A 64,796-nucleotide genomic window follows, 5' to 3' on the forward strand; every position below is an offset into this window, starting at 1 on the left:
ATCATAGGGGCGGGAGTAGTTAAATATGCTCAAGAGTGAAAAATGCGACAGCTATGTTAAGAAGAATGAAAACAGAGTGGGAAAAAAAGCAACGAAGACAAAGATAAGTTATATCAGCTTATCACCCACCCAAAGCAAGCAAACATAAATTTATGGGTGCTCTTGTCCTGGTGACCACTATGGGAGAGCGCTTCATCAACAGCAGCATGTTGGAGGACATAAACCAGCTGGGCGCGCACGCATTCATGTGTGCGTCTCCTCCTTCTGTTATCTGAAGGAGGCGGCGGGAAGTTGAGGTCGCGTCTGGGATGAAGTCAAGACCCTCTGAGTGGGGAGGGAGCAGATGTCGACAAAGGCCAGAGAGCGAGCGTGAAACTTTGGGGTGTAAATAAACTGTGACTGAGACAAAGAGGATGAAGTGGAATGGAGGCGTTAAGGAGATGGTTGACAGAAAACAGGGAGGAGAAGGAGATGGTAGATGCTGAAAGGACATAAAGACAGATAACTGTGAGACAGAGACACATAAAAAGAAAAAGTTATCGGTTCATCTCAACATGTCAACTTTCAGCGCTTTTATGCTATTGCTGCTTTTTGATAAGTGGTAATTGCCTCCCTCTCCTTTTGTTTCCTTTCCCCTGTGTTTTTTTTTATCAGACTTCGTATTCACTTAGGGGTGGCAATCTAACCCAAGCTAAGCTGTAACTGTCTACCTCTCTCCTGTTTGAATATCATGGTCTGCTCCTCAGTCATTGGCAGTTTGTGTGTTTGCTTTTGCTAACAGGTCTAACCTTTAGTCTTGTGGTCAGTAAAGACTTTCTTCAGTGTTGGGTCATTTTGTCTTCTACCCTTCTCAGTATTGTGACCACAGAAGTCTGTTTTAGTCTGAATGACGTGCAGCTCGCCTCTCCGCCTCTGAATCCTGCACTTGGAAACTAAGCAACTTACCACTTCAGAAATCACTCCCGGAGAAGAAACAGTCTAAAACCCAGTCACCAGACCAGGAGACTCCAGGAGGGGGCTGTTCATGTCTGCTTGCGGATCAGTTGTCTTTGTTTTGCTTCCTCCTAAATTCCAAGAATAATTGCTTACCTGGTGAATTGTACTATGATCTATCAATCTTCTGCAGAGCCCTTGGAGCCTAAAAATACTTTCAGGGAATACTTACCTAAGTCTTGTGAACAATAACTTTTAAAACTTTGAGTCTGCCTCTGTATAGGAGCCTGACCTCTGTCCCAAAGTAAGATGACCAAATTACAGAGACACATCCTGAACTGTTGAACTGTGACTTGATTTCCACTTAAGAATAAGTCTTATAGATAAAGAGATCACAAATGAGACAAATTATTGTACTTGGTCATATGTCTTCTGTGGCAAATGACCTAATATGTCATGTTCTTAAGTGGCAAAAAATGTGAGCCCTTGCTTTCACTATCTGGAGTGAAAACAGCAACTAAACATATCTAATCACTGTTGTTTTATCCTACAAATGATCTTAGAGAAATTCTGGCTACAGCACAGCTTCCACTATGGGAAGCTGTTGGGATACTCACGTCAAGTCTTTGCACAATATTTCTATTTGATTAAGGTCAGTTTGCCTGACTCATGGCCTACAGACAGATGTGTTTCTTTTCTTTATTTTTTAACCCTCAGGAGTCTGTAATATATATGTTAGAGAAGGCTGCCTTTGCGGATCGATGAAAAGATTGTGAAATATCAAAACCCACCGCATACACGTCAGATGTCTTTTACATAAAAAAACTATGTAAATTGCTAAAAAAATGATAACGATAAAAAATCATTTTCGTGCGGGATTCAATTGCTGAAAAATCAATAAAAACATGCATGGGTCCAGACTCTCTAGGGTTAAGCGATATAATTCAGAAATTATTGTTCCATCAACATAATCTAATAAATGGTAAATGGACTGTACTTGGATAGTGCTTTTCTAGTGTAACTGACCACTCAAAGTGCTTCTAACACTACATACCACATTCACCCATTCTCACACAGCATGTCTTAAGTCTATAACTCCGTGCTTTCTAACATACATACACACATTCATACACTGATGGATACATTGGTAGGCAACATGGGGTTCAGTGTCTTGCCCAAGGATGCTTTGACATGTAGCCCGGGGAAGCTGGAGTTGAACCACTGACCTTCCGATTGATGGGCCAGAAGACCTTCCTCCTTCCTCCTGCAGCCACTCTGCTGATAAAGAGGACTGAAAACTTAAACCAGAATACACAAAGAATAAGGTTCACACAAAATATCGTAACTCAAACAGGAAGTGAACAAAAACACTGAAAACGGACTAACCCAAGGCCCTAAGACTAGAGCATAGAACCAAAACCAAAGCAAAGGTAATAATCAGATAACTTAAGTGAACATCACATGGGAAACCAAGAGTCTGAAAGAGAAAGGATGAAGTAGGATATAAACCTACAAAACCTATAAACTAAAACCCCACAAACCCGAACAATCTGTCCTCAAAATATTTTTACAACAGCCTTCAGACTTGTCAGTATGATCTTTAGCAAAGTGCAGATAGGCAGCAAAATTGTTTATAGAGATCAGTGGCTTTCTTCATGGCCGTTCACTCTTCTACTGATAGTGGACCCTGAAATATTTCCATTAGCCTAGAGCACCCTTCTTATACAACTTCTACGCCGTTTTTACAGCAAAAGTAACATGTTTAATCTGGATTTTTAAGCACATGCACACCCATTAAAACAAACAGATTGTAGCCTTTTCCATTGCCTCCACCAGTGGGTTTATCACCAGTGCCCTAAGGACTACAACTTACTGGTCCAGTGTGCAGGGATAGCATTAATTAAACTGTATCCTGCAGGCTGTGTTTCTGATAATCATGACTCTCTGAGATAATTCAGCTAGCTACTCTTTTTGATTAGCACACGGATGTCAGCCTCTCACGGTGACAGCGGATGGGCTGCCTGCTGTTTTGATGACAGATAAAATAAATAAAAAAAATCAGTCAACCTCAAAAGAGTTTATGACGACAGTTTCAGAGCCTCCATCTGGACTTTAGGGTCTATAAATGCGTGTTTCCGTGCAGGGAATGTGAAGCACCGACCACAAGTGCATGTGCACCCAGGTGTTGTGTTTCCATTAATGCTATGCTGAGCAAGCCATATAAAAGCCACAGTCTACTGGAGAATACAAACATCCTTCATTTGTGTTTTGGATTCCATCAATCTGCGGATTTGTAACCCTTTCCAACCAAGAACTTCTTTTTCTAAGGTGCGCAGATATCGCCTCAGTCATGCCAAGACATGTTGTCAAAATCAGGCTTCAACAGGTCCATGTTCTTTAAATAATTGTCTTTATATTTATTGAAAAAAATCCCCACTCTATTTTCATCTTCAACTGATAATCTTTGTGGTTCACAAATCTTTCACAAATCCCATATGTGTGTGAAAAGCATAATATTTTGTCTTATTCCTTCAATTGGACTTTTTTTATCCACTTTTAGGTCTTGGTTCAAATATTTTGCGGCATCACTGTACATGGGGATCCCAAATCCCAACTTGAAATAAACCAGACTTATCCTTGAACCACTTGACGTGAGCAGTTCCACAGTGCTGGGTCAAAGTTTCTGGGGGTTGGACAAATCAGGACAGGGTTTGCAAAATAATCTTAGACGTTGAATTGATTAATGATCATAAATATAGTAAGCAGTTTCTTTTTTTGTCATAATTTGTACATTATTTACAAACCATTGTATTATGGCTGTAATTCCAAGGCTTGAAGCAGAGTTTATGCACGAGCATTATCTGAGGCCTGGTGTCTCTATTTTTGGCTCAAAAGCTCCCAGTGGGCAACCCATTTAGCCTCCCATTTCCGACCTGCCATTTTTCCTCTCTCGGCCCTACTTAATGCAACATTTCATGAGACTAAACAGGACATCCAACAGTGGCAAAAGGACTTGCTGAAGAATTGGATGTCACTGCTTATTCAGTTCTTCAGTTCAGTTCAGTTCTTCAGATTTGACTTGCATCAGGTTTTCAAAATAAGCAAATGTTTTTTTTTTTAAAGATGCCCTGACTTATCACCACTACCCTCGCTGTTGTTCTGCGAGCAGTAGATCATTCTTAAGATGATCACTAAACAACATAATTGATGAAGCGTGCAAAAAAGTTGAGTAAATACAAGAAGTTAAGAAATGTTTGATGTGTTTTTTAACATTGCACCCGTAAATCTTACATTTCAAATTGAGGCTCTAAAGTCTGTTTAAAAGTTATTGTGTTACCAAAAATGTTGTAACTTACATTGAGATTTAAGGCAAAGTAACCTTTTTTTTTGTCGCTTGCTGATAGTTAGATGGAAATATTTACTGTACAGTTGTTTGATGCTAACTATGCCAGCTAGCTACGGAATTAAAAGCGTATGATTATGGTTAGAATTGATACATATGGTTAGGTTTAATGTTACAAAAATACATGTTTATAGTTAGAACAATATACGTCTGTATGCGAAAAGATTTAAAGGGGAACTCCGGTATTTTTAAACCGAGACCTTATTTCTGGCATGTTTTATAACCGCAAGTAGCCACATAACAGCACCTATGAGCTAACAGAGCTATAGTACACGTTCGTTCATTCATTTGGCTGAAAGTATTGGTGAAATAAAGACAGATAATGCCTTATTTAGAGGCTGCATCGTCTAAGTCCCATTCACTCCGTTATATGGATATACGCCGATCGTGAGTTATCTAAATATAAGGACGCCAACTTTCGCCAAACTGTTCTCGGTGAATAGATAAATGTATTTCATGCCAGAAATAAGGTCTAGGTTTAAAAATACTGGAGTTCCCCTTAAACTAGAGTATGATATTTGAAACCTGGTTTGACAAAAATATGTATCTTTCAAACTGGTCACTGACTCACCTAGAAGAAGGATTTATGTTATTAGTAAGCATGAAAACTACTATTTCTGCTGTCAAAAATAAACGGAAGGACAGCAATTCAAGTGGAGATTTATACTGAATTTTATGTGCTTTTTCAGGGATTTTCAGATTGATGTCTGCAGCTCGAGCACTGAAGCACCAATGGTTTGAAGTTGGGGTGGGTTTCTGCATGAAAGCTTTGAATTATACTGTATGTGTGCTATTCAAAAATGGGGCACCACTGGAGTTCATGGACTAAACCCAATACAGAGTACTGTATGTCAAATCAAGTTAGCTTTATTGAAAACATGAAACCTTCTTTCATATGCATGTTCCTAGAGTGAAATAATACAATTTATATCATATCAAGTTAAAAGATCAATTCTAGAAACGAGTTCACTTTCTGCAGTTGTTTTCTTTCGTTTTCTTTCCACCGCATTAAAGCACCTGATACTATAATGTATTTATAATATGTATATTGTATATATACTGTACTATTCTGTCATTTAACTCATTTGGACAATATGCTTGTTTTTCTTCCTCCAAAAATCATCCACAACCACTGGCAATAGAGGAAATTCACAGGAAACATTTGCAATTTTTTTGTTTTCAGTCTGATCTGAAAGGCCTATGACACCAGTTTGGTCTATCTTATGGGTCAGTCTTTTGCCTCTGTGTTTTCCAAGATGAAATCTGCTTTAGGTTTTTGAGATCCCCATGTTACCATAACAAATAAACAGCAGCCATGGCAACTTTGTGTGTGTGTATATCTTTCAATGTGCTCGAAATCCACTTATGCTTGCTGCCTCATGGACACCATTCGATGGCTTGACAAAGTTTCACAAGCCAAAATAACCCCAAATATTATAAAAAGGGGAGTGAAAGACTCAAACTTTGTATTTGTGTGCTTGAATGAGAGAGAAATACAAAGGTCTTCTAATCCTCAAGGGTGTGGGTGTAGTTTGGGACTATACAACTAATAAATTTAGCCTTTTCGAACAAGGTCCACACTCCAAGGTTCTGACTCTCCAAGATAAACAGGCAGGCATAAGGAGTTGGAGGATGAGTCAAGCTTACTGATTTATCCAACACATCTTTTAGGGAAAAGGAAATTCATTACAAGAGGCCATCTCTGAAGTTTATAAAAGTTGCACCACAAATGTAAATTTCTTCCGTGAAGGTTTAAGGCAGAGATCAGGCAGGATAAGGACCCAAATGCACGACCCGTAGGCAGAACTCTGGTCTTTATTGACAAAAACCCAGACTGAGCTGGATAAAACTGAGCGACAAAGTATCAAAATAAACCACTGCATAAAAGAGCGGGAAAACCATCCATCCATCCATTTTCTATACTGTCAATCCGTTAATCGGGTAGAGGGTGGGCTGGAGCCTATCCCAGCAGTCGAGCGGGAAAACCAATAAGTAAAAAAAGAATGAAACAGAGCAACAACAAAAACAAAGTATAAAATAAACTTACTGTAGACAAGCAAGGAGCACAAGGAGGTAATGCGACCAAGAGAGCACAGAGACACATGGAGCTGAGGTGACAATCTGGCAGCGAATGAATGAAAACCGGGAGACTATATATTGAACACAGGGACAACAGCAAGACACAGGTGAGATAAATGAGCATTGATTAAGGAGTAAGCTGACGGAAAATAGTGACACAGGAAACAGAACGAGACTCCACAATAAGACATTAAACAGAACACACAGAGACGCAGACATGACACTTGATGTGTTCTTATCAAACCTTTCTTATTGATTAGAGTTGGGACTGTGAGTGTTTTTTACTGAGTGCAAGGGTCTTTATTTATGCAACATTTCATTTTCATTTATGTCTCTCTGCTTTTCAGATTTTCATAAGTTCTTCCGACAGGCTGCCATTATGAGCCACATTGTTGGTGTCATGAACAAATGACCTATATGACTGTTTCAGTTGGAGGATAATTTCAGTAGCCACCCCTGTCGCCTTTCCCTAAGCTAAACAGAGTAGATTTTCTGCCTAAACCTAACCAAGTCACTCCTAACCTCAACAACAAAAGCCTACAATCCTGCTAAAATTGCCATTTCAAACCTAATCAGCTTTAAGTTAATTTCCGAGCTACTGATTTGCAATGTGACCTCCAGTGGCAGCGTTTTCTCAAATAAGAGGCCTTTATGCACCTGCTGTCGCCATTGATGGAATGTGAGAACTTGCTTCGTCCTGTTTGAAACGTCGTTGAGCCCCACAAAACTCCCCACCTCTCTGCACCGCGGTGCCAGTCAGTCTTGAGAATGACGAGTCCTCAGTCAGCAAATGCTAAGTGGCCGTCTCATGAAGATGAATGGCATGTAGGGAAAAAAAAGGAGCTCATGATCAATTCAAAGAGTTGCATATGGCAGAGACTGTCAACACCTGGATATAAGGAGACCATTTGGATGGTACCATTACCGTAACCTGTGGTTGAACTCTGCATCATTGGAGTTTTTGAACTCCAATGAAGACAGAGTTCTATTTGGCAAGCTAAAATGGTTGGACTTGTTAATTATTTGGATGTTTGTTACTTTTTGTAACCTTTTGGAGCAGACTAACTTAGATTGATATTGACAAAAAATACACATTAATACACTTGACACTCACAACTGAACCACCTACAAGTTTTCAAAGCGTGTTGAAGCAGTATGTGTATAAATGTGTGCAGGAATGTTATTGTATATAGCCAAAAGGTTAATCTGGCAGGTCAAGACTGGACACATCTGGACTGATTTGTCTCAGTTTTGACAGAGTAACCCTAACCCTAACATTCTCAAAGAGACAGACTGTTACACAGTGCTGGAACTTTATTATGCAAACAGTTGGAAACGTTACCTTTGGCTTCTTCTCCTGTAATATAAGACACATATCCACTACAAACCTCAACAAAAGAGAAAATAAATACTAAGATCAAATATAAAGACACATATTTTTACCTTGTTGCACTTTCTTTATTTGTTTTTAACATATGGTGAATGACTTTTAAATCAGATGAGTACCAAGTGTGAGGGTCAGGCTGGCAAAAGACAAAGAAATATGGTGAGGAAGGCCCAAAAAAAGGCCAGAGCAGTGACATCTACCCTGTGGACATGAGCAATCAAAATTGCACAACAACTTTTGTCACACCCTCAAACTGTAGAAGTGGGACTCAACAACAGTAGAAGAAACAGAAGATTTCAGGTGGGATTTGCTCCAAGTTGGCCTTGTTTGGATCGAGGTAGAACCAGTTTTACTGGAAAACTCCCTTGAAGCCGCAGGAAGATGTTTATGTACTGTGCTGCCCTCTAGCTTTCACAGTAGCTCAATACTATTGAAGGAAATTCTGTAATAACATTATGGTGGAACGATGAAAAGAAAAGAGATCCGCTTTCATTTGTCTATAAAGATGAATAGTTTTGTTACAGAGCATGGGTTGTTATGGTAGTTTCTGTGGTTTATTTATTATTTTCTTTATTGTGTTTTATGGACACCTTATAAGAATTAAGATAAATGTACAAAAATACAATTGTAGTTTACAGCTTATATAATGAAAATTATTTTATGAGATCAATTTTTTGCAATTAAGAATGTAGACTGAGTGGTATAGATGCCTAATGTGAGGCTGCATAAAGGTATACTTATTATTTTGAAGACGTACTAAGACATCTGTTGAATGAGCTATTACGAAATACACGTGTTCATTCATAAAACAGCGGAATACTCAGAGTCGGACCACATACGCTGTTGCATTCCTCACAGCCATGTGGTCTGCTGTACTGTACAACTCTAACCCAAACAACAGAGGTTTACTACATCCTGCTCTCAAGTAGAGGAAGCCCCCCCCTTTTCTGTGATAGACATGTCTAAGCTTGGTAAATTGTAATTTCTCAATAATAATTCAGATCTTTTAGTTTCCATTTGCACATAACACGTCATCTTTTTTGGGGAACTTTATTTGGATGAGTACATAATTTGTCTTTTCCTTTTTGGGGTTTGTCCATCTGCCCTTTCAGCCGGCCTCTTGTCTGTATCTGTGTTCGGGCCCTCCCCTGATAAATATTAGACATTATTAAATAGGTACATTAAAGGTACATTGGTGTGGCAGTACATCTACAAGCGTTGTATCTTTCCATCTCCTATTTATTTTAAATATTAATCTATAAAAACTGAACAAAAAAGCTATAAACCAGAGCTTTAAACTCTCAAAAGAACTTAGTTCAGGATTCACACAACATAATGGGATAAATAAGAGCTGATTCGTGCATGTAAACAATCAGCAGGGTTACAAAGCACAAATTCCAGTTTAGAGAGAGTCATTCTCATCCTCAAACTTTTGTTTGGAGCTCTGGCATTCCTTCCGTTTTTTCTCAACATCACCAGAGGGTGACAGCTCAGCCAGAGGGGGGAACAGATCGCCAGTCCCTCACAGGGCCAACACAGACAAACTAGACAAACAATCATAGTTTATTCGTTTTTCTTTTTCCGACATTCAGTTGTAGATTTGCTGTTTTGTTTGGGATAATTGTCCTGTTGAGGACCCAGTTTCAGCCAAGCTTTAGCTGTCGGTTGGTGCTTGACAGTTGGAATGAAGTGTTTGTGCTGTGTTTGGTTTTCACTAAACATGACACTGTGCATCATGGCCATTGCTGTCATGTTTTTTTTTTTTCAGAACAAACTAGCCATACTTGTTCAGCCTTTCCCAATTGTCATAAAGTTTATGCTAATTGAGGCCTGTGGAGTCTGTGATGTAGCTCTTGGGGATTTTTGCATTTTCTCTGAGAGCTGCGGTGTAACCTTAGCATTACTTCATAGGATGTCCCCTCATGGAATGATTGGCAACTTTCTTGAATGTTTAGGTCTTGTGAATAATCTCTTTCATTGTAGAATGATGGACTCCAAATAGTTTGGAAATGGCCTTATAACCCTTCACAGATTGATGAGCAGCAACAGTTGCTTCTCTAAGATCAGAGCTGATGTATTGGCTTTCTGCTAACACACACATGAATGCTCCAGACCAACAAATTGACAAAACGCCTGGTTTTATAGAGGTGCTCACACCTGCTGCTGATGATTAATCAAGTGGGATTTGTTAAACTAATAGTGACAGAGTTACATAAGCAGCCCAATGTTGTTGTTCATCTGAGGTTGTATTTTTCTAACTTTAAGACCTGGTAAAGACCAGATTATTTTCTTAGTATACCCTGACATGTAAAACAGATGCCCTGAGCAGTGAGTGTATGTTTCAGTTCCAAGCTGGCTGGATATTTATTGCTTGTTATTTCAAGCTGTCTTCCCCACAGTTAAATCACTGTTACATCTGTTCATTTTCCCACTCGTTACTCCATTTAGCATTAATGTCTATAATTTTGTTGGGCAGTTGACAGTTGATATTAGTTGATGATACAATTGACTGTTGAAGATTTTTAAAAAATGGAACATGTTTTCCCAGTGGGAAATGTTCTGGTAGGTGAAAACTTTTTTTTACAGCTTTTACAAATATTTCTAAGAGCAGTGGGAATTGACAAGATTGGTCTCATGATCATAGAAGCATAAATAGAAGCCATGCTTATGATCAAAATGAGAAACTGGCATTTGCATGCTTTTGTTGCAGCTGACATGTATGAAAATATAATATTCTAAAGCCACTGATGACAATAATGACCATCACTTTCACTCAACCTGCTCAACCTGCAGCTGCAAAGATCCTGATTGGATTTGATATAATCTGACAAGGCAGGTCACACACATAGTCCAGGAGCTGCAAAGCCGCTACAGACTAACATGCATGTGTGCTCATATTGTGGTAGCACGGTTTGGTTAGTAATGATGAAGAAGTATTAACAGGACAGCTTTTTAGGGCCTAAAAAAAAAAAAGAGAAGCAATGAAAGAGTTTTTAGTGTCGTATCTTGGGTTCGAAGATTTGCCACAGAGAGACCAAACACCTGTCCTTATCATCAATGCAAGGTAGGAAACTTTAAATGAAATGATGACAGCTGTGAGAAGAAGAAAGGCTAGAGTGAGGATGTTGTTCAAACATGCAAAGCTGAATTAAACGTGGGTACACTAAGCACAGCTGGTGAGTCTCCGGCTTCTAGCTGAAGGTAGAAGTTTATTAAAGATTAGAAAAAATACAATTTCACAGGATCCCTCTGGATCTTAAAATGAATTAATTTCATTTTACACTAAAGAAAGGACAGAATCTGAGAGTTAAAAAGTTTTCACATGGTTTAGATTTATTTCTATCACGTGCATAAACTTGCTGAGAACTTAACATGAAGAATTAATCTTCAGATCAGCTATAAAAAAATGGATATGAATATACATTATTTAAAAAAGATAAAGTTTTCAAGTTGTAGTTACTTTGTGCAGCACTCAAATGCTGTTGTCTGCTGTGCTGACGATTCTCATGTGCAGGAATGCAGTTGGTCTGCAGTATATTGAGTGTATATTTTGGCTGCTCTCCTGCAAAGTATCTACTCAATGTAAGCATCCTTGTTATTCTTTTGCTTCTCATCTTCTTAGACTAGTGTGTTGTTTTTTTTTCTGAATGGAGATTAATCCAGGCCTTTGTGTAGCCAGCACACTATGCCAACACCGAGATATCCATTTGTGTTGCTCTCGCGATTTTGTGCAATGCAATTTAATGCAGACGGACTTGTGTGCAGTCCCCAAAAACCTAACAGTGTGTAGCATTCAGAGATGATTCTACGCATAGGTTGAATACTGATTGGTTGAAAGTTAGCTTGTCCCTGGAACAGATGACAACAGCCAATTTCATGTCAAAGAGGACAGGGCACCAAAGATAAGAAAGAAAGAAACACAGGTGAAAAGCACAAACATCTGCTCTTCTGGGCAATCGTCTTTATTCTAACATTTAGTTTTACTCTGTCACAAGATAGATCTTAAGCTACTTTGACTTCTGTCTTTTCCAACGCAGTAAAAATAAAGTACCAACAACAGTACCCAGACAACCAAGAGCAGCCCACATCTTAGATTGTTCCTCATATTTCAAAGAAAGCACCCAAGTAGCTGCAAAACGCTGTAAAATGTGGACATGCATCTGCAAAGGACCAACAATGTGCAGAACAATGAATAAAGTTGAGTTAAAATGTGTTCAAAACTGCAAAACTTTCACACATTCCAATCCCTCATTTTAGGGGAGCAGCACCTTCAGCCCTTTTTCACCCATCCTCCACTGAGTTTGTGAGGCGGTGAGCCTTGAGATGCAACAACAGTGCCGTGCCTTCAACTCCTTACCTCAAAAATGGAAGCAAACGCTGAACACGTCCCCTGATGTCCACCTGTCTTCTTTTTCTCCTCATCACACTCAACTTACTCCTGCCACAACTCCAGTTAACCAGCATCTGTCTAGATCCTCTCAATATTCCCCTTTGTTTCCTCCACGCCACTGCCTGCTTCCTTCTCCTTCACCCCTTTTCCTCTATCTTCTCCATTCACCCCTTCATGGACGCCTGTGGTCCCTCTGGGTTTTCCTGGCCTTTCTGTGTCTTCTACCCTTCCCAGCACAAGCAGCATGGTTTCGGGTTGGGGTAGTGGGACCATGGGGATGTGACCCTCTCTTTGCCAAGGCCCTTCCTAATGTGGCAGCGCAGCTTGCCGTCAATCGCATCAACAGGGACCCCTCGCTGTCCTATGCTGCAACATTCGACTATGCTGTTCTGCAGGTAGACCTCATCTTCAACCTCCCGAAAAAAGTGTGAATTGTGTCATTCAATCCTCTTTGCCAATCAAAATTGTTTTGGAATTGACTTTATTAGTAGTATACTTATTTACATTTCTTACAAAACTTTGATATATCAGTGTATTAATGACAAGACAGAGCTCAGACATATTTAATTTAGCTTTGCTAAACAAATTACCCTAGTTTTTGGAATTCATGTTCCATATCCATTATAAAAACCATCCACAAGAAACCTAAACGTTTATGATTTGAATTAAAGTATTCCCCGATAACTTTTTAACCACAAACAAAATCGAGACACCCTTTAGCTGGTAATCCTTTGCTTCGAAAGCTATGGTGAGTAGATTCACAGATCATTAAGAGAAATTAAATTCAATCAAGTTTGAACAAACATTTTTCTTTTACCTAAAGACAAATAACTCTACCGTACACCCTTTAAACCCAGAGCTTGTTTAAAGGCAAACAGGGAGTCTATCTCCTGTCCTCTGATGACTTGCAGGGGTTATATTATTATTATTATATTTTGTGCATCAATGAATGTGCACTGGTGGCTTCTGTCTAACTTAAATACTGTCATCGGTGAGTCTGACTATGAGACTCTCTACACATGGATATTTTTGGCCCTCCACAAATCCTTTTTCCAGTTGTATTTTCCAGATGGAAAATACACATTAACTATAGTTTGGCATCTACAGGAAGAGGTATGGCTGACATACAGAAAATCAATCAAGTCAGCAGACAAGTCTGCAAAGCCCCAACAAATTGTTGGATGCATGCCATTGGCAAAGTGCACAGCTTATATTGATGGCATTTACATCATCATTTGGAGATGTAAATTGTAACCCTGTGTATTTTATTCTGACCATATGGTCTTGTCCACCAACTTGATTTATTGTGTAAGTGCATGTCATAGCTCTTTCTGTATCTCTTTTCAGGAGCCTTGTGAGACATCAAGGGCATTGGAGGCATTTATGGGTTACCACACCAAGGCATCGGGGTTCATTGGACCTGCCAACCCGGGCTATTGTGATGCTGCTTCGATGCTGAGTAAAGGCTGGAACAAAGTAGGCTGAGATATTCAGAGAAAATTAAATTTCATAAGGATTTTGGATGTAGACTATGTGTGAATATACACATTATAAATGTCATGGTTTCGCCAGTCAATAATGAATCCTCACAGATTATTTTTTTTTTTTTTTTAAACAAGGACTAAGTTATGATCTTTTCTCCTCTACCCCTTTCTTCAAGGCGATGTTTTCTTGGGCTTGTGTTGGCTATGAGCTGGACGATATTCGCAGCCATCCGACTTTCACCCGATCCATGGCGAGGCCCACCTCGGTGCTACACAATGTGATGAGCTATTTCAGGTGGGCTCACATTGGCATCATCTCTTCTTCAGAGGACATCTGGGTGGACACAGCAACTAAGGTTTGAATGCCCATTATTTCAGATTACTGTTTATGTCACTATAGCCGCAGGATTATGGTTGTGTCCTATCAATTATGAAAACTGAGTTAAGACAATAACTGATCGCAAAAACAAGACCAAATTTGCTTTTGTTTTTGCAAAGAAAGGGAAGGGAAATTGCTCACAATGTGACACTTGTGTACAATCTTTGAGTTCATGATTTCTTTAAGGTCTATGTTTACTTTTCTTCTCAAGGTGGCCGAGTCCTTGAGGAGCCATGGTATGCCGGTCAGACTGGTCAGTTATATGGAGAACACGCCTCATGGTATTAGGCGAACTCTTGCAAAGGTTCGCAAGATGAGAGAAATACGAGGTACTGCTGATTTAATCTCAGAGGCATTACTGTCTGTGTGAATCATCCTGTTTTGCTTAAGTACTAAAGGGCTTTTGTTATATTTGCTTGTTGGAATCATTCTGTTTTAACATTTGATTGCATCAACTTAAAATCTAAATATTGACAACTGAATGCAGTGATGTAGTAGGGTATTCCAGGGTATGTCGGAACACAACATCATCCCTGTTGGCTGTGGCACTAAAGCACACTTTTGGTCTCTTCCTTCAATGATCAAGGGTGTGCAGCACAATTTTAATTCTAAACTGCAGTATAGATTTTAATTTCTATCAAGTTCCTCTTCTTCTAAAATATATTGTGACAAATGTTTAAATGCTGTAAATACTGTTTCTGTATAAGAGGAAGTTGAGCCATGATTAGACATGTCCTTAAACTTAGCGTCCTGTTCCAGCTCTAATCCTCTGCATGCACTCGGCACTGATTGGTGGCTCGACCCAGAAGCTCTTCTTGGAAACAGCCTACGACATGCAGATGATCGACGGCTCCCTGGTGTTTTTGCCCTATGACACCCTGCTCTACAGCCTACCTTATCGCAATGTGACCTACCCGGCTCTGAAGAGCAACAGCAAACTGTTAAGGGCCTACGATGCCGTGCTGACTGTCACCATTGACTCCCCTGAAGTGTCATTCTACGATGCCTACAGAGAGGCCATGGAGAGGGGAGAGGTGGCAAAGACACTGAAACCCCAGCAGGCAAGCATGGACAAAGTTTTTTGGAAAAAAATGGTTTTATGTGTATTGTTACCCACGAACAGAGCAACTGATGCCAATACCTCTGTGTGTGCTGCAGGTGTCTCCTCTGTTTGGAACCATTTACAACTCAGTTCTGTTCATGGCTCATGCAGTGCATCGCGTTCGGGAATCCAGGGAGTGGATGTCTGGTGGAAATCTGGTACAACGTACACGAAAGCTGGACTTCCAGGTACAGAGAGGACTGTGAAGTCAATCACACTGTTGAAGACAGAAGCAGGGGAGGAAAATCCTTATTTTTTTCAATGAATCCCATCTTACACATAATTGTAGAAATGAATAAAGTGCAAGGTGTTTTTCATCATTTTAACTGTATGAACCATAACTAATGATTAGTGCATTGTAATGGGATATTACAAGTATATCACTTTTGAGTTCAGCTTATAAATCACAAGAAAACCCCAATTCTTGTATGTTGTATTTGCTTACATTCTTTCTACCTCTCCAGTACTTTATAGATATTACTCCAGAATAACTCTACCTCTCCTATTTACACATCTAATTTACTTTTCAGGGTTTCAGTCACCCTATCAGAACCAGCAGCACTGGAGTAACTCAGCTAGACTACCTCATACTGGACACAGATGGATCCTCCCCAAAGCTAATGCCGACTTACAGGTAGATATGTGGATTGAGATCAAGCGTTAAATGTTTTATCATGTGAGACACACCCAAAAAAAGGCAAATTTGGTAGTCAGTGATACTAGATAAAGGTAAAGAAAAGAAATCTTGAGCAAGTTCAGATAAACATTCTGAAGTTACTTACTCACTGTATAGTCAGCCAGTAGCTGGTGATTTTATACACTAGTTGAGGGTCCCACTGTAACATCATTTTGAGGCAGATATCTATAGGGAAATCAGATAGGGGAGCTAAGCTAACAGCTACTTACAACAGGGCTACACATCTAGACAAGAGCTAATTTTAGCCATAAAAAACAACTCAAACACTATATAAAGGGATTTCTTTTTATAAAATTCACCTTTACACCACATCAGACATTTATTTTAGTTGCCCAGTGTTGCTGCATGCTGGGTTGCAGTGCAATGTGGCCTGCTGCTGTTCATGGTATTAACTGAGCAACAGATATCTCAGTTACTCTGACAATAGACATTTTAGTATAATTTTCCTCTTGCTGCTCAAGCAAAGGAAAAGATGTGCCCCTGCAGAGTTTATAGATTTGAGCAGTATTATGCTCACCAGGAAGTTCAAAGTACTAGTAGCAGCTGGCGCTAATGGCTAAGCTTTTAATGAAAATGCAGAGCAATGAGCAATGGTCTCTGTTGACTGATGTTGTGTACAGCTTTGTGACTATTTTGTTGTACACCAAACAGTAAATTAACTAAATAGAACAGCAACATGTAATGGCTAAGTGGGTATAAAGTAAAAATGTGGATATTCCAAACACACAGTACAAGGTACACTGCTTCTTACATTGAACACAGTTGCTCCCTATTCCCTCTGGTCTATTTATCAATATGAAGTTTTGACTATATGAAAATAACTGAAATAATTTATATATAATATTGTCACATACTTAGAGCTGTGAAACGTCACCAAGTCCTTTTTTTTTAGTACAGACTAGCCTAATGCATCCTATGCTAAAATGAATACAAAGGGCTTGGTTGCACCTTTCCTTTGGTTTTTACCAGATTTTTATCATGGCTGCCACTCAGACATTTCAGGGACATGCTCCAGACTCATATCAGTTAGGATCAACCACACACACAATTAACTACTGATCTAACAACAGGATCGACATGGATGTAGGCATGGTTCGCTTCTTGGGTCAAGACGTTCATTTCCCACAAGGTTACGGACCCAGGAGGGACGCTGCCTGCTGGTTTACTCCTGGAGTCATCTGCTCAGGGGGTGAGGCACACACACACATATATAAACCTTATAAAATATACATTCATGCAATATAGTTTTGTTTAATTGTTGAAACCTTTACCAATAATAAAGGTGTACTATTAATGAAAATGTTAAGCTTTGCTTGTTTATCTTTTGTTGATCTTTTTCAGTTAGTTTGAAGGCTTTTTTAAAAATGTATTTGACACATATACTATACAAATTAAATGAACCCATGACAAAATGTTTTTTTCTTTGTTAGATAACATCAGATATTCAACTCATCCTTCTTCTGTTGCAGGTGTGGACCTGTTTGTGACCTTCAGCATGTTCATTGGTTCAATCGTGGCCTCTATTGTTGCTGTGGCTCTCTTGTACTGCATCAGGTACACCATCAAGTTACCAACACATGTCAAAGCATGTTATTGGCAATGGGAGGTCTGGAATATTAAAATCTTTTCAAACAAAAAGTTGAGAACTAATCTTTACTTGTGTATTTGACTCTCTTGTTTCTAGGCGACGCATCAATCAAATTCGACTGGTCAGGGGGCCAAACAAGATCTTGCTGACTCTTGCAGATGTCACGTTCATTAACCCATCACTTAGCAACAAGGTCAGTCTTTTTCTGTCATCTTGTTAGTATCCTGCTTTTGTTTGTTTTCATTATGAATCATAGAACTATTGAAGTTATTTGGCAACTTCGATGTACTTATTTGGCCAAAGTCAATCCACACACAGATAGCTTTTCAAGTAATCAAGTTGAAAAGTTGTTTAAACCAAAAAAAACCATCTTCCTCTCCTCAGAAGCTGAGTCTGGACGACAGCAGGACCAGTGGCGGAAAGAGCTTGTCTGAACAGAGTGTCAACACACCTATTTCCTCCCAGACCCCAGCCACTTATGAAAACTCCAATGTTGTCATTTTTGAGGTGAGGCAGTCAAGTTACAATTCATTGTATGACAAAACATCATTCGTAGACCTTCATGAATGACAGAGAAACAGTCCTGTTACTGAGAGCTCGAGGCTAATGTGGAGTCTTGACGACCAAAGACAGCGGCGGGAAGATTCAAGCTGTGTCAGGACTAGGGGCCGATATCTACTCAATAAAATACACACACAGTTGCAGATCCATAGTTGATCCTATTTTTGTCTCTGTTTGGAGAGTGTGCGTTCCAGTAGATCAGCATCAACAGAAATGCACACTATGAATCAAATCAACAGATTTGTCTGTACGGTTGGCACAAATAAGCGTGTACACAGTCATCCGCACAAAGCCTTGCACACACCCTCTATGATGTCATACATTCCCCTGCCAGACCCTTGCTCATTTGTGTACGGGAAAGGTATAAAGAAATTCCCAGAGTTGTAGTTTCAAAATATTAGGCAATCTCAGACCAGATTTAAAGAAAAATCATGGTTGTTATGACTGTTTGAGGAAGTGCCTCCCATCGTTGTACATACTGTTGGAGCTGAGCACCATCGTGGGTTCTTAGAACTCTGCTTTTAGGGTATTTTTTTCAACAGCACAAGAGGAACCATCAGACATCAGTTCACATGCTTGCTTTATGCAACATAAGCGCACATGATTGGTTCAATACATGAATAGAACTCTGGTGCCAGCCAAAAAAAGGAAAAGAAAAAGTTTCATTAGAAACTTGACCAGACCACATGATGTTGTAGTTAAATAGTCTAAGATGTGTTTTTATTCACATTTTAGGTAAAATATATTGTTTCATGGATCTCACCAGCATACAGTTACTGTATGATGCAGCATCAGCTGAGCTTTCCTGTTGGAAGAGATGTTCAGCTTTTTGTCCGTTTGATGATTCTCTCCACCAGGGCGACTGGGCATGGCTGAAGAGACTCCCCAACGGGAAGTTTGGCAGAATCAACCCCAAAACCAGTGATGTGTTTGAACTGGTATGTGACGCTGTTGCAAGGAAAGAAAGCTCAGGTCTAGTTTTATGTCCAGTTTAAAAATATGTTTCTTTGTGGTCAAGCCTGAAATTCGACTTAATTTTTTTGTAGCTACAGAGGACCACGAGAATTCAAGCAGAAATATCTACTGACAATAGGAACTTTGGCACAAAAAGGAAAAATTTAAGGAATATATAATGAGTCAAAATTCAGTTACTTCAGTGTTTCTTTTAACTGAGCCCATCATTAATGTCATCTTATAGGAGGAGATTTTTGTCATGAACTTTTTATTAAAATTGGTCTTGTTTTCCTGTCGTTGTTGATCACCCTGTCTGCAGATGAAGGACATGCGTCATGAGAACGTTAACCTTTTCCTAGGCTTCTTCCATGACTGTGGCGTGTTTGCTATTGTAACCGAGTTCTGCTCCAGAGGCAGCCTGGAGGATCTGCTGCTGAATGAAGACGTCAAACTCGACTGGATGTTCAAATCATCCCTGCTGCTGGATCTAATTAAGGTGAATAGCAGGGCGAGTGTTTGGAATGAATGGGAATGTCCGAATAGGAATATCCATTTGCAAAAGGAAAGTAAAACCATTTTGATGTTTTCTCTCTCAGGGTATGAAGTACCTCCATCATCGCGGAGTGTGTCACACCCGCCTGAAGTCTCGTAACTGCGTGGTGGATGGGCGCTTTGTCCTAAAAGTAACAGACTATGGCTACAACGAGGTCCTGGAGTCTCAGAGGTTCCCCTTCGTTGAACCACATCCAGAAGGTGAGATGTATGAAAGTTTCAATAGCTTTCGATAGCAAACAGTGACATTTGAACATCATGACGCATTCAGTGTTGCAGTCGTTGCAACAGAAGCAAAAACTAGAGGACCTCTGTTTGTTGCAGAGCTGCTGTGGACCGCTCCAGAGATCCTGAGGAGCGGGCAGCCGGCGCTTTATGGGACTTTACCTGGTGATGTCTACAGCTTTGCCATCATCATGCAGGAAGTTGTGATCAGAGGGCCTCCGTTCTGCATGTTGGACCTGTCCGACGCAGGCAAGACAACAGCCCAAAACCTCACCAACATACTACAGCAAACCTGCCAAGTCATGGCAATAGACATTTGTTATGTCTTGTTACGTTTGCAGTGGCATGCAAATCTCAAGGTTGTAGAGGATATTGTTTCATATGCGCATCTGAGGGAGTTGGCATCAAAGTTCTGGTGGGTGCCTCATGAACAGTAGTGAGCTAGCTCCACTCCACCATTTTTCTTTAGTGTAAAATGAGAGCAAACCGAGTTATTAAGGCCAAGACATACCAAGCTGGGTTTGAACAGCTTTTCATCACTGTTAGGCAAGTCAGTCAAGGCTTATTTTGACCAATTCAAATTGCTGAATGGGCGTCGGGTATGTCAGTAAAAAAAGAAGCACTTTGATTTCTGCTCAGTCTAAGAAATTAACTCTGACATGTTAACTGTATCATTTCACTCTGCATGTTAGTGTAAACTGAAAGAGGTCTTTCAATAGTCGGAATGCTTTGAAACAAGCCCAACTGAGGTAGAACTACTATATGTTGGACACTCCAACTTAAATCTTTAACATACTTACTTTGTGCATTATTATAAATGATAAATTTAGCTATTAATGCAGTCGTCTGGATTTCCTTATTTAATCCCATATATTTACTACCCTCCCTTTTAGAGCCAGTGTGTAAAGCCTTCTTGCACAGACGTAGATTTTAGCAGGTGGCTGTTGTCTTGAGAGCTATTTTTCAGCCGAGACACAGTCAACATGAGGGGATACAGCAGAGGTGCTTTCACTCACTGTGGGTTCTCTTGATGTCGATGTGTCAGCAAGTCCACTGCTGTGGTTCAGATAAAGACAACTTAGCAAATCTGTCCTTACCTCTCGGCTGAACTTTTTGATACAGAATAATTTTGCACAAGTCGCCACTACATTGAGTTCACAAAGACTGCACCTGCGGTACTTTGGATACTTGTTCCGACCTTTCATCTTGTCCATTAGTAGGAGACATTCTGAGCTAATGTGGCAAACATCATCGGCTACATCAGCATGTTGCTTAAAGCATCTTTGTGCTTCCCTGAACTGCCACTTTGAGCACAGAAACTGTGCTGTTCTAACCATATTTCAATCAAAAAACACACACAGATACCTTTTTTCTTTTTCTGTTTTTCTTTAGTCTTGTAATGATATCCAGGTACTCGTCCAGCATTAGCACTAAACTTCTGACCTTCTTGGAGGCCATAAACTCTTTAATAATAGCCTCATCTCTACCACTTGAAATGTTGTCAAGAGGTCTTAGGCTAGATTTTTATGTTGGATTGATGAACCGACATTAGCATCTAAACACAACAGCTGATGTTCTTTTGTGCTTTAGAAATCATAGAGAAGCTGCGTAAGCCTCCTCCTCTGTGTCGCCCGATGGTCAGTCCAGACTATGCTCCGATGGAGTGCATCCAGCTGATGAAACAGTGCTGGAATGAACAGCCAGACAAGAGGCCAACCTTTGAAGAGATCTTTGACCACGTATGTTGGATTGTTGGATATTTCCCTTTTTTCATGTTCTGGTGTTTTTTTGGTTTTTTTTGGTTGATGCTTAATGGGTTCTCCTCTCCTTTAAGTTCAAGAACATCAACAAGGGGAAGAAGACCAACATAATAGACTCTATGCTGAGGATGCTGGAGCAGTACTCCTCTAATCTGGAGGAGTTGATCAGAGAGCGAACAGAGGAGCTGGAAATCGAGAAACAGAAGACAGAGAAGCTGCTAACGCAGATGCTGCCTCCGTATGTTAACTTAGACACACTCGTACACACAAAGAAACAAATTAAAGCAGGTAGCATGCCAAAATCAATGAAAAAATATTTGGTCTAGGTATACACTGGGTTATTATGTATACATTACACGTTTATATCACATATCTGTCCATATTAATGCATCTGTTTGCCTACTGATGTGTTGAAAATCAGATTCACTCACTCTGGCTATGAAGGTTATGTTTTGTTTTTGTATCTATCAAAGTTCACATGCACACATGTTCACATTTTAAGCTTGTTTTACTCTCCACAGGTCTGTGGCGGAGGCTTTGATGGACGGCGGCACAGTGGAACCAGAATATTTTGACCACGTGTCGCTCTACTTCAGCGACATAGTCGGCTTCACCACAATCTCAGCCAACAGCGAGCCCATTGAGGTTGTCGACCTTCTCAACGACCTCTACACACTCTTTGATGCAATCATAGGAAATCACGATGTCTACAAGGTGGCATAATTTTTCTTTTTATGTATTCCTGTTGTTCATCTGACCCTAAATTTTAGAAGATGGCATTGTTGTGTATCATCTTGTGTTTTTTTCTAGGTGGAGACGATCGGTGATGCCTACATGGTGGCGTCTGGGGTTCCCGTCCCCAATGACAACCGTCATGCCGCAGAAATAGCCAACATGTCTCTTGACATCCTCAGTGCTGTGGGATCCTTTAAAATGCGACACATGCCTGATGTTCCTGTAAGAATACGCATAGGACTGCACACAGGTGGGCAGAGAACCAACAAGAAGCTACCGCTTAAATATTTGGACAATATACAGTGTAGCCCAGGAGTTGAGTATGTCTGCAATGGGGATTATAGCCAGTACAAGCTACTGTTGAGTAACAAGGACAGAAGTTTTAAGACATCAGGACATAACAAAAAAACATCTGGTGCTTACCAGGGCCTGTCCACTTTTACTGCTTCTATATGAATTAAGAGGGCAAGTAGCAGCTAGGCGCTATATCAAATGTACTTGATTAACTGATCATCGGCATGTGTGAGAACGTTGGTCTAGAGTATTCATTTGTGTGATAACACAACACTATGGAGAAGAGACATTAGCAGTGACTTTAGGGAAGCAGTTGTTACTGGTTGTCAATCCGGGAGAGGTTACAAGGCAATTTCCAAACTAGGAGGGGACATCCCAGCACGTTCACCCCAACTTCAGACCATGTAATGATCAGAGAAAATGCAAAAATTCTACAGGCCTCAGTTAGTATGTTTACTGTTAAAATTCATGACAGTACAATTATAAAAACAGTGTATGAGGACGGCTTGTGAGAAAGGGTTGCAGGAGAAAGCCTCTTCTCACTAAAAACAACATGGCAGCACAGCGTTCATAAAGTTGCATGTGAACAAACCACTTCTGGATTTCTGAAGTAATGCTCTTTGGACAGATAATACCAAAGAGGAGAATTTTTGTCTTGATGCATAGCATCATGTTTGGAGAAAAACATTTGGGCCTGTTCTGCAGCCACAGGACCTGGGCACCATGCAGTCATTGATTTGGCCATGAACTTCTCCGCATATCAAAGTTTTCTAGAGTCAGATATGCTGTATGTCTGACAGCTAAAGCTTGGCTCAAGTTGAGCCACAGAGGCTGAATGTTACCACATGCAGTGATAAAGCTTTTTTAGACAGGTCCAGCAGAGAGCCACAGTTGAATGCAGTTCCCTCATTCTCTCGCCATGCTTCCTGTCATCTTTCTGCTTTCATCTCTGAGATTAATCCCAACCCCAAAACAAAACAAGTTAAACAAGTTTAATCCCAACCCCATTCTTCTGTGTAAATTTGTCTTACTTATCTCGCGGGGACACCTGTTTACACAACATTGGGTGATGTGATCTTATGGCATTGTGTATAAATTACACGCAACAGTTAACGTGTCATTTAATGGACATGTCACACTTTCAGAAATGGTTACAAAGGGTAAAAATTCAGGAAAGGGTCATTCCTTGAGGGTACATTGCATAAAATGAGGGCGAAAAAGCTTAGTGATAATCCATCAATCCATTTTCCATACCCGCTTAATCCAACGCAGTGGGGGAGCTGGAGCCTATCTCAGCTGTCATTGGGCGAGAGGCGGGGTACACCCTGGACAGATCGCCAGTCCATCACAGGGCCACACAGAGACAAACAACCACACACACACTCCTAGGGACAATTTGGACATGCATGTTTTTTGGCTTGTGGGAGGAAGCCGGAGTACCCGGAGAGAACCCACGCAGACATGTGGAGAACATGCAAACTCCACACAGAAAGGCCCCAGCTGGGATTAAAACCAGGAATCCTCTTGCTGTGAAGTGCTTAGTGATAATATGCAGGCTATACATATGCTGTTTTAGAGACTAAGTCGCATTTGAGGGAACCAAATGTTTTTTAGGTGAACTCAACAAAATTAGTGTATGTCAATGTAATGTCCCCAGAAGAAATGTAAACTTGACTACATGTGTGTGTTGTACTGTAGGTCCATGTGTAACAGGTGTGGTGGGTCTCACCATGCCTCGCTACTGCCTGTTTGGAGACACGGTGACCACTGCCTCTCGTATGGAGTCCAGTGGGTTGCGTAAGTTACAAGAAGCACTCTAAAATCTATTGAGCAACTTCTTATTGATAAAATGGCTAACTTCATGACATGTGAGTGATTTTTTTGTGTACAAATACCAAACATTTCTCCTTTCTGCCATTTTAAAAATACTTTTACGTACTGTGCAAAAGTCTTTTCTGTACGTGTTGCCTTTCTTGACTGGAAATAAATGCAGTGATATATTGAAAGGTGCAAATATAAAAAGAAATACAGCATGAGGCAAAAGCAGTTTGTACAATTGTAACGAGCGTGAAAGTCATTGACCACTGTTATTTTCAACACAGCCTGAACTCTCTTAGACAAGCTTTCTTTAATTTCCTTAAGTAGTCTTCAGGAATAGTTCTCCAGGCTTTTTGAAGGACATTCCAAAGCTTTTCTTTAGATGTTGTCTTTGTTGGCCAAGAATGGCTTCTTGACAGTCACCCTTCCATGGAAACTCTTTCTGATGAGGCTTCAGAGAACAGTAGATGGATCAACTGATGCCAAATGTCTGGATGTATCTCTCAGATCCTGCCCTGTCTTTTTCCTATTTCTTAAGGACATCCCTTTCAGATGCGCCACCTTCCTTTGTCCTCCACTTGTCCGGTGTCCTCCATTTTTTTAAGGACACACTGCACACCATGCTGAGATATCCAAGTTTCCAGCTAACGGTTCTTTGGGAATCACTTTGTTATTGCAGAAATACTATTTTATGTCTGTCAATTTGTGTCATCTGGTACATTTTTGTAGATGCACCAAACAAAATGGGAACAAATCATGTGTCTCTATGACTCTTCTGTCGGGTATGTGCAGTCACAACATTAGCCCATTCCTTAAGTTTGATGATTTTTTATGCTTGAATGATTCATAGAATTACACATCCCTCCCTACAAGCCAGTACATCTTGTTCTAAAATATCCTCCTGAGATTAATTCAGGCTGAGGAAGGGTACCTCCTGGCTATATCTTTGAGTGTGATAGCAACTGATAATGAGTCATAGGTCAGTGACTTTCTACAGGAGCCTGTCACAGAGACACATTTGTTCCCAATGACATTCCCTACTCTGAAAATGCTCAGGTACAAAGGCTTGACTGAAAATGAATTACCAAAGAAACACTTTACAGTACCTTCAGAAAGTTTGGAAAACTATTGCTGGAAACCATTTTAAAAGATTACAAGACAGTTTGGATCTCCGTAGGCAAAGCGTAAAGAAATTAGAGATGACTCAAGACTTGTGTTGTACTTTACATAAACTATTAATCAACATTATTAGCAGATTGGTGGTGAAAGTCATGGGTAAGTGCTCAGAATGTCGTAAGGGCATCATTAGTTTTCATCACTCCCATGATTACGACTCGTGCTCGTACACCAGAAGTCCAGTCTGATCCTTTACCTGTTTGCATTAATCTGGTATTAAACTTTATCTCACTGATGAAGACCTGTATACCTGAGCTACATGTATGGAGGCAGAAATCCTCAATGCAGTTTGAGTTCCAACCTTCACGTCATTCCCCTCTCATGTGTGGAATTTATGGACTTGAGAAATGCGATTGATTGGACACGTAACCGTTTAAGAAGCTTCACTTTGTCCAAAAGTGTGGATCGAGCACACATATACTCTATAAATTAATTTAGTTAACCAGGCAGTCTGTACAAAAGTCCAAATGCATGGTCTCACACCAGACATGATTCCCAGTCTCCTCTATGAAATTGCTCCCGCTGGCTTCTACTACCGCCGACCCCTACACCTTGGAATATTGACTTTAGCAACAATGATAGATTGAAACATCCTACTGAGACTATTTGAGGATGGATAAGGATACCCACTGGCTATATCTTTGGGAGTGATAACAACTGATAGAGGCTATTTACTTTGCTAATATCTGAAGCAGGCATAGGATGTAATCTTGTTGTGCTTCATTTCTTAATCTACTGTTTTACTACAGCCCAGAGGATCCACGTCCATGAGAGTACAGTGAAGGTCCTTCAAGAGCTTAATTTCGGCTATAAGCTGGAGTTGAGAGGCAGGACAGAAGTCAAGGTACGTCCCTTCAATTAAAAGTTTAATAATTTCTCAAACATGATCAGAAATAGATGAAATTCTCTCTAATTGTCTCCCGACACTTTCTGCAGGGGAGAGTAGAGGAGACATACTGGCTTGTGGGGAGAGAAGGTTTTACCAAACCTCTGCCTGTCCCTCCTGAAGTCAAGTCTGGGTAGGAATGAATGTCCTTCATCCTGCTTCTGTGTTTGTCTTTCCCCTTGTCTTAATCCCTCCTCCTCATCTTTTCCATCTCTAGTGTCTTATTTCTCTGTACGTTCTGAGTCCTGCACTGGTTTTAATTCATTCCCAAGCTTGTTTCTCTACAAGTAACCATGCCATCTCTTAAAAACTGTCATTGTACCTGTCGGGGTACGGTAAACACTGCAGAACAACAATGCGATATGTTCAAAGTACAATGGCCTTGTTCGCCTGCACACGATTAGTATTTTCTTTAAAATATGCTTTTTCCCCTCCCACCATACAGTTGTAAAGATTATCTGTGGCCATATGAAATCAGGAGCTGCTAACACAGATTAAGCATTGTCAAGAGTATGCCAAAACAACTGGCCCCTTCCACTTTTTCTTCTTCATATTTACAGACGGACTGCTATACTAGCTTTGGTGCATAGCACCCCCTTCCCTCCCGCATTTAAACAAAGAAGATAATGCCACACACTATGATGTTGCATGCCAGAAGTTGTTTTAAAGTTTTAAACTTCAAAGATTCAAACAGAATTTGTGAGAATCGTCGTACTGTAAAATGTTTTACAAATATTTCCTTTACAGTTTTAACTATGAAGGTTCTCTTTAAAAATGGGCAACAACTAAGGTCTGTTGGGCTGCTTCATCCTTATCATTTGCAGGTACAAACAGCAATCACATTTTTGAAGTTTGAAATTGAAAAGGGGCGATCTGTATAATTGTGCAGCAGTGTTGCATAAGTCGCCATTCAGCAGTGTTCAACATTGCAAGGATCGCAGTTCAGTTGGACCTTTAAGGGTTTTTTAGGGTAACCCATGCACTTCTTTCAGGTTTTTTTTTCTCCACCGGAGACAAAGTATTTACTCTGGCTTAGACTCTGGTCGGGTGGGGCTCACTGTTGATTGTTTAACCGCAGAAACGCTTCGTCCACTTAAGCAGACAAATAGCATCATTTTTAAAAATAGAGCAACATCTGAGAAGTAAGATGAATGTTGTAATTTTTGTCTTGTGGTCACGGCTCACGAGCAAATCTGATGCTAAATTATTACACTGAATTGTTGCGGTGGTTTTTAATTTAACATTAAAAGGCAGTAACTTTGTCTATCATTGCCTTGCAAAACTGCACTAAAATTACCCTTGTGACTGTTTACTGATATGCTGCTGGTACTATTAGTTAGGATACAAAAACAAGGAAGGAAGGTAAGGAGGTAGGAAGTAACAGTGATTGGTGGTAGGAAACAAAAAAGTACTGCCTTCCCATATCATTAAGGCCTAATGCCAGCTTCTTCCCATGGCTCTATGCCTCCAATTTGCAGAGGTAATGTGTCCCTTTTCTTTTGTATATATTTCTTTGTTACATTAAGCCATCCAAATGGCCCCAATGCCCCAATTAATGGGCAAGATAACTTCTATTAATTGATCTCCAAAAGAAAAGTGGCACTTTACCTCTGCAAAACTGAGTGGTAGGGTCAAGGGATGGGGTCAAGTGGAGAAAATGGGATTTGACCCAGCACACCCATCCATTCACACCAATCTCCTCTTTTTAAGGTTTTGGGACAGGATAAAAAGATAATGTCACATCTACGTGTTCTTACGTACACCACAACAGGTGTTTAAGCAGATGGGACAACCGGTTTGTTACACAAAAACATTTGAAAGTTGACGGTTGTGATAAACTTATCTGTCACTGCCGCTCACAAGCAAACTATAGTAAACAGATCAATGGAGCACTAACAATGGAGCCACTGGGAAGCTCAAACTCTTGTCAAAGCCATTGAAAGGAGGAAGAAACAATAGGCTATGTTTGTTAGCGTGTCTCAGATAAAGAAGTTTCCATTTTTAGAAACCTGATAACATCGCAGTGGAATGTTGCTGCGAGCCTTTACGTAAAGCCAAAAATGGACTATGGTCTAATGTCAGTTATCTTTAGCTGCACACGATCTATTGTATCAATACAATTCTTAGAAACTTAATCTGCTTGACCAAAGCCTGTTATAGGTACTAGTCTACACTGGTCTTGCTGGATAACTTTCCATTATACTCAGTCTGTGAGGTTTTGGACTTTTCTTCACTGATCTTGAGCATTCAGCTTTTAGAGTGTCATTCCCGCAATTCAGTCTTTGTTTGAAACTGAGATGAGCAATGATGACACCAAACTGGCTCCTCCATGTCTTTATGGACCTTGCTTTGTGCACTGGTGCGCAGTCCTGTTGGAACAGGAAGGGGCCATCCTCAAACTGTTTCCACAAAGTTGGGAGCATGAAATTATCCAAAATCTCTTGGTATGCTGAAGAATTCAGAATTCCTTTCACTGGAATCAAGGGGCCAAGCCTAGCTCCTGAAAAAACTACCCCACACTATATTCCCCCCTCCACCAAAATGTACATTTAGCGCAATGCTAAGATTGTCAGATGAAGAAGCGGGATTCGTCACTCCAGAGAACGCTTCTCCACTGTTCTAGAGTCTTAGTGATGTATGGTTTGGCTGCAGCTCCTTGGACATGGAAACCAATTCCATGAAGTTCTCTACACACTGTTCTTGAGCTAATCTGAAGGTCACATGAAGTTTGGAGGTCTGTAGAGATTGACTCTGCAGAAAGTTGACGACCTCTGAGCACTATGCACCTCAGCATCCGCTGAGTCATTTTTCATGGCCTACCACTTCATGGCTGAGTTGCTGTCGTTCCCAATCGGTTCCACTTTGTTATAATACCACTGACAATTGACTGTGGAATATTTAGTAGCAAGGAAATTTCATGACTGTACTTGTTGCGCAGGTAGTATCCTCTCATGGTACCACGCTGGAACTCACTGAGCTCCTGAGAGCGACCCATTCTTTGACAAATGTTTGTAGAAGCAGTCTACATGCCTAGGTGCTTGAATTTATACACATGTGGCCATAGAAGTGATTGGAAACCTGAATTTAATTATTTGGATGGGTGCATGAATACTTTTGGCAATATAGTGTAATTCTACGACTAACATTGTTAACAGCGAGCTTAAATAAGTCCTGAGGTTACATGGTGAAATGCCATCGCTAACTAAAGACATTGGATAGCTCCAGAAGTGATTGAGCTGGCTGGATGCAGAAAACAGGGTGCATATAGGCTATTGAGAAAACTTTAAATGTTGTTCTTTGTTCTCCAGTAATTCTAACTGTTGAAACATGTATGTTAACTTCTTTAGGTACCACCATTGCCTAGAACCCATGCCTAGAACCCACCCATAGTTGCCAGAATAGGATTGCTCCAAACTGCTGTGACAGGCCTCAGGGACACAAGCTTGAGGCATGGCAAGATGAATTATTTCATGGTCATGATGTCATAAGAATTCAGCTGCTTCACAGAAAAAAACAACTGATACTTCCTGTTAAAAACTGTGGGCCTCTGCAGTGGCTACACTTATAAATGCACCTACCAGTTAATCTATTCTTTGGAGAGAAACAAGCCATTGCAGGACTACTGTGTGTGGGTGTGTGTTTGTGTGCTGTGATCTTGCTGTTCGCTTCGTCTCAACAGGCAAATGGCCCACGGGCTGCAGATGGCCGAGATAGCCCAGTACAAGAAACGGAAAGCTGAGAAACAACAACAGGAACAACTTGAAAAGAAGAAAAACTGAGGTAATGTTATGCATTATAAAAAAATGTATAACATTACTGGCTAGGTTGGCAAGGTTACTCGTCCTTTGGCTAACATAGTTTGGGGATGAACTGTCTCAAGGTGTTCCTGTGGTTTGTTTGCGCTTAGTTGAGTCTTGAACTCAACCTGTTCAAAGTTTGGGAAGAAATCTTGGCCACTGCAAGAAACCGCTGGTCATATACTGGGCTCTGGTGGAACAGCTGTTTAAATGTAGCATGTCAAGTGGTCGTTATTATTTCAGAACCTTCAGAGATCTAGAAACCTTTCTCCAAAAGATAGGAATAATTTCCCCCTCCAAATGGAAAAGATCTGAAGTTTTAAATTGAATTTCTGTTGCACCATTACTCATGTCCGACTCGTAGTTTCTTACTGGTGGTTACTGACTAGAGATTTCTTGTGAAATTTTGAATTGAGTGGTGTCAAGACGCAAGTGCAAACAAAAGCAGCAACATCTAAAGACAGTTCAGGTGAGGAATGTTGGGATTTTGTCCACAAAATAAGCACAAAAAATAAAAAAAAACTCCTCGTTTTTGTCACTGACAAAACTCAGTTCTTCTACTTTACAAGTTTTTAAAAAGGCAATTTACAAGAAATAGGGAAATTCCCTCCAAACTGAGCTTTTCGTACAATAGCAGCGACGTGCTGACACTGACTGACCTGAGCTGAAATGTCCTGGTGTTTCTTTAATGCTAACTGCAGTGTTGCTCTCTTGTCATGGAATTAAAAGGTGATGTTTCTGTGGTATAGGGTGGTACCTGACCTACATGGCTTATAGCACAAACAAATTGATACTAAATTTTTCCTTTTCTAATACATTGCATTTGTTCATCCCATTAATCTTGAAAATAAACAAGATATTTCTCCAACATGTCAAACAGGTAGCTGGCTAGCTCCTTTGCCAGCACTTTTAAGAGGCTTTTACGTCTTTATGGTGATGTATCTGGACATAGTTTCCAGTGTTTCCCTTTTTTTTGTCTTTCTGTTTGTGTGGTCCCTGTTTTGACTTTGAAATTCAGACACTGTGTGAAAATTTGACCCTGCCTAAAGATTTTCTTTCATTTCTAAGGGCTATTTCCACATATGGGCTTTCCACTGTGTAAACACAGGGATATTATGACCTTAAACTTAAACCTCCTGTTTTTGGCTGTCGTGACACGTCTGTTTTTGTGTCTCTGATGTCGTCTCTGTAGATGCTAGTAGTTTGGATGTTTTTATCTCCCCTGTGTCTATGGTTAAAGGAATAGTTCAAGATTCTGGTCATAGACAAGATTTATATTCCCTATGACACATGTATTTCTAAAGAAATTAACAGTACATTTATTTACATCTATCAATCTCATTGTGATGTAGATCATTGCTTCTAGAGGCTAAGAGATATTTTCCATCCAAGACTGGAAGCTCTGTATCTCCTACACAGGAGATGTGCAGACGTTCCCATATAACACAAATCAAATACACTTTTTCCCCAAAGTGTTGAACTATTCCTTCAGTTATTGTTATTGTTGTCATTTTGAAATTAAATGAAAACATTTTAATCAAACACATTAAATTAAATGTTTAGATGAAACAGTTTAACAGTTTTTCTCCGTTCATCTCCTTCCCCCGTCTTTCTCCCTTCCAGCATGTCACTGAAGGCATCAAGGGACATGAAGCAGGTGTTTCACAAGGCAGTGAAGAAGATCTCTCACGTCCGCGTTGTGACTCAGCTCTACATGCCCGAAGAGGACGACAACGTCATGATGGCGCACCACTGACTGACTTGGCCTGGATTGGACTGGAGCTCTGGCTGGACTTTTTTTTTTCACATCACAGCTCGCAAGCTGAAGTCTCCAAGCAGAACTATCTGCTAGTGATCATCCGCAGAGATAGGAGAAGATAGTGAAAGTGTTAGTTCAGATTAACAGCGGTCACTGTGTTTGTCAATGTGTATTATCAGCTTGAGCTGAGGAGATGAAGTCTATGTTGGACTATCTATAGAGGCTGACAACTGGTGACTCAGCAAAGCAGGGATCTGGAGAAAGTATCTGTCAGCAGCAGGGGAACGCAGCTAATCTCCCTCGTCCGCTTCCTCCTATCTCGATTTCTTGGAGGAGATGCATTAGGAGGATATTTTGTGGTGCTCACTCTCAATGTTTAAAAAAAAAAAATTGTTACAAAACACACACACACAAATACCCCCTAGCAAATAAATGCCCATATGTTAGGCACTTAAATTTGTGGGTGTCACTGACCAGACTTGTTGGTGACTAGAAGTGAGTAGACAGATCAGACTTTAATCGATAATGACAGTCATGTTCTCTGTAAACTCATTAATCCTTTGATATAACATGTGTAATAAATTAGTGAAAGGTGATGTCTTTGAAATGCTTGTTTTGTTTTATTGATAATACAAATCCCAAATAAATTAAACCCATCATTGTAGAGGAGTAAGAAAAACAGGATAAAGGGGAATGAAACCAGGGAGCTTTTGGCATTTTTTATTAAAGGCTACATACTATGAAAAACAATCACTTTTCTCTGCTGTGGAAACATATATTTGAGAGTCTGAAAAACTCCAAACAACACAACCCTACTATTTAGTCTGGGGCCCTCCTGGTTTGAAAATAGTACATTCAGTGAGTCCCTCAGATTATTGCTTATGCAAAGTCTACAAGTACTTTGTCTATTTTTATTTTGACTAAGAAATCTGACTTCTGATTTTCATTCTCTAATTGTTTCTCATCCAGAAATAAGACATTCTGATTTGCTATTTATCACTGAATGCACCGTCTAAAACAGACTTGCTAATGTCGGTGAAAAGTGGATCAAATAGGCAACAATTCTCAGCATCAGCCTCTAAAAATTGAACTAAAACATAGTGAAATAGGTCTAGAGTAAAGCCGACAGTGAGCAGTATGTAAGGAAGGAATTATTGCATGTGTTTTGACTGATGTATTAACTAGCTGGCTTGTTGTTACATTCTGTGGTGCTGTTATTCCAACCTGGGCCTCTTCAACATATGACTCCTGACAATGATTGCACCTAAAAAAGGAACCAATAAAAATAGTCTGTAGAAAAATTGGAGAAGAGGAAAATGTAAGTATTTGAGAACTAAACAGCCTTTCAGGTATGTTTTTTTAATCAGTTTAGTTTAGAGGCTATTTACTATATGCTCTGTCATATGGTAATAATGTGCTTCCAGGGGTATTGAGTATTTCTATCTTTAAATAGGTAGAACCTGCAGTGTACTCAGATTAGCCACTCCACACCCTAAAACAGGTCAGTGTGAAGTGCTGTAGATTACTAGCAGAAAAGCGGCTGATTTACTGTCTTTCTGTAGTACATTAGTCTCCATTTCCAAAACAGTTGGGGCACTGTGTAAAACATAAATATAAACAGAATACAATGATTTCTACATCTCTTGAACCAAATTTTCAAACATAAGGCTAGAAAAGTCGGTGATGAGTTTAAAAAGAGTTTAAGTCTACAATTTGTGGACCAATTTCAGAATAATGCTCCACAACATAGATTAGCAAAGACATTGAATAGTCCATCATCTACAATTTGCAATATCCATAAAAGATTGAGAGAAACTGGACACATCTCTGTGTGCAAAGGACATAACCAGTACTGGAAGCCTGTGATCTTAGAGCCTTCCAGACTGAAAAGAGGGATCATCCGGCTTGTTATCAGTGCATTATCAGTTAGCTAAAAAGCCTGCGTCTCTGATGGTATGGAGGGGCATTTTTGCCCATGGAACTTTCAACTTGTATATCTGAAAATCCTGAAAGGTATATATATACTTTAGAGCAACATTTGCTCCATCCAGATGACATATATTTTTAGAGAATGCCTTGAAAATTAGAGCAAGTTAGTGCTAAACCACATACTACATCTATCACAACGGGGTGGCTTTATAATAAAAGGGTGCTGCACTGGTCTGCTTGCAGTCTCACCCACAGTGTTGTGCATAAATGCATTCGAACAAATGCATTCATGAGTGGCGTTCACATTTTCTGTCAATATTGAACTGAACAAAGCAGTTTGCGGAGTGTGCGAAGCTCTCACAGCGAGGTTCTTGTCAACAGTGTGTCATGCTGAGTGCGTGATCTGGCAGAAGACACAGACTTTGCAATGGTTTTCTTCTCCAGTCAGAGGCATAGATATAGTATCTACAATGCAACTACATTAGGAAAAAGTACAGACAAGTGTAGTGATACATGCGTAGAACTAGATAGCAACACTCCCACAACAGACAGCATGATGGAAACTGACAAAATGAAAAGTACCAAAACAAAAGGAGGTTTCCGAAGAGATCTATAAAGGAGTGAAATAAAATAATTAGACCTGCCAGCTGAATCAGAAGGAAATAACAGAAGACTTTGAGCAGTTGAAAGTCAGAGGAGAGCCCCTGTAATGTAAGTTAAACTATTTTTTGGCCTTGGCACATACAGCTGTATGTTGACTGAATCTGTTCTCACCCGTTGTTATGTCTATAAGTTTATCATGTTTTAGGTTTCTGTTTCGTCTTTATTTTTGCCATGTTTTCCTCTGTCACTCTTGCCCTGCCATCAGCTTCACTCAAATCACCTGTGTTTCTCCTAGGGCTGCCGCAAACGATTATTTTAATAGTCGACTAATCACCGATTATTTTTTTCGATTAGTTGACTAATCGGATCATACGTATATTGAATGTAAAACATACAGCTTATCGCACCAGGATGCAGCTGCTCTTATATAACCATCATTATCTTTCAGCTTGGAGTGTTTAAGGTATATGCTAACTAAAAAAAAGACAATTAATATCATAGTTCATTAATCCTTTCGTGAAATATGCAGCTTGTTGCAACAAACAATTATTTAACTGTGTAGCAAACACACAAAAATAAATAAGTTTTTTTATTTTTCTTTCCTTCATTTGTCTCTGGCATCAAACATAGCTGCATTTAAATCAAAATAGGTTGGCACCTGAAACTAATGAATTATTCACAAAAGGTTTTGGTCTCACTGACTCAAATATAACACCAACATGTTCAGTATGGACTCGGTCAGGACATTTGCTTGCTGAGGTGTGCATGTAGCTAGCTTTGTAACAAAGCCGTCCATTGAAGATGAACATACTTTATTAGCACTGAAACATAACATTAGAAAACATTAGCATTCCTATTCAAACACATCAATGTTATAACGTTACAGAAAACACATGAAATATGGTGACATGCTGCCATTCCGACATCTCGCCATTCCGACATGGGTCATGTCTGAATGGCGACACTTAATTTTTTATCAAACGTCCCATCATTCCGACACTTTTTTCCTCCTATGGTTGGAATGGCGGTATGTTTTTTTTTTTTTTTAACATACCGCCATTCCGACAGTTCCTTTTAATAGGCTATTTTTTACCCAAAACATTTTGCACTAATGATTTGCCGGCGCAAATACGCCCTAAAGTTTGGCGCACAAACTCTGCACATGCAGAGGCCACAGCCTCGCAAACAAATCTATCATCAAAATCCCCTGAAATTTCAAATATAAAAATACAGATATTAATGTAACTCTGGCGAGACTGAAACTGATCAAGCAGAAATACAGTGTCAGTGACCTGTCACAGCAGCCAGCTGGAGCGGAGCTCTCCACAGAGCCCATGCGTCTTTTGCACGCTGTCATCATATGCAAAAGTAATAATTGCAATTACAGATATCACGGCTACTGCACAGGACACAGTTGCGAGCACTCTGCCTTGCCTTGCCAATAGGAGAGGAGAGAAATGACAGCATAGAACGTATAAAACACAACAAAATGCAGTAAAAACGTTTATTCGTGTTATTCACGTGATTTATGAGCACTCGCTCCAATTTTGGACAGCGTGGATGGGCTTTGTGCATTTGGCACAAACACACAGCCGTTGCGCAAGGCTTTATACAGCCTGTTGATATCTTAAGGACCTAACTGGTCACACCTGGGAATAAATGTCATGTAGAGATTGTTTTTACATGACATTACAGCTGAACATATAGCTTTCATCCACAAACCAACGTGGGAGAGCCCGAAGACGCATTGTGCCAGACGCACATAGGCATGCGTAAAACCAATTTCACCACTTCATGCTGTTTATTTGCTTTCTTTTAGTTAACTTTCGTTTCTTTTGGATTCTTGTGCGTGTTATGGAGCCGTTTCGGTCCATGTTTGTAAGCCTTTTTTTCCTGGATTAAATTTTCGGAAGTTGAAACAAGTGGCATTGGAGTGTGTGATTGAAAACCACCGCGGACTGCTTCTCCTCCTCCAGTTGCCGAGACTTTGTGTTTTTAATAACGCTTATCTGTAAACATATAAATTGCATGAACAGAAAGAAGGGACTCACCTGTTGAGTAACGCACATTTCCTTATATGGAAAGCCTTGTCGGAATGGTGAGACATTTAAATGTCGGAATAGCGGGATGTCGGAATGGTGGGATGTCGGAATGGTGGGATGTCGGAATGGTGGGATGTCGGAATGGCGGGATGTCGGAATGGCGGGATTTCGGAATGGGTGTTGCCACCCATGAAATATGTGTGCTAAGGCTAATTAATCAAATCGTCATCGCTAATGTTAACGTTTACAGCTATCAATATGAGTAAGTAGCAAGTTAACTCTCTGTTTATGCAAATTTTAGCAGCTAACTAGCCAGTTAGCTTACCAAGATGACGGTCCCTCTTCACAATCAGCCACAACAACATGCTTCCTTTTCAGGTGCTCGTGCATCGTTGTTGTGCTGCCGTAGAAGGCAAGTTCTGCCTTGCAGATATTCCATTGCACATATTTGTCTTTAGTTTTCTTAAAATGCTCCCACACTTTTGAACTCTGTGGTAGCCATGATACCTGAGCTTGTCTGGTTTAACTTTCTGTGACATCACAGCTGACCCCGGTTACCACTACTGAGCATGTGTCAAGGACAGAAGGCCAGATGCAACAGGGGAAGGTGCCGCAGCAGTTTTGAGAGAAAAACAAAGTTTGAAAAAAAAAACAAACACGCATCGACTGTTAAATTAGTCGTCAACGATTTTAATAGTCGACATAATCGTGACGAGTCGACTAATCGTGGCAGCCCTAGTTTCTCCCCTCAGCTGCACTCCATCACTAATCACCCTCCTCAGTATTTAGTTACCAGGTTTTCTCATGCTCATTGCCAGATCCTCACTGTCACTGATGCCATGTCACAGCACTCCTTGTCAAGTCAGGTTTGTCCATGTCAGGTATCTTCATTTTTTCACAGTCACAGTCATAGTCAGGTTTTGTTTTGTTATAGTCAAGTTTTTTTTGTCATAGTTACTTCCGTGCTTTTTGTTGTTTTGTCTATAATAATGATTTACATAAAATTGATAAACACAGATTTGTGCAATAATCTGAATGGGCTGTAGTACCCATGTTCTAGTAGTTCACAGCACTCCATAACCCTATGCACTACATAAAGGGAAAAATTCACGTGAACTAGTCCATTTAGAGACTATGAACTTAGTTCAGAATTTCCAATCGTTAAGAATGAATGGGAACTTGTTCTGTTTAATGTTCTTGTGAAGTATGAACTTGCACAATACTGTTTGCCAACTAAAAAACATTTGATCCATCAAGAAATGCAAAATATGACATAGAATATCCAGGACCCTTGAGCAGCGACAGGAATGGGTCAACATTCCTCTCTCAATGGTCCAGCAGCTGGTCTCCTCAGTTCCCAGACGGTTAAAGGAAGAGGGGATGCTACACAGTGGTAAACATGGCCCTGTCGCCACTTTTTTCAGACTAATTTGCTGCTGGAAGTAAAACATGAGCAATTAAAATATCTCACTTTCAACTCAACACTCACATGGAGATGCATTCTTGTGACAGGCGTGATCTGGTGTGCAGCTGTCCAGATCACCCAAGAACCATGTTCATACCAGTTCTTCCCAAACCGTTCTACTTCATACATCTCATTAAAGTGAATAGAACTTATACTGTCTTGGTGCACCAGCAGCAACCCAAGCATATGCCCACACTGTCTTTCTCTTATTAGGATTTTCAATCACAAAACAGCCCATATTTTACAGTCCATTCCCCCCATTAAATTTAGTTTCTGGTGGTGGGCCACACAAACTTTAAGCCATATACTGAAATCTAGGGTCACTTTAGAGTGACCAATTATGGTAACACCTTTAGACTCTGGGGTGAAACCACAGGACCAGAAGAAAGCCTGCAAAGGCACACGGACAACACAAAAACTCCACACAGAAAGGCCTCAGCCAAGGTTGGAATCAGGATGCTTCATGTCCTCCTTTGGACGAGGAATGTTGTCCTATTCTTGCGTGATATAGAATTCTAGCTTCTGGGTCTACTTTGTCATATTTTTACTTTCATGATTAGCCAAATATTTTGAGTTGGTGAAAGATCTCAACTGTAGGCAGGCCAGTCCAGGAACTGAACTCTGCTAATTCAAAGTCATGGTATTGGTTCAGCATTGATGGTGTCTTTTTTATTTTTTATTTTTTAGATGTGCAAGTTGCCAGTTCGGTAGGCATCTTTTGAACAAAGATGATAATAAGATGGATGTTCTCTCCCCTCTTTAGTCCAGAGAATGTGGCATTCACATGGTCAGAGCATTCACATTGATGGAAAACCTTCTGCATCCTCAGCAGGTATCTCAGGGTCACCAACGTTTCGCCCCTTAGCCTGTATGCCTCGCTTGAGTGGGGCAACGAAGAATAACCTTCACCTGCAGAAGGGTTCCATTTGCGATCTTTCATCAGCCACAGCCATCTTGAGCTGGTTTTAGCTGCCATGGCTATCTCCCCGAGCAGCTTTCTTCAGAAGCTTGGATTCCAAGCCAGGTGTCTGTAAGAAATAGCACACTAATGTTGTTGTTTCAGTACAATTTTTACACGACTTCTGCACATGAAAAAGCTTTCAGCTGCATTTGTGGAAGGTATGATGAACTGTGTTCACAGACAGTGATTTCTAGAAGTGTTCCTGAGCCAGTGCAGTGTTTTCTATGACAGGATAGTGAAATCTTTGCCTTTTGAAGGCCCAAAGAGAAATGGATACCCAATACTAATTTTTAGTCAATCAGTTGCAACATGTCCCTCCAGCTCTTTTTAAAGTTCTACATACTTTTCTAGGCTTTTGTTGCCCTCATCTCAACTTTTTTGAGACATATTGCTGCCATCAAATTCAGGATGAGTTGATTTTTTTTCTTTTTATGAAATAGTAAGGTGTCTGAGTTTCAACAGTTTTCTATGCATTGTTTTGGATATAATGTTGGTTAATGGGATATGCAAATAATTGCAGTCAGTCTGCACCTGATAACAACATTTTATGTAGGTAAATTGTCATGCCAGTATTATAGTTCAGTATTAACTGTGACAGTTTACTCTGGTGTTTTTGTTTTTAACAGCACATAACCTTTTTTTCTCCCTAACCAGATCAGTGTGCAAAACAGCGCAAGAAAGTTTTTGTAAAAAAAAAACTCAAAAAACACTTTGGTCAAAAAACATTTCTGAAAGTGCTGGTAAACAGCTGCTCTTGTCCTCACTTGCCTCGAAAAAGCTGTGTTTTCAAAACGGCCCACATTACCCTCTAGTGGTTAAATTGAAAGATTTTCAGCCACAGATGGCGTCTCGGATGCCCTGCAGGATTATCCCTGCTGATCCACATTGTGCATGTGTGTGTGTTTAAAATCCATAAACTGACCAGCAGCTTACCTCATTCCTTACTGTACATGCTGTAAATAGAATCTCACACACGTAATGCATGTGGGGGCATTAAAGTAGTTCTCCATGTTTTTGGCTTATTTCCTATTAAAATAAAGCAAGCCTAAGGGTGCAGTTGGAAAAAAATATATTATTTCAGTTTACCTCCATTTTGAAAGCTAAATATCATAGAACTATTAGATGGAGACATGTTTATCCTCTCATATACCCTTAATATGTGCATTAAACACTTTAAAAAATATATATTTTTATTGAATCCTCCTGTCAATCATATCCTGAACATTAAACTTGGGCTGAAATATTCTAGTTTATTTAGATGTTCATTATCACAGCATAAAACACTGTATTTCTTTGGTTTACACACACTTCAATTGGCATGCTATGGCTTTCTTTCTGTTTGTTTTTTCTCTTGCTTCTGAAATCAATGTAAGTTGAGTCTTGTCAGCTTATGCTTTAGGAGTGTGATACTTGGAAAAAGGCAGATTAATTCGCACAAATGGACCAAAAACTGACACTTTAGGCCTTTAAAGCAATATAAGACTACATAGCAAAATTGTAATCAGCACTGCATTTGCCATGCAACAACTTCTCATTTCTATCACCTTCAAGTTCCTCTCCTTCCCTCAGAAATGTCATACTCATTTTAAGTCCTCAAGTTGTAAACGCAGACAATATTTGTGCTTTGAAATTAGCATTCTCTCGCAGTCCTATGAGTTAAACTTTTCCGGTGAAATGACTTCACTCCTACTTGTCTCCAGTTTACACTATTCCTCTTTTTTAAAACTTGAAACACACCTGTGCATTGTTTAAGAACTGCTTATCTTGATTGTATTGGATAGTAGAGGCAAATAACACACGTAAAGGTAAGGTTGGAGGATGTGTTGTCATTTGAAAAGCTTCCCTGAACAGGATGTACACTGCAGGCCTTTGCAGAAACTGTTAGACGATGATGTTTTACTTTCAAAAGCAACATAATGCCAACTGTACGCATTTGTTAATATGCAATCCTAACTATGTATCTGTTAAGCCAAACCATAACCGACTGACAGTGAATAATAAAAAGGCAAAGTCCCTGGGTAATACAGATGGGACTGTAACAGAAAACACAGTAATTTCACAATTTTTGAGCCTTTATTGATAAAAAAGAATTTTGCACTGTGGGCAATTGCATGCTCTGGTGTGTGACTGCGTCGCAGAAATCCCAGAAGCTCGCATGGTTTATTTTTTGTTTTATAAGAAAAAGGTGAAACATTATCGCGACGAGCGATAAGTGGAGAGAAGGAAGACAGACAGGTTCATCAGCTAGCTTAGCATGTTAGCTTGCTACCATTTGCAAATTAATATTTCGATTATTAATTATTACTGAATTAAAGATATTTTAACACGATAGTTATCCTTAAATGTGGAGCACTGCACAGTTTGAAAGGAGAGAGTGTGGAACGCCCCAGTTTTTACAGTTTATGAGCAGAAGGTATCATTTTTGTCTCAAACTAAACTGCTCAGACGTTTCACCAAAGTGGTTGAACAATCCATCCATCATCTGCCGCTTATCCGGGGGTCGGGTCGCGGGGGCAGCAGCTTGAGCAGAGAAACCCAGACGTCTCTGTCCCCGGCCACTTCCTCCAGCTCTTCCGGGGGGACCCCGAGGCGTTCCCAGGCCAGCCGAGAGACATAGTCTCTCCAGCGTGTCCTGGGTCTTCCCCGGGGTCTCCTCCCAGTGGGACGTGCCCGGAACACCTCCCCAGGGAGGCGCCCAGGGGGCATCCTAACCAGATGCCCGAGCCACCTCATCTGACTCCTCTCAATGCGGAGGAGCAGCGGTTCTACTCCGAGCCCCTCCCGGATGACTGAGCTTCTCACCCTATCTCTAAGGGAGAGCCCAGACACCCTGCGGAGGAAACCCATTTCGGCCGCTTGTATTCGCGATCTTGTTCTTTCGGTCACTACCCACAACTCGTGACCATAGGTGAGGATGGGAACGTAGATTGACCAGTAAGTAGAGAGCTTCGCCTTCTGGCTCAGCTCCCTCTTCACAACGACGGGTCGGTGCAGAGCCCGCAACACTGCAGACGCCGCACCGATCCGCCCGTCAATCTCCCGCTCCATTCGTCCCTCACTCGTGAACAAGACCCCGAGATACTTGAACTCCTCCACTTGGGGAAGGATCTCATTCCCGACCCGGAGAGAGCATTCCACCCTTTTCCGGCTGAGAACCATAGTCTCGGATTTGGAGGTGCTGATTCTCATCCCAGCCGCTTCACACTCGGCTGCGAATCGCTCCAGTGAGAGCTGAAGGTCACGGCCTGACGACGCTAACAGAACCACATCATCTGCAAAAAGCAGAGACCCGATTCTGAGGTCGCCAAATCGGACACCCTCAACGCCCTGGCTGCGCCTAGAAATTCTGTCCATAAAAGTTAGGAACAGAATCGGTGACAAAGGGCAGCCCTGACGGAGTCCAACTCTCACCGGAAACGTATCCGACTTACTGCCGGCAATGCGGACCAAACTCTGGCACCGGTCATACAGAGACCGAACGGACCCTATCAAGGGGTCCGGCACTCCATATTCCCGGAGCACCCCCCACAGGACTCCACGAGGGACACGGTCGAACGCTTTCTCCAAGTCCACAAAACACATGTAGACTGGTTGGGCGAACTCCCATGCACCCTCCAGGATCCTGCCGAGGGTATAGAGCTGGTCCACTGTTCCACGGCCAGGACGAAAGCCACACTGCATCTCCTGAATCCGAGGCTCGATTATCCGACGGATCCTCCTCTCCAATACCCCCGAATAGACCTTACCAGGGAGGCTGAGGAGTGTGATACCCCTATAGTTGGAACACACCCTCCGGTCCCCCTTTTTAAAGAGGGGGACCACCACCCCAATCTGCCAGTCCAGAGGCACTGTCCCCGATGTCCACGCGATGCTGCAGAGGCGTGTCAGCCAAGACAGCCCTACAACATCCAGAGCCTTGAGAAACTCAGGACGGACCTCATCCACCCCCGGGGCCTTGCCACCGAGGAGCTTTTTGACCACCTCGGCAACCTCAGCCCCAGAAATGGGAGGCCCCGTCTCCGAGCTCTCCGACTCTGCCTCTTCCGAGCACGTGTTGGTAGGATTGAGGAGTTCCTCGAAGTACTCCCCCCACCGACTCACAACATCCCTAGTTGAGGTCAGCAAAGCCCCGTCCCCACTGTAAACAGTGTTGACTGTGAGCCGCTTCCCCCCCCTGAGACGCCGGATGGTGGACCAGAATCTCTTCGAGGCCGTCCGGAAATCGTTCTCCATGGTCTCACCGAACTCCTCCCAGGCCCGAGTTTTTGCCTCAGCAACCGCCGAAGCTGCAGCCCGTCTGGCCTGTCGGTACCTATCAGCTGCTTCCAGGGTCCCACTGGCCAAAAAGGCCCGATAGGACTCCTTCTTCAGCTTGACGGCTTCCCTCACCACTGGTGTCCACCAGCAGGTTCGAGGGTTGCCGCCACGACAGGCACCGACCACCTTACGGCCACAACTCCGATCAGCTGCCTCGGCAATGGAGTCACGGAACATGGCCCATTCGGACTCAATGTCCCCCACCTCCCCCGGGATATGGTTGAAGCTCTGCCGGAGGTGGGAGTTAAAGCTCCTTCTGACGGGGGATTCTGACAAACGCTCCCAGCAGACCCTCACAATACGTTTGGGCCTGCCAGGTCTGATCGGCATCCTCCCCCACCAGCGGAGCCAACTCACCACCAGGTGGTGATCAGTTGACAGCTCCGCCCCTCTCTTCACCCGAGTGTCCAGGACATACGGCCGCAAGTCCGATGATACAACCACAAAGTCGATCATCGAACTGCGGCCAAGGGTGTCCTGGTGCCAAGTGCACATATGGACACCCTTATGTCTGAACATGGTGTTCGTTATGGACAGTCCATGACCAGCACAGAAGTCCAACAACATAACACCACTCTGGTTCAGATCGGGGGGGCCGTTCCTCCCAATCACACCCCTCCAGGTCTCACTGTCATTGCCCACGTGAGCATTGAAGTCCCCCAGCAGAACGAGGGAGTCTCCGGTAGGAGCATTCTCCAGTGCCTCCCCCAGAGACTCCAAAAAGGGTGGGTACTCTGAACTGCTGTTTGGCGCATAGGCACAAACAACAGTCAGGACTCGTCCCCCCACCCGAAGGCGGAGGGAGGCTACCCTCTCGTTCACTGGGGTAAACCCCAATGTACTGGCACACAGCCGGGGGGCAATAAGTATGCCCACACCTGCTCTGCGCCTCTCACCACGGGCAACTCCAGAGTGGAAGAGAGTCCAACCCCTCTCAAGAGGACTGGTTCCAGAGCCCAAGCCGTGCGTCGAGGTGAGTCCGACTATATCTAGCCGGAACCGCTCAGCCTCGCGCACCAGCTCCGGCTCCTTCCCCAACAGAGAGGTGACATTCCACGTCCCAAGAGCTAGCTTCAGTAGCCGAGGATCAGACCGCCAAGGCCTCTGCCTTCGGCCGCTACCCAGCTCACATCGCACCCGACCCCCTTGGCCCCTCCCACGGGTGGTGAGCCCGTCGGAAGGGGGACCCACGTCATCATTTCGGGCTATGCCCGACCGAGCCCCATGGGCACAGACCCGGCCACCAGGCGCCCGCTGCCGGGCCCCACCCCCGGGCCTGGCTCCGGGGGGAGGCCCCGGTGTCCCATATCCGGGCAAGGGATCACGAGGTCCAAATTTTTTGTTCATCATAAGGGGTCTTTTGAGCTGTTCTTTGTCTGGTCCCTCATCTAGGATCTGTTTGCCTTGGGTGACCCTACCAGGGGCTTAAAGCCCCGGGCAACATAGCTCCCAGACTCATTGGGGCACGCAAACTCCCCCACCACGATAAGGTGACAGCTCAGGAGGGAGGTGGTTGAACAAATTCCACGAAATGACTGACGTCATATTTTCAATATGTTTTGAAGACCTTGTGTGTTTTATATATTTATATTTACGGTGTGTCATTAAACCCATAGAAAATGGAGAGTTTCACCATGAACATAGCATAGCTTGCACAGCGTTGGGTACAGCATGGTCCAAATCTCTGCTCATCATCACAAGAGACGTTTATCTGTAGGGGTTGCTCTGAATTCATGTTCGCATACACAAAAAACAGTTGGTTACAGGTCAACAATGTCATTGAAGATTCTAAAGCCTGTGTGGTTTAAATTGGAACGTATATATCAGATTATTTTTTTGCAACTTCTTGCAGATGTATTTTTTCTATTTTCTCCTAGAGATAGTAGAGATCCCAAACAAGCTGTCTTGTGTCAGTGTTACAGATTATGACCATGTTGGCGGATTTACACAGTCAGCTAGACGTTAATGGCAGTTTGTTGAGGGGAGGAAGGGGTTTGAACAGATTACGTTGTAGTGATATTGAATAGAGAGGACTACGGTTTGGACAGATTAGAAGCACCAAGGAAAGGGGGGATTGGTAAGATTAGACCTGGATTATTAATGTGAATGTGACTCACTGCCATGAGATGCATCTGCAGCCCCGTCAGACTCCCAGAAGAATATTCCTTTAAACCGCAAACTCTGTTAGAGCTCAAGCTCATGATTGAGGACTTTTGCAAAAGATTTAATTAAGGTTAGAGACTAAAGCTTTGAAGGATGCTGCTTTTGTAACTACCCCGACACCCTCACCTGTGAGTGTGTTGACGGTATCAACTTTCAAATTGAGTTTTAACTTCTGTCACGATCGTGGAAGGTAGGACCCAGATGCAGCTCTTTTCCAAAAATCAAAGGTTTATTCAAATCAGGGAGCACGAACAAAAGGGATCATCAAAAATACTTAAACATGAAAAACACTAAACAAAACAAGGCTATGGAAAAACAACCCTATGAATAAGTACTGTGGCTAGATTAACAAGGCAGAAACCAAACTTATCGTTCTGTGGCGTGACATGAATGGATAGTGAGGATTCTGCAGTGACTGAAAGTAAACCAGGAAGCTAAATACTGTGAGGGGAGTGATCAGTGACATGAGGTGCAGCTGTGAACAATTAGACAGGTGACTTGAGTGAACTGAACGTGACAGGGGAAAAACATGACTAGAACATAACATAATTAAACAAAATGTGACATAACATAAACTGATCGGCAGACTGTGACAACTTCTTACATATAACCAAGTTGGTCAGTACAGACACTCAAAATCACTTCTTTGGACTAGTGTCTGTTCAATAAAGGTTGACGCAAATGAGGAAATGACAGATTTGCTCAGTCTGTGTTGGGTTTTAGAAAGTGTCTTTTCTGGAAATCAGGTTCATAGATTAAAACTTTAAATGTTCATAGATAGTGTATGATAAAGAGCAATTTGCCATATTTTCCTTTACACCCTATGAAACAGAGGCATTATAAACCTGAAAGAGCCCATGCTTATCAACATATAAAGTCTCATCACAGGAAGAAGGTGATCACTCATAACAATGTTATACCTAAATCATACCACCAAAATACTCCCAAAGCGTAAGAGAGCCACTTCATTTCCATCACTTTTTTTAACACACCTACTTCTGGATACACGCAAATTAGAAAAATAATTAAATAAAACCATGAAGCGCTTTTATTTTTTTAAACAAACAGAGAATTTCAATTCTTTGTTCCCAGTAGTTGTTCTGTTTCTGTTTCTGTTTCTGCATTTAACAGACGCTTTTATCCAAAGCGACTTACAAATGAAGATATAACAAGCTATATAAAAAAGCTAACAATAAACTACATAGAAGGAACCCACTTGTCAGACTGTCAGAGGTGACAGGTTTAAATTGTCAGTCTGAGCTTATTCTGAAATAACAAGATGAATCTGTAACAAAGACAAACATGCCCTTCTTTGTGTGTGTGTGTTTTTTTTCTTTTCTTTTTTTGTGAGTGTGTTTAGCTTTGTTGGCTCTGCTCCTTTGTTTGAAGCACAATAGAGGCAGAGAACCTTACTGCAGTGCACAGTTTGTACCAGCAGGGGGAGCTGTGTCACGGCAATCATCAGTCAAGAGAAGAGAAAGAAGCAAGTTAGAGCTACTTGGATTAGATCTCTCATTTTAGAGTGAAACATAAACTACAAGATGTTAACTTAATACAGAAAAAATACAGAAATAAAATTAAGTACAGAAGTATGTTGCTCAAGCTTACGCCACCCAAATTATTACAATACTCTGGTCAAAGGTCTTTGAGAATGAAACAATCAATTCATAGTTCAGTTTAGTATCTCTATCCTGTGTCCAGGCATACCCACGTCAATTTAAAAAATGCCAAGAGGCATTGCACAAGCACATTTGCATTGTTGAAGCCAAACAGTGGCTGCTAATTTGAATGACACTAAAACACACGCCAATGCACACGCCTCGTCGGATTGTTCTCCGGCACACTTGCTGTCAAGTAGCAAAATATTTAATCTCAGAAAGTCAAATACATCTAAAAAAGAAGGCTTGTTTTTCTGAAAGGTCACGTGCCACACCAACCGTCTGAAAAACTACGCCGTGGCGATGTTTAAAAGAGTCACTGTAATAATAAGATGTTAATGTTTAAACCTTGAGCAGGGTATTGTTGTGTGTCTCTCAGGAGAATCCACGGTTTGAGGTTCGGAGGAATTTCAGAGGTGGCAGAACTTGAATCGCTCCTCCATGACTGTTAAGCACGAGACACAAACAGGGTGTACATAAGTTCATATGCTCTCACACACGCAGAGCCAGCAGATGAAAAGATGAAAGCTTCAGGGGCTTTTTGCAGGTTGGACTGGTCTCATGCCAGACAGAGGTTAGCAGAACCAGCCTTCCTTTGAAAAGCAGCTGACATATCCCTTGGGAAGAGTTGGGTTGCCCATCGAGTCAGCTGGTCGCTAGCAGTCATTGTGAGAGAAATTGGAGTCTGGTATTTTGCATGTCATAATGGTGTCTGTTTTTTTCTGAACAAGGGGTTGAAGAGGCAAAGGAATGGGAGAGAAAAGACAGCTTCTACTATAGCTATAGTTATACTATAGCTTCTACTATACTATATTTAGCAACACTTTCCGAATTGATTAACCTAAGTTGTCCTTCAAACATCCATTTTTTTTTTAATTTTAGGTGAAGGTCAAGAAAATGTTTTGCTGCTTCAAGCAAAAGAGCATTGTTTTGTCTTTGCTAGGTTGCCAAATTTGGATATATATGTGTGTTAGCAGAGGCTAAGTAAGGCAAGGAGATACAGGCTAGGTAAAAGCATTAGAAACAGTTAGCCTTCTACAAAACAAACAAACAAAAAAACTCTGTCTACCATCTCCAGATTTATCACTGTTTTCTAACCATGATGCTAAAAGGCATTAAACTCTTTACTGCTATTGATGGGAATTTTTAGATGCATGCAGCTAGCCAAGCATTTTGATAATCCCCATTTCCATCATTTAATGACTTTGTGGTCATGTTAGGGAACACTTGGAGTAAAGAAGATGCTATTTGTTAAAACCAGTTGTACACCAGCTACATTTCTATCCTGCTAACATAGCATCATAGCATGTCTTGATAGCATCTTAATATTTTTCATCATGATGGAATTATAATTTCTATATTGTTGCTCACACAGCTTTGCAACATGAATAAAAAAAAAACTTATTTTGGGCCCTTTTTTGTGTAATTTTGCATAGATATAGTTTACTCGTTATGAAAGAAGTCTTCCCAGTTTCTTGGCCCCGTCTTTGTCTGATCCCCTGCTTTGCAAACCTAAATGTTCTTGCTGTTTGTGTGTAAAATATGCAGCAGATGAATTTGATAGTTCCCTTAGAGGACGAGGCTAATCTTCTCTGCCTTTATGCTATGCTAAGCTAAACATGTCCAAGTTAAAGATGTACTAATAGCTCAAACATTGATTTAATATTCCCATTCAATGTTAATACTTGACTTGTATAAACTTGTATAAAGTCCTTGAAAATATCACAAGAGGTCATCTTATCATGTCCAACTCTGCTGAAGCTGCCTGACTGATGTGGATGTGGGCGCAAGTGGATATCATATTTTGTGTGTCAGTCTGTTAAATAGATGTATTTTGTGCATCTATAATTCAGTTGCCAAAATTACCAAAAGAGAAGACCAATAAGAAGTCCGCCTCAAAGTTTGATAACCTTTAGCATCGCGTTGTTCCTCATACAGAACCCAGAAACACACACAGGACTCTTGTGGATGTGTCTGAAGGGCTGGCTGTGACTTTGCACTTTTAGTCTAAAAGACTAAAGTCTATCTGCTGCGGAAGTCTTTACAGCAGCTATGGCAGGTACAAATAGGGCTGTTGGTCTGCCAGACGTAACTAATGCAGAAAAATGACAACATATACATCCCAAGCAGGCTTCAGTTCTATTGGCCTGGAGAATGTAGGGAACCCGAGTATGCAGTCAGCATAGCAGTAAATACAATACAAATCACAAATTTTATACATTTCCAGCTGCATAGAGATATATTTAAAGCCATCCAGACAGACTTTGGCATACTAGAGCAGATGACAAAATTAACATCACGTAGACCCACATGAACCCATGCGGACGTGCTGATGTGGAAAACACGATCTGGCCTTATGAGCCCGATTATACTCGCACTCAGGGACAACTGTAAGCACTGCAGAGGTGCAGCTAAATACTCTCCTACTGCATACGTGTGCAATAGATTAGCATCCACAGAAAGAGGTATTCTGTGCATGCTAACCGCAAATCAAGTCTACGGACAAGTCTTTGTTATAAGAACAAATCTGCAAGCACATGGACGCCTTCATGGAACCTGAAGTACACTCTCTGATGACAACATTCATGTCGAGCGGATGCTAATGGATTCCAGCATTCTCACAGATGCACAAAGTAGGAATAACACCCATTCAAGAAAGATCATGTCATATGTCTGAACAAACACCTGCCAGGATGTTTTTTTTTTCTGTTTATGTTGCTACTGACTCCAAGTTCCCTTTAAGAAAGCAGAGAAACATAATGCATATTGCTGTAAGGTTATATCATTAAATACTTTATATGCAGCATGATGTCACAGACGTTTACTGCAATCACCTTAAATGACTTTTTAGGTCTTTGTCATGTATAAGGACACCTTTAGAGGCAGACAGGTGGTCTTGCATAGAGTAAAAGGTCTGATTCCCTCAGGGGCCAGCTGCACGGCACATGATTCCGCTCATTATACTAGAAGGTGCTTGGGAAAAGAGAGTCAAGTAAATTGTTGCACGCAAAGTGTAGTAGAGGCATGGAAAGCCGAGCATTGCATTCTCTGCGGTGTGGAGAAACACAGATACCTCCCCTGGGCAGAGAAGGCAGTCCTCATCAATTATGCCACCCAGACTCGATAGAGGGGCTTAAATCTCTGCTTCTCTCTGTAATTGTCTGGTCTAACGTAGATGCCCCGAGGTTAAAAAACCGAATATCACTCTGAAAGGTGAGAGGGAGTTCAAGCTGGGTTTTAAGCATCCGCTTTCTGCAGGCTGAGACACAATTTGATTAACGCTTTTCAGGTCCTCCTGCATAAGTAAGAACAGCATAAAAATGCTCAGTCTCTTGTAAAAGCCAAAACACATTATAACGATTTAAATTTCAAATGGTCATTTTTAGTATTATTATCCTTATTAAATTACCAATGTAAAGGCACATTTTCAGTGTTGGTGTGGTCAAGGTAATAAAAATCTGTTTTCTATATTAAATCTAAATCTACTTACAGCTGTCTGACAGACAGAGAAGAATCTGAAGTAATGAAGTGAGTTTAAAAAAATGTGAGTGATGCATCAATATAGCCTTGCAATGCCAGTTAGGTTCAGTAGTTAAAAAAAAACAACTTTGTGTTTTTGAGCCTGCGAAACAATTATATGTTTTAGAGTACATTTCATGTTGTAAATAAAACAATACATATGATGTACTGCCAGGGGTGATGTATCTGATGCAGTTTCTTTTGATTTGAAAGAAGTATTGTAAGAAAATAAGAAATAAACAACGAAAATGAAGAAGTTGAACAGACACGTCTGTCTGCTCAACGCGACAGGTCTGAGATCAGTTTTCTAACTCAAACGGTTGCTGGATCACCTAACAACAGGCTCCAGATAAGCCTGAAAAGTCACCGCCTATTTGTAAACTTTGGTAAACTCTCTAAGACAGGATTGGCCAGAGCCATTGACGCAAAGCACTAATATCTTGCAAGAATTGGTCAAGACACCTGTCAAAAGATGTCAGTCAAGGGGATAAGCCAATCGCATTCCGTGTCTGAGTCTTTGTTCCTCCCGTTTGTTCGGTGACGCAGAGAGTCACGTGTTGTTTGTGCTGTGGCCTGTAGAGATGTGTAAAGTAGTAGAAGGGAGCGGATTGCTAACCGACCTAGCCGGATCCTCCCGATTACAGACGCACGGCTCAGCGTGGTCATGTTGTTTACGGTAGGCTTCATTTCGAGAAAAAAGCCCGCACTGGAATACCTACCTCGCTGCTAAAAGGGCAAAGGGACTCGTTTTTTGAGGCGGAGTAACAAAGCCGGTCTGGGAGGATTGCATATCTGAGCGTCAACGTTAGCTGGCCTAGCCGGACTCGGGAGCTCGTCTCCCAAAACAAGAATGGGGTCTAGGTCTGCTCGGATTAGCTTGCAAGTAAAGTGACCTTTGATTGTATTCTCTGATGGCAAATTTCACGAATTACCAGGAAGGTAAGGCAGCGATGTTGATGGTGGAGACCCAGCAGAGGGACGTGGGGACGAAACCTGCGGCCGCCAACGCGAACGGAGACGGCTTGGTCGGGGAACCCCCTTCCCCGTTAATTAATATCAGCGGCGGCGGAGGGGGAAGCTCGCGCTTCCACCAACATTTGCCACCCTCCAACCACCTCCACCATCACAACCTCAGCCACCATCAGTCACCAAAGGATCAACAGCAGCACCATCACTACCAGCTGGCTCCACAGCAGCATCTTTCCGGGGAAAACGTCGCTGAGTCCCCGGGCAGGAAAGCCGCCTCCTCCTCTCTCAGCCAGGTACACACCGCCGAGGACCCCGCCGCTTCCTCTACCGCTAGCAGCAGCAGCAGCAGCCATGTATACGCGTCTGTGAACGTCGCAAATACCTCGGACGTTGTTGATGATATTCGCAAATGTGGCTATTTAAGAAAGCAAAAACATGGACACAAGAGGTTTTTCGTGCTCCGGGCTGCCAGCCACCTCGGGCCGAGCCGCCTGGAGTACTACGACAGCGAGAAGAAATTCAGGAACAGCCTGCGCACTGCTGCCGCAGCTGCCGCCACCGGCGGAGCGGTCGCCCCTTCTCCCCCGAAAAGGGTTATTTACCTCTACCAGTGCTTCACGGTAAACAAAAGGGCGGACTCCAAAAACAAACACCTTATTGCCCTTTACACTAAGGACGAATACTTTGCTATCGTGGCTGAAAATGAGCAGGAGCAGGAGGACTGGTATGTGGCTGTTAGTGAGCTGATGAGTGAGGGGAAAAGAGGGCATTTGGATTCTGATGATTTAGATGATGGATATGGTACAGTCACCCCTGGTACTGTGTTTAAGGAGGTGTGGCAGGTTAATGTAAAACCTAAAGGACTGGGTCAAACTAAAAACCTCACTGGTGTTTACCGACTCTGCCTCTCAACCAAAACTATTCACCTCGTTAAGTTGAACTCTGAAACCCCCTGTGTTAACCTTCAGCTGATGAATATTAGGCGTTGTGGACATTCGGAAAGCTTCTTTTTCATTGAGGTGGGTCGCTCCTCCTCTATTGGTCCTGGGGAAATATGGATGCAGGTGGACGATTCTGTCGTGGCCCAAAACATGCACGAGACCATCCTGGAGACTATGAAAGCCCTGAAAGCTTTTGCTGAGTTTCGGCCAAGGAGCAAAAGCCAATCCTCAGGTTCCAATCCCATGTCATTTATCACAACACGGCGCCACTTGGGCAACCTGCCGCCAAGTCAGACTGGGCTGCAGCGACGTTCGAGGACAGAGTCTGTGGTTGGGACGCCGCCCTCAAGTAAAAGCTCTGGGGCGAGTGGCTATCGCTTCCGTACATCCAGCGAAGGCGAGGGGACAATGAACCGGCCGTTCCGCTCTGCCACAGGAAGTCTGGTGCACCTTAACTCTGCACGCGCTCACCATGGTCGTCAGGATGGGGCTGGCGGCAGCAGTGGGAGTGGTGTAGCCACAGGAAATGCTGGCACAAGCACCGGCAGCGGCCGCTATGTCAGAGCCATCGCCGGGACGTCCTCCGCCTATCACGCCCGTTCCGCCTCGCTGCCAGTTTCCCACTTCCCCTCCACCACCAGTCCAGTGAGCGTCTCCTCCAGCAGTGGCCACGGCTCCGTCTCAGATACACTCACCCGCCCATCGAGTGCATCAATTTGTGGCTCCCCATCTGACGGTGGCTTCAACTCCTCGGATGAGTACGGCTCCAGCCCTGGTGACTTCAGGTACTTCAGAGTGAGGAGTAACACACCAGACTCACTGGGCAACACCCCACCAATCAGAGAGGAGAACTGCCTAAATGATTACATGGCCATGGGCTGGAACCGGGAAGTCTTTGGCACGAGTGTGGGCTCTGGTAGCAACAGCGGTGGTGACACACCACGCGACGAGAGCACATCAACGACAGAGGATGAACGCTTTTCATCGTCATCACTGCGGAGGAGGACGCACTCTTTTTCCAGACCTGCTGGTGGTGCAACAGGAGGCTCGGGAGTGGCAGTTTATCAGAAAATGACTCAGACCAACTTCTCATTAGATCAGGGTTCAGATTTGGTGTTACCATTTGGCAGTGGGCTGCTCCGCGGTGGGCCGTCCTCTTCCACCTCCTCGCTTCGCTCTGACTACAGCTCCTGTTCTGAGCACAGCCAGCAGAGCCGTCCCTCCACGCTCTCCCGGACGGAGGCCGGTGCCGAGCGCCCTCCCCTTTCCTCCTCCTCCTCTTCTGCCAAGGAAGACAGCGGCTACATGCCTATGATGTGTGGCGTCGCTGCGTCGCCACGGGACACTCCCCCTGACTACATGCCTATGCAACCCAGTTCTCATCACCATCACATCTCTCACTCTCCTCAGCTCCACAGCCCGGCTTTAGGTACCCGCTCAGCCCACCACCCTCAGCTCCAGGCTCAAGCCTCTACAGACTCTCATGGCTACATGATGATGCTCCCAGGGGCCAGCGGCAGCTCCCCTTCCCCAGTTCAGGCCTCTCCCAGCCCTCACAGTAGTTCTGGCACAGCTGGTGTGTGTAGGAGTGACAGCATAGCAGAAAGACCTGAGAATGGGGAATATATGGACATGTCCTACAGCAGCAGTGGTGGGTGCAAGCTCTTAAATGAAGGGAACAGTGGCTATTACACATCTGCCACACCTGAGGGAACCCTCAAGTCTTACAGCCCTTATTTTTCCCTCCCTCGCTCCTACAAGACACCCACCAGAGAGAAGGATGAGAAAGAGGATGGAGAATATGTACCTATGAGTTCTCCTGCTAAGCCAGTATATTCATCAGTTGCAACAGCTTCAATGTCAATACCAGAAAAGAGGAGTGGGGGAGGAAGTAGCACCTCCACTCCCTCTCACCCACCTCCGCCTTATGGAGCTCATCATACGACAGCAGCAATGACTGACAGGCGTGTCGTGAGGCCCAACAGGCTTCCTCTAGGAAGGAGGAGTTTTCATGGTCCACTCCGGGTTAGTGAACCCTCTACAGCGTCTGCAGGCACCTCAACTTCAGTCCCAGCCACTGGAAGCTCATCTGAAGGGCCTTCCAGTCCTGGAGAATATATTAATATCGAGTTTGGTGATCACTTCCCTCACCAACAGCAGCCCCCTGCCTATCCACTCTCTACCCAAGATGAAGCACCTTCCCTGGGATCCAGAGACCATCGCTGCTCCCCTCCCCAGCCCCAGGACTACATGAGCGTGGAGGTGGGAGCAGACCAGCAGGACTCGGCTGGATGTTTGGGTAAGAATCAGTCACCCAGGCCCAGCCTTGTTGCACCCTGGAACCCGCCCAGCTATATCCGACCCCTGGTCAGCAATCCTGGGGTGCTGGCTTCCCCTGGAGTCCAGGCAGGAGGTCACTGGAGGTCAGTAGGAGATGATTACACGGACATGACATTTAACCTCAGCAGAGGTGAGAAGTCGCAGACGAGCCCAACAGCCATGCTGCAACATCTCTGTGTGATAGAAGGGCATTACAGCCACATCCCCGCCACATCCTCCCCATCCATTTCTCCTCCTCTCCCTCCATCAAGTCCGGGCAGGGCACCGACACACCAACCGGAGCCCAAGGTGGTACGAGCAGACCCCCAAGGCAGGAGGAGACACAGCTCAGAGACATTCTCCTCCACCTCCTCTAATTCAACTCCCTCTGGAGGAGGACTTGGCCCTTCATCCTCAGCCACCCACCCCTTGTTGGCTAACCCAACAGCCCCCAACGGATCTTGCCTAACGGAGGGACAGGCTTCCAGATGGGCCAGCTCAGCATCGTTCGACAGTGTGTGGATGTCTGTGCAGGGTGTAGGAGCTTCACCGGCTCATCACTCCCAAGCAAGAGACCCAGAAATGAGCATGGTGTCTGCATCCCCCTCTTCCTCCTCCTCCTCAGGGGCTGGAGCCAGCAGAATGTGCAGGAACATGTCTGTTGGCTACCAGAACGGCCTCAACTACATTGCCTTGGAGCTGAGGGAAGATGGGAGTAATATGGGAGCCGTGACGTCTGGGCCTGGTAGCAGCAGTGGGAGCACGTCGGCGACAGTGGGGATGGTGCCTCTGCCAGAGAACGGAGCCTACGCCAGTATAGATTTCACCAAATCAGATGGAGTCACTACAACAACCAAGGGTGAGTAAGAACAAGTATAAGTTTTACTTTGTCAGGTTTCGATATGCCACTGACAGTTCAGTGATGCTCAGCTTCTCTGGGCTGCCGGATCTATTCTACCTTCACTGAGGAAAACCTTTAGCTGAGTTAAAGCAGCCCGTCGGCCTATGTGCATTAGATCCAGCTACACTGTGTGAGTAAAAGGGAAAAAATGTGTGTGATATTTATTCCTTCTCTGAAATCCAAAATAACCCTGAGTGCTGTGTGTTATTATTAGTCACTTTATATCAATTTGCAGCTCCTCTTGTGCATCTATCATGAATCGAGTCTCTGTGATCTTGACAAGGGCTGAGACACTCGAAGCAGCCAGCTGTTGTCTTTGAAGGCATCTGTCCAGGGAACTGAAGTGGAGTCTGTAACAGTGCTGGTGCAGGAAGTGGCACCAATATGTGGTTGATCTTGAGGTCTGTGTATGTTGAGTGCCAACAGTCTGGTAGACGATTTGTTTTTCTGAATGAATGGAGGTTTATCTTAGGTCAGCTGCAGTCTGAATCACCCAAAAAAAGACTTGCTGGCGGCGGCGTCTCTCTGTGCCTGTCTGTGCACATGCTGCTGTTTTGTTTGTCAGCATGTATGCAGAGTGCACTAATGTGTGGGTGTTTGTGTGTTTAAACCCTTTTGTCTGCTGTAGGCCTGTCACTTGAGACACATTTCTGGGTACTGGAAACATGTTTATTTATATTAGACATGGAAGGATCCTATGAAGGCAAAACACACAGCACATAACAGTGTAGTGACGTGGTATTCATTTAGCTCAACTCAGACTTAATTTAAGTTGAGTTAGTTTCACCATTGCAAGAACTTGCCTCTGTTAGTCTGTAATGTGTCAAGTTGTAGTGATAGAATAGATGTAATAACAAGGAGTAGCAGCAACTGTTTAGATTTGAGAAGCTGTACGTGTGAAGTTTTTAGTGGGTTTTTTGTGGCTGTGACCGGCTCAGTCTTGCGTGATTTACAGTTGTAGCTGCCTCAACTTGTGTCACTCCAGTAGGATAAAAAAAGAAAGTTACGGAATGTTTCCAAAAGCTTGCAAACCTTCATCTGCATGGAGAAATGTCAGGTAATAGGACGATTACTTTATTGCTTTATTCCAAACGGTCATCTTCCTATTTCCTGCAGGTTTTGATTCTGTTTTGGTTGAGCATAGCAGCAGGTATCTCAACACATTCCGTGGGCTTTTTCTCTGTTAGGATCTGCTAATGTGGAACATCTGTTGATCTCCAGCGACCGGCTTCTGATGCTAATGATGACTCGGGTGTATCTTTTCCCCCACCTAATTGCAGAGAAAAGCCACTCTCTCTTGTGGTGGAATTCATGTGGTCTTTTTGCCTTCTTCTTTCAACACGAGCAACAAATCGTAGTTCGATCTTCTGCTTCCTGTTCTGGATCTCGCTCTGTCCAAAAAGATTAACGATCTATTCGTCAATCTCCACTCTGTTCATGTGTAAGAGGCACCAGAGCAGGTCACATCAGCTGGTTGGTTGTTAGCTAGGTTTTATCATGCTTGGGGGGGATGAAGCAGGAGGAGGAGGATAATTGAAGATGAACTGTTCAAAAGTGAGAAAACTCGAACTTGTGGCTCACCCTTCCCTTCTTTGTTAGGCCTTATCTCAGTGTTCAGTTAATGGCAGGCCATATAACACCCTGATGCTAATTCTCACACGATGCTGCCGGCTTTTACGTCCCACCTGGAACGCCATTGAAACATTAGCGTATAATATAGCGTTGCATTTGTTTTGACTGCTGCATCAGGGTAAACCCGTCTTCACCTGCACAAGGTGCGGCCGGGCAGGAAGGCAAACTGTTCCTTTTAGTTTAGAAAAGCTGTGGATTTTATCACTGCCCGTGTGCGTTTGCCTGAATGTGAGTCAGAACTCTCAACTGATTCGTTTTTCATGGTGCTGCGTGTGATGTCACCGCGGAATCTGTGCTGAGAGAGATCAGCTCAGGTCGCTCAGACAAATCCCGTCATTTGTGTTCAGCCATCTGTACGTTTGTGCTTTAGTTTCCCGTCACCGGCAGCGGGTTCATTAAGCAATGGCTGGTGTAGTTTAAGGTTAACGGTAAGAAATGTATAATCATGCTCACACACACACACACACACAGAAGAAATAATCCTGTGTATGTTGGCTTGTTTACAGTCTGCGCTTTGCATTTAGGTAGGTGTGAGTGTTAGTATGCGTTGAGTCATGGCGGGCGGCCTTTGATGTGGTTCTGTAATTGCAGCGGCAGCGTGTCATGGCACAAATTGGGGCTGAGAGGAAACGCATCATCATCACTTAGGAATGCGCTTCCTCTCAGCTGCAGTGATGAACAGATAGGCACACCTGGAATCTTTGACCCAGAGGAGCCGGAGAGGGAGGGAAGGAGGTGAAGGCTGTGTTTCCACCCAGCTGCCAGGAGCGTTTTGTTTTCATCTATGAATATTGGATAAAGCACAAACGCATAAAGCACATCAGCTGGGGTTATAGGAAGTAATCGCACGTCAATGTGAAAAAAGCCAGAAAATGTACTTAAACTTTGAAGAAGTTAAATCACTTTCACATTGAGGCTGGAAGCAACGGACCAGACCCTCTGAGTTGGTAATCTGCTCATCATTTTATAAGTCAATGAGGTAAACATTTGGCAGTCAAATAATCAGAAAATACTGAAAGTTGCACATTACAGTTTCTTTTTTTTTTCTTTTTTAAGTGAAATGTGCTTTAATTTTTCGTGCTTAGACATCTGCTCCCCCAAAAACCGTAATGTCGTGTTTCTTCTTTGTTATGACGGAGGATTAAATAATTTTTCTAATCAAGAGCCACAATATTTAGTTGATTCATCGGTGAGTTGCTGGGTAACCGTTAAAGGAAGTTAGCACAGCAGAGACTATCATTTTCTGCTCGTCTTGCCTCTCAAATAATGTGGATTGGTTTAAATGCGGGTTGTATATCAAATCCATTCAAGTTTTTGATCTTCGAAGTAAAAAAAAAAAAAAGAACCGAGAATAGCTGTTGCATAGTTTTCTCACACAATGTTAGCATACCCACATGCGTTAACAGCCAGCTCAAAACGCACTCGCATATTTATATTATTCACAATTTAGAATAGTGGAATCTACTTTGTTAGAGCTAGAACTAGATAATGGGGACTTTTTGTCAGACCCGTTTCAGCAATTGGAAAAAAAAAATGTGAGACTATTAGATAAACTAGCAAAAGTCCAAATGAAAATGTAGCAAACGAGACTCCAGTGGGCCTAGCTGGTCTGTACATGCTCCAAAGTCCCATCTTTTTTTCTTTTTTTTTCTGCAAAAACTGTAAAGCACAAGTTTATATTATTGCAGCCAATTTCCTAGTAAAGCCGTCCACATTTTTTCTGGGGGTTTTCTTTGTTTTGCTTTTGGCCAGACAGCCACACACCTCAGAAATGGAAAATATCTTCCCATAGGGACTACAAATCAACTCGTGGTCACTCAAAGCATTTCCAGACCGTTACTTAAAGCATTTCCAGGCCGCCGCTCTGCTCTAATAAAATGCTCATCTGACATGTGCTCCTGTAGTGTTTTATGGTGGTTATTGCTCAGACAGAAGAATGCAGTCGGAGCCCCCACTCGGATCATATCTGTCAGATGGCCAACGGTTTAAATCGGGTCCTGAGAAAGATGTGGAGTTAAACCACGCAGAGAGTCGGTTGGTTTTTCGATGTCAGTGATAGTGATAGGACAGGAACCTGCCCTTTTACCCCCTCCCCTCGCGTTTCGGGCAAGCGACTACGGGGGGGGGCGGTGAAGGGTTAGCCGAGGTGTGAGGCAGGTTTATCACACAGGAAGCGAGCACGGTAATAAGATGTATGAGAAGATGGTACGAGGCTGCCCTTTTCCTCTGCCATTCCCAACTCTACGGCAAGGCCCTTCTATATTTACAAGTCTATTTCCAGACTGACATGAATTTATGGGCTGGTCTGAGGCATGTGCTGCTCGTAACAGGACCCCCCCTTTCACCGTGTGTGTGCGTATGTTGCATGCAGCAGTCACTTTGCCTCTTAAATAGCCAGATATGTTTGCACACAGATGTTAGAATTATTAACCATTAGGCTTGCACACAAAGTAATTTTGGGTTTACGCCCCCATTCTAACTGTCAGAGGAAAGTTTTTGTGGCTCTCTGACCCCCCCCCCACACACACACACCCCCCCGTACTGGATTGCTTTATTAGACCAAGTCTGACTGTGTGCAAATGTGTATTTAAAGCATTTGAACTCGCATCGTTCATTGTTATATTGTCACGTTATCTGGACAAATGATTTTCTTTACTTTTTGCAATCTGTCTGCATTCCTTTTAATTAAAGTTTTGCTATTTGTCTCACTTTCAGACCTTTGAAATGTAATGTGAGGATTACATAGCAACTGCATGATAAACTAAATGTGTGAATCTTCGCTGCAGCAAAAGATTATTTAGACAGATGAGTATTCTGTCGATTATTTTATTTATTTTTTCATCAATTAATCAAGTAATCAGATTAGAGAGAAGACCGGTGTCTTAACATGAACTATTTAATGGTTATTTTTCAGAAAATGCAACAAATTTAAGTATTGATCTGCATGTCAAAAGCACAAAACCAACTAGTTAATTTAAGTGAAGAAATACGAGACATAAATTTTAAAAGTGGCCCAGCCTGCCCAGCCTAAGCTTCAGTTTACTTACTTTCACTACTAGCGCCCTTCTTAGCTAACAAGCCTGTTGATTTCCATTAAAATGCTAACGTGAAATGTTTCCTCGTGTTTGTTCCGCTCACTGGACTCGATATATGAACTCTCTGTTTCTGCTGAGATATTGACGCTGTGCTATCATGGTAAGCTAACTCGGACACACTGTACAGTATTTTCCCCTTCCTTTTGCTTTAAATCATCCCAAACTTAAGGCCTTTTTCATCTTTTTCTCAGATTTTGCTCCTACAGTCACAGTTTTCTACAGTCACCAAATCAAGCTCGCTACGAACAACAGCACACGCGCACGTGCGACAGTAATAATTGTCCGTGTGGAAACAGGGTGACCACTTAGCAGGACATATTTGTGTGGATTAAACGACACATAGAAGCAAATAATTTGCATTGATTGTTTATGTAATCAAGTTTTTCGAGGAATCATTTCTGCGCTAATTACATTTGACCTCTGAACGAGGCAATTCAATGTCTTGCATTCTCAAAATACTATATAATCACTTATAGTAGTGCTGGATGATATACCTGTTTTTTGTATGGTGTGCCTCAGTCATATTTTATATTGTTTACCACCAGAAGTGCCTTCATGGCATAATCAACTCAAACACAGGCTGGCAACGCAAATCTATTTATATATTTACAACTGCAGAGGGGCATGCTGGGTATCGCTAACTAGCTAGCTGCGTAACATAACAGCCTGTTAACCACTGGGAAAGGCTTCAGTAGAATAAAGAAGAGAAAACTGAGATGGAGGCAGAAGAAAAAGATGTAAGAAATGTACACAAAGAACTTGTGGTATGTCAGTAGTTTCTCACGTCGGGTTGCTGTCGGAGGGCTTTTTAGACGCTCCATAGAATTTTGGAGATGGATTCTCCCTCGAGTCATGATCCCTCCACATTGACGTGTTGTTGTGAAAGTGTGTGTTATGGAGGAGTGAGGATGAAAAATTTGAAGAAATGTTCAAGTTAGCCATTGTTTATTGGGAAATGGTTAAAATGTACAACGACAAAAGAACAGCGCTACAGATTTTTGGTTGGATCACCAAGCAGCTACTTTTTCAGTATTAAATGCGAGCAAATAACGAAGCCTCCTCGATTCTTGGTTGATGAATTGAGTTGGATGTGTTTATTGAGGTTGCACAGCTGGTTCAGCTTGCAGGGTTCCATGTTTGCGACTATGCTTTACACACTACGTGCATTTTGTTTAATTTGTGCTTTCTGGTAAGTAATGGAGTTTTTTAGCACTTCCTGCTAAGCTTCATCTTTCTCTGCCACATTGTCCCGCATCACAGTAGCATTACGGAGCAAAAGTATGACGATTACTTCTTCTTTTTGAGTCTTTATTGGCAGTTTGGTACGGCGTGAAAATTTATCTGCGCAACTTTATTTTTCTGCTGACGCCAGAAAATCTGCTATTAATGGAAACTTTAATGTAACGCAGGCAGAAAACTCATGATTGTGTTCTTCTGCATGCAGTTGTCCACGCCCACAAGGACATAGAATAAAAAAAAAAAAAAAGAAATTCCACACCTCTAGGTTTAACCCTTTCCATTTGATACTTACAGATTGCTACATCAATCTTTAGGAGAAGTATTATTTTTAAAGAGGGTTCACTCTTGTTCATTGGGCAGATTTAAACCCATTCACGTTTTTGGATGATAACTCCACTCACTCCTCTTTTATTTCAGTCATAAAGCAGTTTCCAAACGCTGCTTTCTGTTCTTCGATCTGCTCTTAAAAGGTTGTAGCCTCAGCTGTTATGCCAGTCCATATTGGGTCAACATGTTACGCTGGCTGCTCGCTCCCATGATGCCTTTCATCTGTTGTCCCAGCTGGTTAAATGGGGTTTAGGGAGGACAGAGACAGGCGTTGGGTCGGGGGGGGGGGGCACAGGGACTGAGAGAGAGAGACGAGTGCCGGGGCTGAGCCCACCTGCCTGTGTTGCAGTGACACAACAAGCTGTTGGCTAATGCAGGTGTGTGGCAAACTGTTTTTTAAAACCCAATTCTCCAGCGACTGTGTCTGCGTGTGCAAGTAGGCCGCCAGAGGTCATCTCCGGTCAGTCTGGCCCGTGTCCTGAGAGCGTTGTTTTGATCAAAGTCCACGTCTGGACTGCTGAGAAACCCAGAGACCTCAGACTGTCTCTCTTGCACGCACCCACATTGAAATCCAAGTTTGTTTTATTGTCATAACCATAATTAAGCCCAGTTTTGCCAAGGCTTGTTGTTTGGGATGTAAATGTATAATGATGCAAAATGTTAAGAAAACAGACAACGGGCTTTCACATAACTACGTTTTTCACCAGTGGGAGGCAAAGTGTCTGTGGGCCAAATGTGGCCCTCCACTAAAATTATGTAGCCTCCTGAGAAGCTGTTGTTTTTCCTTTTTATAGTTTGCATCAGAACTTGAGCCGAATTTCTTTAGATCGTTGCCATGAAGGCATAACTGCAGCAGTTTAAAAAAAAACAAACAAAAAGAATGATGGAGCATACACCCCATTATGGGGAGAAAGAGCAGCAGACCAGCCTTATGTTTACTCTGATGTCGAGGCGAAAGACAGAACCAATGTGAACTCAAACCAGGTTTTAGTTCACATTGGTTAATCTTTACACATCTAGGAAATACCATGATAAAACAGCAAGGTTTATAGAACTGTTTTTTTTTTGTGCCTTGAACAGAAATAAAATGTCTCTCTACACGCTGCATATCACTACTCATGCAAACGAATATCCCCTCTTTTTTTCCAAATGCAAACGGGTTTGGATTTACGCGATCAACCGTAACATTATGACCACCCGCCTTTTATTGAGAGGGTTCTTCCCACATGCTAATGGAGTGGACACGGAACACCTGGGGGTGTCCTGAAGTGTCTGGAATTGGAATGTTGGCCATTGTTTTGGTCCTGTGGGTTTTTTCAGATTGGGATTTGAGAACTTTGGATCAGCAGATGAACATGTCCAAATCTTTGTTGCGTTCTTCCACACAAAAACCTATTCATTGTACAATTGGATAATGGGTACGTTGGCAGAAGCTGGTCTATTTTCTCTGCGGTGGTCTACGTCCACCAGTTAAATGTCCAGGTTCTTTTTGTCCATGTATTCTGCCTGTTGGTGTCTGTCAGTAGTAATGCCCAGTGGGTTAAGTGCTTTTTCCTCTCTGTGGCTTCACCACACTGTTTTTAGTCTTTGCTGAGTCTGTGCACTGTCTCTCCTCCTCTCTGTGCTGTGTACTCCTGTCTTTCCATCAATGTGTTCATCCATCCCACTCCCCTCATGGCTAACAAACAGAGGAGCAACATTCCAGCAATGCCCCCCTGTCAAAGCATCTGTATTGTGGCGTGCTGCACACATTGTTGTGTCAGACAAAGCCTACCTCTGAGTAAAATAACCCATCTGGAGGGCGGCCATGGCCTGGGTCATTCGGGGCCACTCAACAGCAGCCGACCTGAGGCCTGGCCTTGATAGCAGGACTGGAAACAGACTTTATGTTCAGACTCCAAAGTTTGCTGGCCATACTCACTTATTTAACAAACACATTTTTTTTTTCTGCTGCTTCCCTGAACGTCTGCCAGACAGTAACTGTCCATAACTCTCAATTTGACTGATTATAAGCTTGTTTCCATAATTCTTTGATGTTACAGCTGTCGTCAGTAACTTCAGTGAACACACACTGTGTGTGCTTTTATTTGTTTAATAGTCAATACGGGGACCAGCAGCTGACAGAACACCAGCTTGTGGGGGACCTGCTGTATATGTGGGGACACAAGGTTTTTTTTGGTTAGGGTGAGAAAGCAAAATTCTGACTGATTATGCTATTGTATTCTATTGGTTGGGCTTAAGGGTTAGGCATTCAGTTATGATGGTTCAAAGGTGATAGGAAAAAAGAAGGTCAGTCCCCACTAAGAATTGAAACAAATGTTTGTTTGTCTGTGACTGGCCACAGTAGCTGCCACTTTTCTGAATGCTAGTTTATATACCTGTTAGAGCTTTTATATGTCATCACACATATGAACTGATGCCATTTTAATTAGGGACATCATGTCTTTGGCTGGTCCATAAAGACATCTAAATTAAATCTGCTAGTGGCAAAATTCCAGTTTCATACATACATGATTTATTGATTTTTATCTCAAATGTTGTATTGGGGGTATGTGTGTATATATATATATATATATATATATATTATTTATGTTTTTCCTTAAGTAGGACTGTGTAAAGTGCTTAGGATTCATCAGTGGCATTCTACACAGGTCAGAGCACTCTCAGTTTGGAGAATCTGGAAGGAATTCTACCAGAAGAGCTAAGCTCACCACTCAGAAGGGGGCCACTGATCCATGCATTTTCATCTTCTAAACC

At 42.3% G+C, this 64,796-nt stretch overlaps 2 protein-coding genes across 2 annotated transcripts in view; both read left to right on the forward strand.

The window, feature by feature from the left end:
• Positions 1–12,125: 12,125 nt before the first annotated feature.
• Positions 12,126–31,970, forward strand: gc2 (guanylyl cyclase 2). The gene is made up of 23 exons (XM_072376211.1): positions 12,126–12,587; positions 13,540–13,668; positions 13,853–14,032; positions 14,267–14,384; positions 14,815–15,116; positions 15,214–15,345; positions 15,688–15,791; positions 16,925–17,043; positions 17,324–17,408; positions 17,539–17,635; positions 17,827–17,949; positions 18,861–18,941; positions 19,277–19,453; positions 19,554–19,710; positions 19,834–19,983; positions 21,325–21,473; positions 21,569–21,732; positions 22,016–22,208; positions 22,305–22,479; positions 24,222–24,320; positions 26,267–26,361; positions 26,454–26,536; positions 31,824–31,970. The coding sequence occupies exons 1-23, from the start codon at positions 12,126–12,128 to the stop codon at positions 31,954–31,956; spliced, it is 3,507 nt and encodes a 1,168-aa protein (XP_072232312.1). The 3' UTR covers positions 31,957–31,970.
• Positions 31,971–51,187: 19,217 nt separating this feature from the next.
• Positions 51,188–64,796, forward strand: part of LOC140281420 (insulin receptor substrate 2-A) — a 19,478-nt gene continuing 5,869 nt past the window's right edge. The window contains exon 1 of the mRNA XM_072375846.1: positions 51,188–55,704. Within this exon, the coding sequence (XP_072231947.1) occupies positions 51,528–55,704 (4,177 nt within the window). The 5' untranslated portion in view covers positions 51,188–51,527. The remainder of the gene's footprint in view (positions 55,705–64,796) is intronic.

The sequence above is a fragment of the Leuresthes tenuis genome, unplaced genomic scaffold, assembly GCF_036924035.1.
Source record: "Leuresthes tenuis unplaced genomic scaffold, fLeuTen1.0.hap1 SCAF_22, whole genome shotgun sequence".
NCBI lineage: Eukaryota > Metazoa > Chordata > Actinopteri > Atheriniformes > Atherinopsidae > Leuresthes > Leuresthes tenuis.

Coding starts and splice junctions, on each gene's coding strand:
- gc2 (XM_072376211.1), top strand. CDS start 12,126: ATGCAACAACAGTGCCGTGCCTTCAACTCCTTACCTCAAAAATGGAAG. Junction 17,636..17,826: donor ACCCATCACTTAGCAACAAG/GTCAGTCTTTTT, acceptor TCCTCTCCTCAG/AAGCTGAGTCTGGACGACAG. Junction 26,537..31,823: donor CCTCCTGAAGTCAAGTCTGG/GTAGGAATGAAT, acceptor TCTCCCTTCCAG/CATGTCACTGAAGGCATCAA.